This window comes from Genypterus blacodes, unplaced genomic scaffold (genome assembly GCF_046128005.1).
Source record: "Genypterus blacodes isolate CSIRO-AG114 ecotype Tasmania unplaced genomic scaffold, CSIRO-AGI_Gbla_v1 ptg000112l_1, whole genome shotgun sequence".
Taxonomy (NCBI): Eukaryota; Metazoa; Chordata; class Actinopteri; order Ophidiiformes; family Ophidiidae; genus Genypterus; species Genypterus blacodes.
In genome coordinates this window covers 2,004,380-2,067,579 of record NW_027466916.1, presented here as the reverse complement: position 1 = coordinate 2,067,579, position 63,200 = coordinate 2,004,380, and the positions used below count along the sequence as shown (strand labels likewise).

The following is a 63,200-nucleotide window of genomic DNA, read 5'->3' as shown; positions in this document are numbered from 1 at the left end:
CGGCAGACAGAGCGGGGCGAGGAGCCTGTCAGCCCAGCACCTGGGATAGCCGGGGCAGCGTGCTGGGCCGCCGCCGCTGACGGGCCGGGCGGCTGACAGCTCTGTGACAGGTCGGTGTCTGCTGCCGGCGCTCTATCTGCAGCCTCCTCCAGAGGGAGAGGCGGCGAACATGTGTAGCTGTCTCTCCGCCTGTCATTAGGGGCTGCTTAGCCAAAGAGCCCCAGCGCGCCGCTCCGGCTCGCAATTAACTTTGCAGGGCGCCGGGCGTGACAGACAGCGGATAGAGCGGGACGGTGTCGAGGCCAACAGCGAGGACAGGACGGCCGCTGTGCCGTTCCACCCCTCCCTTCCTTCCCCCCCCCCCCCACCCACGTCCGCAACAGATGCCAGTTCAGATGCCAGGGACCTGTGTGTCACTGACCAGTCTCGCTGCCGCCACACGCTCGCAGGCCCGGGACGGCGCTTGGACAAAGCCCAGGAAATTTCCGTGGCAGCGAATGGACGGCACGCGTGTCTCGCTCTGCATAACCTCGGCTTGTAGTGAAATGGATCTCTGACAGGATCTTATATCTACAGTACAGTAGAAGAGGCTACGTGCCACGCCGCAGGTCAGGATGTTCAAGCAAAGCTAAATGTCACACGCTGTTCTCGCGCAACATCTTGTTCCCCCCCGCCTGCCGACACAGCAAATCCTTTTCTGAGCGTCGGACGGACAGAACGGCTTGTCCTGTTCTCAAACGGGGCCTTCGCCATCGTGTCTCAGCACTTTGTTGTGTGTGTGTGTGTGTGTTTGTGCGATTGTCTCAGTGTGTGTGTGTGATGTACTGACAGGCTGCTGAAGTCCGCCAGCCGGGCCACACCGCAGATGGAGGACACCCGCCGCGCTGAAAAGGCCAGAGCCAAACACTTAGGAGTCAATTCACCAGAAAGGAGCCCACAGAGAGAAAGGTCAAGTGGACACATTACTGGAGTCCGACGCTTTATAGGGCGGAAGAAATCAATTCATAAACTCCTAACTGAAGCTTTTTCTGTCTGTGTGTGTGTGTGTGTGTGTGTGTGTGTGTGTGTGTGTGTGCGTCCTGATATCTGCCTCTATATGTCTCTCTTTCTGGATGTATTGAATGACCTATTGTGTGTCTACGCTGTGGCCTTAACGCACACAAACAAGCCGTTTCAGTCACAACATTCACCTTATCCAACTTCTCCGAGCTGCACTGAGAATTTAAATGCGAGCGTCCAGTTGCTTTGATTTACGTAACAGGAGAAAAAAAAGAAACCTCAGAGCCTTTAAAGAACAGAGAGAGATATTTCACACACACTCTCTCTCTCTCACACACACACACACACAAAGAGAGAGTAGAGGGAGAATTTATTATAAAGCAGATTCAGTTGGTTTTTTTCTCTTCCGCTCAGCACCTCAGTATTTCTGCCAAGTGGCCATCTATCATTGATTGGTGGAGCCATTGTGATCAGATATGTGAATGACCTCTCATTAAGTCAAATGCAGCAGATTAATCAGGGCCAATGGGTCCCCGATCAGGAGGAAGAGGGGGAGAGACATAATGACTGGGGTATGAAATGAGATGGAGAGGAGGAGGAGGAGGAGGAGGAGGAGGGAGAGGAGAGGAATGGATGATCCTTCCGAGGTGGAGAGGAAGGTGAACGAGGATGGAACCCAAAGCCGGGAAGCAAAAGTTAAAGAATCGTTCCATTTGCTTGCTCTGTTTAAAGATCAGACACACACACACACACACACACACACACACACACACACACACACACACAGAGAGGCAAAAATGGACGCCAGTAAAACAAAATAATGTGCAAATGCAATTTTCTAGAGTACCAAATATCTGTTTTAGAAATAAAGAAACAGAACTCAAAGTGTGTTTACAAGCTTCTGACCTTCAAATCTGTTATTCAGCGCAGAAATGTCCTTTTATTTCCTCTTCCAAAGGCGACTTCAAGGAGACTTTATAGAACATTTAGCTGATCACGTTACTGCGATGACTTCAGTCTCTTTGCTGCTTCTAACGTCAGCCACAGAAACACAACAACAAAAAACACTCTAACTCCACTGAAGCTTAATGTGACTCATGTGGCTTTATATGATGATTTTATATAAAATACATTTATAACACCTAAACGTCTTGATGTCGGACTTATTTGGCAAGGGTGAAGATCATTTCCGGACATCAGGAGGTAAAAGTAGAGGTTTCAGGCTTTCAGCTGCTTTCAGGCTGAAACATTGAGTGACAACAACAACAATGACATCACTGCAGCCAATAATCTACACTTTATCTGTGTGTGTGAGTGTGTGTGTCCGGTCACCTGAGATGGCCTCACACAGGCTTATGTGGCACGTTGAAGCGCCGACAAGGTCAAGAGCCGGACGCCGCCTCTTTTTCTGCGCGGCAATTAAGCGCTGAAGCAACGGGGGGCGGCGCCTCATTTCACTAGCCGGTCAAGGCGCCAATCAACTCTGATTGGTCTTCCTTCTCCTGGTGCGGGGAGGTGTGTTTGTGTGGGTGTGTGTGGACGTCTGCGGGGGTGGGGTGTGCGTGTGTGTCTGTGTGTGTGTGTGTGTTTACAGCATTAGCACAGCTCCCTTCACTTAGCACTGTTAGCCTCTTTGTGTAGCAAAACGGCATTCCTGATTTAATTAACACTTCAATTAGATGTGATTGCATAAACACTCGGCTAATAACGGCACAAACCCGCATGCAAGCGCCACAACATTTGAAGGAGTTTTTTTTCTCATTATGGCTACGAGAGCAATCTTGTTACACAAATGATAATTAGGCGTCATTAGCAGATACAAACTGGGTTAATTAGGGAGCCGGGGCACAAACACTTGAGATGGACCGATCAAACTTCCCGTCTGACGCGATTAAGAGCGATCCCGGCTAAAGGTGACGCCTCAGAATTAACACCGGTATCGGCCTTGTAGAGCCAAACCAAAAACAAAATATGAATACACACAGAGGGCCATCCATTATGGGATGTATTTTATCGCTCTCAGGCTTCCCCTTATCGTCCCAAGTTTTTTTCTTCCCTCTTTATTCATGGAATATTCCAGCGGTAATCTGTAGCCGCTCGGAGCGTCCCCCAACGGCTGCAGCACCACCGTAGACTCACACCTGAACTTTGATACTCTTTAGAATAATTGCATATCAGCATACAGCATCACCGCCGTGCACACCAAACAAGCTCTTCTGCATGGCAAAAAAGCCCCACTGTTTGCATAAGCCCATTTATTATGAGTGATAGCGCTGCCTTCACTGACATTTCGTAAACTGGAAGCGCCTAATCTTGTTTGGGCTCTGATACTTATTAAAATACCAGAATAGTCAGGCAGACGATGTCCAAGCTGCGCCGGCCGTGTCCTGATAGGCGCTGTGTTTTTGGTCACAAATATAAATACATTTGTCTTGTGGCGGGCTGAGCCGGCCGGCCGGGGCGAGGACGACGTCCGACGTGCTGTCCGAGGAGAGAGGAGCCCGGCGGAGTCACATGATTTATGATCTCAGAGCTGCTCGCAGGAAGACAACATGGCTGAATGTGAAAAGAAGTTCATGGCTGGCCGTAGAGCAGACGTGTCTCTCAACCCCGTAACCTTCAGACGGCAGAGCAGAGCAGAGCGGGACGCCGCCTCTAACACGAGGCGGAAGAAGAAGAAGAAGGCTCGGTGGTGGAAGCTGCTGTAGACAGGTGGTGGTGGTGGTGGTGTGTGTATGTAGGGGGGTGAGGAGGGGAGGGGGGTGATGGTGTTGCCGAAATAATTGAATCCTACAATGGCTGGCAGATATCTGAATGTGACTTTGTACAGCTCCAATCCTTTATCCCTTCCCAGTCCGAGTATTGACAGCTAAAACAACAGCCATTATCTGTTAATTACATTAACATTTTATCAGCGGCGGGTTGCGGGGGTGCATGTCCCGCAGCTGGAAGATAGCTGTCAGTCAGCACACAGGGTGGGGGGGCCGGGCCCTGGAGATGCAGCCCTGCAGGAGCCAGGGCCATCTTCCTGAGCTGCCCTGCTGCCCCACACCCCTGCCCCCTCCAGGCCTAACAGGGAGAGGGGGCTCTAACTCCACCCCCTCAGTCGTCTCGTCCACAGAGGACAGAGCGAGATAACCGCTGACACCTGCCAAGCCGTCCACCCCCAGGGCCCCGAGACCTGCGGAGACTCAAACAAACTAGGACAATTGACGCGCGTGCAGGACATGCGACCGACGCCGCGCTGCAGCTCCCAGAGAGAACCACAGGGGGAGCTGTTGGTGCCTTCTGTTCCAGTTGTAGTTGTATTTGTCCACTTTGAAGCCGTCCATCTGTGTATATCAGCGGACGGCGCTCTCTGGCTCTGTTGGCCCTGCAGCTCTTTTCTCATTACAGCTCTCATATGTTTTATTTATGCTGTCTGTAGAGCGTCCAGCCCTGGCCGGGCCCTGGCATGGCTGCCGGTGCCAAACAGAGGACAATAGAAGCAGGTGCCAGAAAACGCTGCAGGACTTGGCAGTGGACGCCACGCGATAGCCTCGGTCAGGGAGAGGAGAGATGTCCAGGCTCCGCCCCCGGGTCTTCGGGGTGATCTGTAGATCTCAATCGCATTACCCCCCTGGCTAGGTGGCTGGCGGGGCTCCGGCCGTAGGGACCTGGCCCTGCCCCTCCCCGCTCCCGGCTCTGTTTATTGATCGCGAGCAGGCTTATAACTTAATATTTCACCTGCTTATTTCCCCTACTGAGGCTGCTTCCTGTCAGAGGGGCGACGTTAGGATCAATGGGAACCTTGTCTGAGCAGGGGAAGGTCCCGGCAGGGGTCGGCCGCTGATTGACAGGAGCCCCGCGTCCAGCTGGCAGCAGGACAGCTCACGGTCAATGAGAGAAGCTATGTCACTTTGGCCATATTGAGTCTCTCCACAATTAACAACATTACGGCAAACTTACATTGTCAAGCGAACGGGAGGGCGCCGTAGCGTCCGGCCAGGTAAGGGTTAAGTCATGCCGGGCGCCTGGGCTGAATACACAAACACACACTCACACACACACACACAGCCTACACAGGACCGTACACAAAAATGCTAAGAACCACTGCTGACAAAGAGAGAGTAAGAAAGAAAGAGATATCAAGTGTAGTAATCAAAATGAAAAATGGGTCTCCAGCTACTTTAAACAAGAGCTAATTTATCACCAGAAAGTACGGATAAGTAGCCGAGTTGTTGCCGTTCAGTAAGTACCCGTTCTGCACCAAATTATTCCACCCCTGCCTGCGTGCAACCATAAATCATACACTTCCACACATCTTTTCCTATTAGCGGCCGTGCTAGGCATGGGCGCGTACTCAGCTACCAAACATAGACTAATAGGCTACAACTTTTAATTTTAAGAATGCGACTCCCCCCCAACCCCCCAACCCTCCCCCCCTTCCTACAATCCCTCATTTTCCAGTCCCCCCCCCCCTTTCTAAACCCCCCCGCTGCTACTCACAGCAGCACAATATTCACATTATCACATACAGGAGCGTTACACAGTCATGTTTATCACACGGTGGCAGCCACTCAGAGCCTGATTAGAAACGCTGTCCCCCCCCCTCCCCCTCTCCTCCCCCCTCTTGGTTCAGTCCTGTGTCTGCGGTCTGACTGGGGGGCTTCGTGTTACCCGACAGGATCGCAGCCCACATAGAGCCGATGCGGCCGCTCTGGAAGCACCTGCTGGCTCTGGAGCCGCCAGTAAACAAAGTGTTATTTATGTCACACTGTGCCCAGGGTTTAAAAGTTGCAGCTAATTGCTTTATTAATGTTCACTCCAGCTCTGAGAGGCATTAATAGGAGCTGTGTTTGAGGTTGCCAGGTTGTGGAAAACCCCCTTTGGCCTGTGTTTATCTTCCTCCGCTTTATAGTAAATCATTAAATCAGCAGTTATAAATGTTAGTAAGTCATTAAGTTGTGAATTCATTAATTTGATCAGGAGCTTATAGATGATTATAGATCATAAAATATGAAATATAGATGCAACATATATTAATAAATCATGTCTTCCATTAATAAAGGCAGTAGTTGTGTTAAAGGCAAAGACATATATTTATATTAAGTGACTGAGGGAATTTACAGTCGTATTCCCATCATGACCTCTGGAGTTTGGCACCTTTCGACCAATAGGAGATGTGATTCCTATCTGATAACCCTCCCCCCCCCCTCTGTGTAATAACAAACAACATGAACACTGGCCGCAGGAATAAATTCATCAGGCAGACACACGTTAGGGCCGGGAAGTCCCAGGGAAGACAACGGCGTGTGCGAGTCAAGAGGCGCAGCGTAACGTTCCAGGTGATGGATGGAGTCTTTGACTTCCAGTAGAAGTGGCATGATGGCTTGGCATCTCTCTGAAGTGAGCCGCTCGCCATTGTGACCAAATCCTGTTATGTCCCTGTTTCATTGTGGTGACAGCATGAGGAATGCTTGGTTTTGTTCTCCCCACTGTTGTTATCCATCATCTGTGTGGAGGGAGAGGGAGAGGGAGAGGGAGAGAGAGAGAGAGAGGGGGAGAGCAAGAGAGAGGGAAAGAGAGAGAGAGAGGGAGGGAGGGGGAGAGCAAGAGAGAGGGAGAGAGAGAGGAATGTGCTTGGAAAGGTGTGGGGGGGTGGAGGTGAAAAGCAAAGTCTCTCTCTCTCTCTTTCTCTCTCTCTCTCTCTCTCTCTCTCTCTCTCTCCCTCTCTCTCTATCTTCTCTTGCTCCTTGCTCTCCCTCTCTCTCTCTCTGCAGAGACATCCTGTCTTTGCACACGTGTTGTTAAATTATCCCTCCTGTTTTTCACACACACACACAACCACACACACACACACACACACACACACACACACACACACACACTCCTGGGGCTCTGTCCCTCTCTCTCTCTCTTTATGGGCAGAGCAGCAGCAATGCTCTGCAGGTCTATTCAGAAACACTTAGCTCGTAAAAGACGGACCCCCCCCCCTCCCTAATCAATCTGCTACTTAAAGGCGGATGTAATTGGAGCTCGCTCAATGTGCTCGCTGTTGAAAGCATCCTGCCTGGTTTTCCTAACCTGGGAAAAACACACACACACCACACACACCACACACACTAATGTCCAACCATCTCATTAAAGTGCGAGTCTCACTTGATCACATCTGCAGCGGTCAGAGGGAGTGGTGGGGCTGCTGGGGGTGGAACAGTTCAATTATCGCCCCCAACCTGGTTAAAGCTAATATTTAATTAGAAAATAAACAGAAAATGGAGGCCTTAGTATCCAATCATGATCAATGAAGCAGAGTGAGGGTCTGTGCGGTAATAAGGGGGGAAACTCCAGCTTATATGGCCACATAAAAGAATCATAATTAGTCAAACGTAATTAGCAGAACATTCCAGAGTGACGGAGCTGCGGCGTGATGCCTTTCATGCTCGCGTGAGGAAGCAAGGAGACGACTAATGAAGCAGCTTATCTTCACACTGTCGCCGCCTGTTTACACCACCATGTTTTACTGTTCAACACTCATGGATTCATTCATTTTGCTCACCGAACGCTCAGATTTAGTCACACGGTCGCAGCTCCTCATGGTGAGTTTTCTTTATCAAAAAGGATGAAAAATCACAATGTATGAAAGAATCTTGACACGTGTTCTTATTGCTCGTGCCTATTGAGCATCTGTGAGCTCGTGATGTTTGTGTGTGTGTGTGTGTGTGTGTGTGTGTGTGTGTGTGTGTGTGTGACTCAGGCTCAAGTGTTGAGATTTTATCTCATAAAGAGGCTTATAAATGTACAACTATCTCATGTCACATAAAGGAGCTCACTGATTTATTCTTATTGATTAGCTGCCGGGGGGGCCGTCACCGCCACCGCCACTGCCGTCCTGTAACGGGAAATCAACGCTCCCTCACAGCCAAGAGCAAAACCAGGCCGGCCTGGCTCACACAGAGCACACGGCGTCCAAACACAGTTGCACAACACGGACTAAAATGGAAATTATGCCTGATTTCTCATTCTTCACATGAGCAAAACTCCACAAGAAAGAAAGTAAGAGAGAGAGAGAGAGAGAGAGAGAGAGAGAGAGAAGGAGCGAGCGGCGGACAGGTGGACGTACAGGAAGGCATGAATATTGCAACAGGAGCCGCGTGTCTGCACAGGCGCTCCATCCAACAACTTTTGGCGAGCCTTTATAAAAAAACAAACTGACACCCAAGTTTACCAAATGTTTACGTGACATCACAGCTGAGCACCGCCAGACAATGACCCTCAACCTGTCTCAGTATGGTGCCCCGGAGGTGTCATAAGAGCCGGGCGGGGAGCTTTGCCGGGGATGACAGAGTGCCAGGCGCTCTCCCACCAGGACCTCATTTCCCCCCGTGAAAATGGATAGCACGTCCATAGCGTAGCTTAGTTTAAAATGCAAAATGTGGACATTATCTGGCATGGAGATTCAGCTGCATCCATCACGCTATGCTAATGCAGCCCAGTGGTTAAGATATTCTAATGTAAGCCACCCTGGAGATGTAGAGGAATTAACACAAACAGAGCAGGGCGGCGGGAACACAGAGGGGTCAGGAGATAGGACAGAGGGGGAGCTACTCCTGAGACAGCCGCTGCCACACACACAAACACACACACACACACACACACACGCAGAGGCTCAAGTAAATCCAAACACACAAGTGGACATGCAGACGCTCAGCAAACTCTACTGTACTTACACACACACACGCAAGTTTCCTTTTCATACACTTTTCAAACATGGCGGCCAGTTTCACATCAAACTCTCTCATCCTGGCAGCTTCTCCCTCCCGTTTCTCGGCTGGAGGAACGTTTTCCCGTCGTGTATCGTTCAGAGGAGAAGCTCTTTCGGCTCTGAGCGCTCTGTCCCGGCCCGCCTCTGCTCTGCCTGCCAGAGCTGTGCGGCAAGGCATTATTATCATTATATTAATGTGACATTAATTGCTTTTACTTTTTCACTCCATTAAGTGTGCTCTATCTTCTTTGGGAGACCGGCCAGATGGTTTATCGCTTCCCGTGCTGTTGGTAGCGCCATTAATGGGCGAAGACACCGGGCTATAAAATAATTGCGCCGCAGTGTTGGAAATGTTCATCGCGCTAATTGAAAAGTAATTGCGGAGGTATAGTGCAACTGTCACGCCATAAAAGGCCTGTCATGGGAGAGGAGGAGGCCCGGGCGTAAAATAAGCCCATTGTTTGCAGTCACACGGCGGGCAGGCGGAGGAGGAAGGAAGGAAGGTGGACAAGGAGCAGCCGGGGAAACGGCTTTTATGCTAAATGGTAACAGAGGCAACGATCCGGAGGAAACACGACTTTGTCTATCGGCTACAAGCTCACGTATGCAGATAATAAATACATCACAGCGACTCGCTCCTATACTGCAGAGGTAGACCAGGGCTGCTTGTAGAATATGAGCCCAGCAGTCACATTTACCCAGCATGCATCAGGAAAAAGGATCTTTGCAAAACAGTGAAGTTGTATTGTTGGAATCATTAAGAGACTGAGACTGTGTGTGTGTGTGTGTGTGTGTGTGTGTGTGTGTGTGTGTGTGTATCGTGGGGGGTTGGGGGCGAGCCGACAGACACAAAACAAGCAGGAGACTGAATCAATGACTTCGGAGACCAAAACATATTTTCCGACTTTTGTTTGCCTTCTCAAGTGTAATCTAGCATTTCTCTGTCTGTCTGTGTGTGTGTGTGTGTGTGTATGTGCAGTATATCAATAAGCGCGTGGACGTCCCTCTCTCTCTCTCTTTCTCTGTGTGTGTGTGTGTGTGTGTGCTCTTGCTCGTGGACGGTCACCTCTGATAAAAACATTTGGCGCATCCCCCCGGTTCTCCACATATAAATGTGAGTTACAACAATGTTTAATAGTCACGGCTCCATCACATGATTTACTCCTAATGAACTTTGGATGTTATGTTTCAGAACCCAGAGCATTAAATCGTTAAAGTGTTAATGTAACATTATAAAATATCATTAAGCCCACAATTAATCAGGCAGGAAAAATAAAAAGGCAGTATTTTATAGCTGTGTGTATGTATGGATTCTTTAGCGTTGGGATGAATCCCGGCTGATTCCTGACGCTGATGGGAACGCCGCTGTTTGCTGTTTGCCTGCTGTATCGACGGGGACGCTTGTTGTTGGAGGTGACGTTGGTTTTAAGCCGTCATTACTAAAACAAAGCAGCCTCTCGGCGCTTATCAGCCGCTCATCGACTCCCCCTCTCGCCCCTGTCACCCGGCCAATCCGCCGTATCGACACCCATTGACTGGGACTTGAGAGAGAGCAGGATGGTGAACTTGTCTCGCATAGATCAGGGTCAGGGCGAGGGACGGGGACGAGGAGGAGGAGGAGGGGGGACGGGTGTGTTTGTTTGTGTGTGTGTGAGAGAGCCCCCACCCCCATTGGATCCGATAATGCTGCGTGTGCTCCTAATCAATGACGTGGGTCGGAAACGGAGGCCTGGAATGGGGATGATTGATCCCAGCAGTTATGATGCTGCGCCCATTGATGCCTTTTCATTTCGTGCAGCTTTGAAAACCTTCCACACACAAACACACACACACACACACACACACGCACACACACACACACACACGCACACACTTGGCTCACACGCTGTTTGGACAAACCCTCCGCAGGTCGAGCGCTGGCCGACCTGAACCTCCACACCTCCATCTCCCCCTCGCTCTCCTAACCTCTCCAAGGTCAATATCCTCAACAATTAGTGGGAGGAGGAGGAGCAGGAAGTGAAGCATGGTCGCACCCTCTACAAATGCCCCCTCAAGGGCTCCGGGGGGCAGCGACGGCGTGTCAGACTAACGTGAGGAGTGAACCCATTCACTCTTTATGTCTCCATTTGCCTCATTAGGGCCGCTGGCGAGCACTTAGAGGCCCGGCGCACATCCACACATCACCTCGCTCAGGTGTCCTCGCTCCTCCATGCACCTTTCCCAATCAAATATCCATCATTAAAGGGAACGTGTGTGTGTGTGTGTGTCTGTGTGTGTGTGTGTGTGTGTGTGAGGGAGGGAGGGAGGGAGGGAGAGAGACAGAGACAGAGACAGACGCGGTCACCCGGGCTGTTGTAGCCACGTAGCGCCATCATACTAATGTAATATTGATTGGTCCCAGTCACCATGGCACCAGGACAATAGTCCAGTCCTGCTGTCCACTGGTCAGCCTCCTCTGTCTCTCTCTCTCTCTCTCCTCCCCTCCCCTCCCCCCTGGCTCGCTCGCCCAGGCCGGATGATCCATACTGCAGCAGATTAGGACGAGCAGCTCCGTACGTCTTTGCACGTCGGCGGCGGCCAAAGTCAGAGGACAAAATCTAAATGTATTCAAAAACTTCTCAGCCTCGTAAATCTCCGCCCCTCCCCACCGTCCCCTCCTCCCCCGTCCACCCTGTCCCCCCCCACACACGCCTCGTCCCCTCTCACTCTCCACGTTACCCCATCGCTGTCCTCACCGCCGCCGCCGGCCTGTCAAGCCTCAGAGGAAGAGAAAACAAGAGCGGGAGCGGTCGTCAGGGAGGAAGAAGAGTGTGAAAATACAGAGAGGTGAAGCGAGTACAAATGTTGAGCTCAGAGAAACGAGTCCCCCGACGAGTTCATGTGCAGTGCGGCCGAGCCAGACGGACGGAATCATTACATTCAGCTCAGGGTCCTCATGTTTGTTCACGCAACACTTTCTTACAGAAAAACTTCCTCTCCCTCTCTCTCTCTCTGTCTCTCTCTCTCCCTCTCTCTCTTTCTCTCTCTCTCTCTCTCTCTCTCTCTCTCTTTCCTTGTTCCTGATTTTCGAGTATAATGGGCGAGCTGACGTCATTTTTTTTTTAAATTCCCAAACATCCCCGAGGCAGCTGTCCCCCGTCCATCCATCCACCACACACACACACACACACACACACACACACACACACACACACACAGGCTCCGAGGCCGAAGACAAAGCCAAAGGAGAAGACAGGGAGTCTCACTGTCTTTGCTCGGTGTGGCGTTGCTTCTCCACCTCAGCTACCTGGAACCTCAAAGAAGAAGAAGAAGAAAAAGAAGAAGAAGAAGTGAGTGATTTGCATAGAAAAGTTCATAAGCGCGGGACATAAGGATGTGGCTGTAAAAGAGGGAGATAAAAATTTTAACTATGACAGAATATTAAGAGCGGCTGTAAATCCAAGCCGGGGCGGCAGAATGACCCTCGCCCAGCGACTGGTCGGGGTGGGGGGGCTGCCAGAGGGGGGGCCGCACACTGTACACACTGGGTAAAACACCTCACACACACCCCTGATAGATATGCGCTCTCTTTCTACCTCTCCCGCTCTCTCTCCCCCTCTCTCTCTCTCTGCTTGTCCCTCACACTCTCCTCCTCCTGCTGTATAGTTAAGATTTAAGATAATGACACAACGACTTTCACATTGATGCCGACATTGAATCTTCTTAAAGAGTGTGGCCCCCTCCAGCGCAGAGCGCCGGGCGCGGGCCTGTCAGCCCGTGGCAGTGAAAGAGTTGAATGTCTCAGCGAGCGCTCGTTTCCCCGATGTCAGGAAGAAATTGTTCGTAACATCGGCACCCTCACACTTGTCTCAACTCATTTATTTCAGCCAAGGTCTGCGGATATAAATAAAAGGAAATGTTACTGGAGCATTTAAACTGGGCGGCGGCCTTGAGGGCGGTAATGTAACCACATATCATCAAAAGTGCTGAATCTCCCTTTGTCACCACACATGACGTGCAGTTCCTCCCAACATATTCACGTTTGTTGCCATTCATACAAATAAATAATCACACCGAGCCAGGACGGCCGTTAGCGTTGACCTCTGCGCCGCCTCCCGCTGTCCATCACCTTCGTCCCGCCGCTGCCGCCGCCGCTAAAAATAGGCCTCTGAAGTTATTTACCGCCCGCGAGCTGCGTTTGTGTTCAATATGGCTGAGAGCCGTTAAACATTCCTCAGTAAAAATGTTCCTCCCATGCTGGAGGTTTGAAGGGTTTGAGGTTTAAAAGAAGGAGAAGAAGAAGAAGAGGAATGCAGTTCAACAGGTGGTCCATAGATGGAGCTCTTCTCATTAGAATATACAGTAGATTACATGACATTACAGGCTGCCCTGGAGTAACTGCTGCTCTTCATCCCTCTGATCTGGACTCACCTTCACCTCCGCTATGTCAACAATCGCACGCCGCCGCTGCCGTGTGACCCTCCCACCCTGCCGTATCCATGGCGATATTTGGGGTCTAAACAGAGCGTTTTTAAGTGGTTGCGTTCCTCCTCTCTGTCTTACTTAACAGACCGGACCCCCTGTGAGCGAGTGTCAAACCACACACCGCCTCGTCCCCGGAGCAGGATGACTTAATTGAGCTATCCTGGGAAATCTAATTACAATAATGCACAGAGGATTGTGTAATATTCCCTCTGCTTCTGCTCCAACACCTATCCTTCACACACACACACACTGGAGAAGAGAGGGAGGCGAGAGGAGAGGGAAACACACACATACAGACAGACAGACACACACTCACACTCACACTCACGCACAGATGCTGTTGGAAGGTTGTGGATAGACACGAACCGCAACACCCGTAAAGCGTTTGATGGGAGATGTTTTAATCACGATTCATGGGCCAGTAAAGCTGTGAGCAGCGGCCCGTCAGGGGGCCGCTGAGGACAAAACAATGACGGCGTTATACGACCACGCAGCAGAGGCACGCCGGGACACAACGCCTCCAAACGGCCCCTCAAATCATTAGAAACACGTTGGAATTAGCCAGAAGGTCGACGTGCGAGAGGAGGGAGAAGGAGAAGAGGAAGAGGAAGAAGGAGAAGTGCATTAATGAAGTGTAACCACATTTTAATTGACCTGTTCTGATATTGTACATCAGTGTAGAGCAGTTACAGAGCGGATCACAGCCGTGTGTGTGTGTGTGTGCGTGCCTGTGTGTGTGTGTGTGTGTGTGTGCGTATGTGTCGACCTCCAGCATGCTTATTGGGATTTGTGGAAGGATCTATTCAGCGAGCCGCGCTCATTAGCTGAGCCTGACAGCGTTAATTCCGCTGGAAAGTGTCGTAAAATACCTGCCGATATGTGAGCTTTTACTACACAAAGACGCCCCGACGTATCGACACTCGTCAGGCCCATCGACTGGGACAACCTCCCTCTGTGTGTGTGTTTGCGTGTGTGTGTGTTTGTGTGTGTATAGGGGGGATTTGAATTCGGTAATGAATGAATGAATGAAGAGTGAAATAACTGGAAGAAGAAGAAGAAGAAGTTGGAGCCACGTGGTGTAAAAACAAAGCAGTGGTGTTTCTTGTAAAGTGAATATACGCGTGTGTTTGTGTGTGTGTGTGTGTGTGTGTGTGCGTGTGTGTATGTGTATGGTCTGTTTGTGATTGAGAGCAAGGTCAAAGGGACATGGGGGAGACAGGGGAAGCAGTAAACTAAGAGGGGTTTGTGTGAGTGTGTGTGTGTGTGTGTGAGTGTGTGTGTGTGTGTGTGTGTGGGGGGGGGGGTCTATTGTGCCCAAGGCCAGACCCACACAGACGGACACCATATTGAAATGAGCAAATGGACTGCAGAGTGTCGACTTGCTGCCCCATTTGCCGTCCGCTCGTCTCCGGGTGATATACAGACGCTCACGCATGAGGGGACGTCGCTGTTTGGAGGGGAGGAGGACGACGGTGGCAGCAGTGTGAGGACGCAGCTCACCCCTCCTCCTCCTCTCCTTCCTCCTCCTCCTCCTCCCCCTCCTCCTCCCCCACGCTGTCCTAAAACGAAATGGGTCGCCTCTTATTTATTTACAGCATGTTTTGCACTCGTCCCATAACACTGTAAATTACAAGCGTGGTCAAGGCTCCTTTCTCAGGCAAGGAGAGAGGAAGAGGAGGAGGACATAAAACATGTGATCTGCACGATATTTAATTCAGGAATCACATATGATCTGTCAATTTCCATATATCACGCTTTATGAGTCATATTTTAAATACAAAATCAGGTTTATGAATATAAATGTGTGAATTACGAGCGCTCATATGTGTTCTATGATGGACAATATGTCTAAAGGGCCCCAGACTGAGGGTCCTGCCCGTATTTATGGGATTTCTATACATTGTGAGAGGATAAGGAGACGGGTGATTTCCTCTCTGGGGTCTTAGGTGGTTGATCACGGCTCTGTTCCTCACACAGCTCATCAGTTTGAATCCCTTTTTGTCTCGGCCTGTGACGCAGTAAAGGAACCTAAAGTCTTCTTATTGCTTGACACTTGTTTGAACTTAATTATACAGCAAAGCATGCAGCAGTGGAGCGTGTGTGTGTGTATGTAGTGTGTGTGTGTGAGTGTGTGTGTGTGTGTGAGAGGATTCCATAGGAGGGGGGGTCCTCTGGGGACTGGACCCGGTCTCCCCCTGCACGCTGAGCCAGGCAGAGGCCTCCTCCATTATGGCAAACAAGTGCATTTGCTTTAAGGCCAGTGGAGATTTCTAACCTTTGCCTGACAACGGTGGAAAGGTCAGAGCCCATCCGAGTCGTCTCTCCAGAGCCGCCCGACGCCGCCCGCTCGCCTCCTCTCTGCCGCCCTGCCCCCCCCTCACACACACACTGCTCAGGTCCCAGCAGGCTGCAGACACCAGCGACACGCCACCAACATGGACTTCCTGCTTATAAAAACGCAGAAGATTCAATTTTAGACTTAGAATTTGTTGCTTTATGTTCACAGATGAACAGTGTATTTTTCACAATAAAAGCCCTATAATCTTTTCAATTTAAGATCTATAGTGAAGAGTTAAAACTGAAATATGTGTTTTAAAGGATCAAAGTGCAGCCTGACATTGATTTAATGTTTTAATAACTTTACACAATGATTAATTAAAATGTATGTTTTTATTTTCTCAGATTAAGAAAATTAAATGAATGAAATTTAAAGATTTGCAGTTTCCTGCCACAATTCACCTTCAATTCTGCTTCAATTCAACTTTCAATACTGAAACATTTACAAAATCCTAACAGAATATTGAATAAGTTCCATCTTACTTTGCCAGAAAACAGATTTTTACTATAAACTGGATAAATAGAGAGATAATATTTGAATTCTGTCTTAATTAAGAACTTAAGTAAGCCCCTACTCCTTTACCTTTGTCTCTCATTCATAAATGTTTTCTGCTCTTTAGGTGTAAAAAAAATACAAGCATGAATCATACAAGCACAAGCAATCATCCAAAAAGAAGACAGAAATAAAGAATAAATAGAGTCAGAGCAGGAAACCCCACAGTGAAGCGTTCCACCTGCAGCCTCCTCCTGATGTGCTGGAGCCTGCAGGCCTCTGATCCGCAGCAATGAGGCGGTAATTGTGTTAAACGCCTGTGAAGTGAGCGCACGCCGCACTGGCTGGGAGTTTTTCTCCATTTGATGGACGTATCCATGCTTATCAGTGTTCCTTATCTCCCTTCATTATTTCCAAACCACTGGTTAAATTGGAAAAGCCCATAAGAACGTGTGAATACATGGCAGAGGCAATAAAACAGTGGCGGAGGAGCCCCCCCGCGTCCCACAGCAGTGTTTTCCTGGCTGGAAGGAGATACACTCGGCAGATAGTTGGAAATATTTCTGCTCCCACACACAGCTTCATATCAGCCGGCCGCAGATAAAGATACAGTTGGCCAAATAAATCTCAAAGGAAAGCGAACAAAAACAGCTCACGTGCACTTATCTCTGCGTGTGTGTATGTGGATGTGTGTGGGTGTGTGTGTGTACGTACTAGATATAGTTTATTACCCACACACACTCTCTCACACACAGTCCTTGTGTTCCTACAATGTCTCCAAGTGTTCAGGAGTACAAGAGCAGCTGAGAGGAGGAGGATGGAGCGTCTGGGTGGTGCGGTGACGCCCTGACTGACTGAAGCCCCGTGCGGGGGTCCTTTGGGTGCTGACCTGTTCTCTGGGGAGTTTGTGCCTCGCTCCATTTCCACACGGATGATTGAACCCAAAGCTCACATGTCACACAAACATCAAACAGCCTCCATATCCAATTCTCTGCTTGTATCCAATCTGACATCTCCTTATCTGACTGAACTCTTTTATTCATTCTTCCTCACTGATACTCAGCGTTTAAACTGCGCCCGTGGCTTCCTCTGCATATTGCGTAACGCCCGATGAAAGACGTAAGCAGAGTCATTTCACAAACTGGGACAAAGGTCTGCTGACGGCCATTAAGGTTTTTTAGGACAGCAGCTCAGCCGTGCATTAAGCCGGGGCAGTGTAACCTGATAAACCCACTTAAAAACAGCCAAGATAGCCAATGAGGGGGTCGGAAGCTCGGATGACCCGGGGCCTGCGTGCCTGCGAGGCACTTTGACTGCCTATTGATCAGCCAGAGAGGGAGTTCTCAGGCCCGGGTCAGAGGTGTGCGATGTGGGACAGGTACAGGATCGGGGAACACACGTCTGTCCGTCCAAGCGACGCACGACTTCCTCCACACTTCCTGTTGGAACGTGGCGCAAAACTAGACGGATGAATTTGCCTCTCCTATAAACGGCGCCACAACAATGCTGCAATCTTTACCCGCTGGTTGAAATTGATGTGACGTAACATTCCTGTCTGGGGACATTGATAGCCCCACGGTTGTGAAAATGCCCGGCTTCTGTTATTGAATAGTAATAGGCTTGTCGGCCGCTGCCTCCAATTTCACAAATGGAGCAATAAATACACATAACGGAATCAGTGGAACAATAAGAGTGGCCGTAAAAAGAAGGGTTGTGCCTTAAAAAAAAACACAAGGAGGAGACGGAGTGGGGGAGGAGGAGGAGGAGGAGGAGGAGGAGGAGGAGGGGGGGTCAAGGAGGGAGGATTTGACAAAGGAAAAGTGTGTGTGAAAGAGAGAGAGAGAGAGAGAGAGAGAGATGGTGGCCCACTCTTCATTTCTGTGCCACAAGCTCTCCTGGGCATTTGCGTGCTCCGTTTTCAACCTAAGTGTAATTTGAGCTGCGGGTTGATACAAAGTGTATGCAGCAGCTCTGTTCAAACCCAATCACTCACCCTGACGTGTAATCCTTTCCCTTCGCCATCATCAACGCTGCTTTGGGAATAATGAAACACACTTAAGCAATACACAGCAGCAGTCGTACAGCTGCCAGCCAGAGAGAGAGAGAGAGAGAGAGAGAGAGGGGGATGGGTGGTAGGGGTGGGAGAGGGGGAGGAGGGAGGGTTGGTGGTTGCATCTCGATGAAGGTGTTCTGACCTGCCGATGCCCGGTAAATGATTGCCGGCGCTCTACTGTATCTGCCAGAGACGTATTGACGGCGATATCTGCTCCAACCGGGTGATTAGCATGAGGAGTGAGAAGAGAGTTTACTTCAAAATACAGCACCTGGCAACCCGTGCTGCACATGACTATGAGCCCGGAGGAGGAGGACCGGGTCAGACTGAGGCCTCCTCCGGACCCTCTCTCTCTCTCTCTCTCTCTCTCTCTCTCTCTCTCTCTCTCTCTCTCTCTCCCCCCCCCCCTCTCTCTCTCTCTTCCCCTCTCCCTCTCTCTTTGTGCTCCTCTCATCCCTCCACTCGTCCCTGCCTCTTGCTTTGTGATTCCATTGTTTCCACGCAGAGGATTATTACAATTAATTGGTTAGCGAGACATTATTTCAAAAAGGGAAATTGGCTGGTATAATTATAGAGAGAGGGGAATACTTTAAGTCCCTGGAATATCAGCTTCCTGAAATAATGGAGCTGCAGCCCCTCGCTTCCTCTCCTCCTCCTCCTCCTCCTCTCTCCTCTCCCCCGCCTCCATCAGCGCGAGCGTGTCTGTCTGCCTGTTTCCTGTGACGGATCCATTTTCAACAGCTCCTGGGCCTGCAGCGGCTGTGGTTGATGGGTGGGCGGGTGTGTGTGTGTGTGTGTTTATGTGTGTGTGTGTGTGTGTGTGTGTGTGTGTGTGTGTGGATGGTTGGGTGGGCCTGCGTGGATCCTCGCTCACTACGACCCATCTCAGGGTCTGCTGGGAGAACCGGCCTGCTCTTTGTTCCGTGTGTGTGTGTGCGTGTATGTGTGTGTGTGTGTGTGTGTGTGTGTCGGACGCTGCAGGATAGGTAAACACACAGAGGAGAGGGTTTGGGGTTAAAGGTGGAGCTGGGAGAGGAGAGTGAATGCCAAAGCAGACGCAGACATTTCTTTGCTGTTTTTCTAAACTATTGGAATCCAGAGAGCGTTTGCCAAACACAGGCGGATGTTGCGGCCGCTGCTTGATTATTGGTGGAATGATCGGCCTCAGAAGAGCAGGAGTGTATTGATCAGCACGTCACATTTCTGTTCGATCAAGGCAATAACGCACGGCTGGAAGAGCTTCACGCCCCGCCACTGTAAACACGCTCACCAGTGTGTCAGCATGCTGCTTCTGTTCTCACCTGCATCTGCTCGATACACACACCAATATTTAGGCCATATAGAATCAATAGGTGAGAGTCACAGTGTGTGTATCTGTCTGAGCCAAACATGTGCTAGGACAGGAGGAACATCAGAGATGCAGCTGTACAGGAACACACACACACACACACACGCAGATAGAAACACGCCACAGCCATTAAAGTGGAGCTGAGACAGCAGCAGCAGCGTGCGGCGTGCGGTTTTGCCGGATCTTTCCCCGGTTTGACCTCCGCTCTCTTATCTCACAGATGAAATCCTTTGAAATGTGCTTTAGGGGAGACGTTAAGAAACAAACAAAGGGATCACAGAGTTCAGGGAGTATTTAATTCATTGTTCCTTTACCTTTTTGAAAATCAAAACGTAAAAGTTACACAGATATTGGTGATTCAACCATCAGAGATATCAATGTACACCATCGCCAAAAATGATATAAGTCACACCATAAATACTCAGAGCGCAGAAGCAGGAAGTCGCCCGCCTGCTCCCCGTCTGCAATTTATTCATCAAGGGACCAATTCTGACACACTGATGTTCATAAAAACACATACCCGCTTAGAAACCAGAGCAGGGGGGCCGAGGCGCCCGCTGATGGCCAAGTCCTGTGGTCAACATGAAGCATGCTTTACCGTTACAAACAGATCTATGACGGGAAGGGGAAGTACAATTACAAATATCTTGGCAGGAGCACTGAGGGAGGAGGAGGAAGAGGGAGGAGGAAAAGGAAGAGGAGGTGGCGGTGTGATAAAAACATGAGATGGCTCAGGTTTGTTTACAGGTGAGGAGGATGATGAAGAGCAGAACGCCGTTGAATCAGGAGGAACATGGGCGATGATGAGAATGAGGTAGTAGTCAGCAGGGCTACTTTATTTTCAATGGTGTTTTTTTCCGGCAGCCTACTGTGTGGCGGCTGAGACATATGTACACGGTCCAGACGCAGCTCGCCGCGTCACACACACACACACACACACACACGCACGGCGTCTCTCCGCCTCCACGCAGCGACGCAAAGGTCAAAAGCAAAACCAGGCGACCGGCTGATCTCTTTTCTTTTCTTTTTCTTACTTTGCCGCTACAAAAAAAGTTCTAGTTGTAAAGATTTCCTGCAAAATTCATTTAATTTACACTGCAACTTTTTATTGAAACAAACAAAGTCTTCATCTTTTGAGTCAAATCAAATATAGTTCTTCTGATATACAGCATACATGTTCGGGGGTCAGAGGGACTTAGGGTTATGTTACTTAGCAACGTAGGAAGTCTCCCAGCTCTAAGGAGAAGCGATTCTGCCTGGCTCATGGGTTCAGTCAGAATTGGTCCCTGCTGCATTGCACAACAGCAGAACAAGCCAAGTGTTATTGTTCCCCTCTACAGCCCGGCTCGCTACAGGGGGGCAGCGGCTAGTCGGATCTGGGACGGTGAGGTTTCTGGGGCGGGTCTTCCTCCTCCTCCTCCTCCTCCTCTGATCCGTGCAGGCCACTGATACCTCGAGGAGCGTTGGCGGCGCTCTACCCCGCTGCAATGTCAGGGATTCCTTTGATCACAGTATCATATTGTTGTGACAGCACCACAATTTATCACATCACATAAATTCCTTCAGTAGTATAAGCATTCGCCCCGGCCCCCCCGGCCCCCCGCCCTCCCCTCCCTAACACACTCCCCCCTGCAGGAGCGTGTGCAGTATGAATCATATCCAGTGTAAGCGGACATCTAACCAAACAGAGGGAAGGAGCTGGAGATCACACCTTGTCCGACACACTGCTGGCTCTCTGTTGCCCTTTGGAGCACGCTGACACTTTGTTGCTTGCATAGCTATTCAGGCGGAGCGTGCTCAGGGGGGCGGGGCCGGGCTCCCTAGCCGTCCCCGGTCAGCGTGTCACCGGTCGCCGTGTCAACACCAGGTCGGGAGAGAAGAAGCTCCTCCACGTGTGCGCGGCGGCTCCAGGAGGGGGGGAAGGCCGCGGCGCAGACAGCAAACCTCCCTGCTGGCTTCAAAATGAGACCCCAGTGTGAAACGCCGCCCAGCGCCAAACGCCAACGCAGCCCGCTCTGCACCTGCCGCTCACCTCTGTTCGTTTGAAGCTCTATAAACGCAGGCATGGCTATTAAAAGACGGGAGGTGTCTGAAATGGCGAGAGCAGATGCTGGGCACCTTGCTCCCTGTGTGTGGGACGCCGCGGCAACGGGCTTAAAGGAGCCCGAAATAGAGCGCTTGACATATGGGCCTCTGATTGTTTGAACATGGAATTTGCTGGACTTCTGCCACCGCGCATATATCCTTTGATACGGCCACGCTGAACCCACCGATCATCTTTCAACCCGCCTGAATCAGGTCATCTATTTGCATGCCGAGGAGCTTAAAGCGCCGACCAAATTTGGGGTTCGCTGAGTTACACGAACCGACAACAAACAGCTACAGGAGAGAGAGGGGGGGCGTGTGACAGCGGTGCAGTGGTGTGTCCTACAGGCGGGGACTGAGACACACACACTCACACACACACACACACACACACACACACACGTGGGGAGGCATGATCTCCTACTGAAAGCACACGGATGAGAGGAGGTTCCGTCCTTTATTGCTGAGTTACTACAGAATAAGACGACTGAATAGTGAAACCTGCTGTCTATGCTAGTTTGGTTAAACATGGGACCCCCCCTCCCCCGCCCCCACCCCCCCCTGTCCCCGCACAGATCACGCCGCTCGCCGCTCTGGTTGGAGGTATATTCAAAGGACAATTAAACCGAGGAGATTTTCACATTTAGGTAACGTTTTCCTTTTTTTCCTCCCAAAGAAGAAGAAGAAGAAAGAGCGAGAGAAGAAAATGGCCACCGAGTTCACCAGACTTTGAACTGTACACTCAGTCTTCCATGAATAAATATATACACGTGTCCTGGTCGCATCCAGGCAAGAGAAGAAAAAAAAACACAACTGTGAGAGCGTTTATGTTTGTTAACACTTCTGTTTGTCTTCAGAAACAAATTGAAGGAAGAAATCTGAGGAAAACAAACCCGATTTTCTCGTTATGAAGAACTGGCAACTACAGAGAGTGACGCTGCAGCGGGACAGACGCTCTCTCTCATACACAGCATGAGCACTGACAATTAACAAAAAACAAGAGAAATTATTACTGTACATAGTATTTCTTATATATTTTAAATTAATCTGCATCATTTTTATATTTATACTAATTACCAACTTTTGCATTTGTTCATTTTTTTTTTTTTTTTTAGTGTCCCAGGGATCTGAGAGGCGGCGTGAGAGAGGAGAGGTCAGTCTGTCCTGCCGGGCACAGTCAGCATGGGGGGGGGGGGGGGGGGGGTCTCCCTCTCCCGAGCGCCCTCAGCCTCGGTTTCAGTCACGCCAGTTTCACCGATGCGGCCCGTCCGCTGTCGTCGCCGCGGCCGACGGGTCGACGGAGCCGGACCTCGGATCAGACCTTGGCCTCCAGCATCTCCAGGAAGAGTTTGTGCATGGGCACCTTGCCCTGCACCTTGATGCTGTAAAAGTGCTGCACGGCCTTGGTGGCCGTCTGCCTCAGCAGGGGCAGAGTCATGAGCAGCTTGCCCGCCCGCCTCGGGTCCTCCGGGTGCTGGCTGCTCTCGTAGTCCTGCAGGGCCTCGTGGAGAGCGTCCTGAAGCTTCTGCACCGCCTCCATGTCCTCTATGTGCATGGAGTCTGAGGGAAACACACACACACACACATGGACATAAACACACACGTGAAGATTGATGGATTTCTACATTTGGAGAAGGTAAAAAGTAACTTCTCAGCCATGCAGGTTGAAGCTCATAGAACAGGAGGGACGGGGAATGGATTTTCTAAAACTAAATGAAATCTCATGATGAATCTTTACTGCTGTGTCAGTGCAGTCAGCTGGGGAACACATTATCAGCATAACTCACAGCCTGACAAGATAAAGAATAGATCATAAAAGAGAAAGAAAACAGCATCTAATATGTTCTCTCTCTCTGATGGAGCAGCAGGATCTTCATACGGCCTCTGACCGCCGCGACTGGAAATCAATGTGATCCTGTAGCAACACGGCATGAAGAGCAACCAGTCTGTGCCCAATGACAACAAAACAAACACAACAAACACAATAAACACCTCGCCAACCACACCGCAGATTGTTTTCCATTAAGGGGGAAAAGACAACACTTCCTCCTCTCTCATTTCCTACTTCCTCCCTGGCCGGAGCGTCTGAGCGGACCGGCTTCATTTAATGCAACAACAAATGCGAGGAAGACGATGTGAGCGTTGATCATCTTTCAATTCTGGAGCCAATTACACAAACCGAGCCAAATGAAGTCGCTCTGAACTGTTTGTACTGTTTGTCCCCAAAGCTCGCGACATTCTAACGTCAACAACAACAACAACAACAACTGTCAGCGCTTCCTAACCGATCCTAATCTACACGGAAGCCGCAGCGCTCCTCCTCCTCTTCCTCTCCTCCTCTACCTCTCCCGGGGAGTCTGGGGGTCGCGGTTCTCTCACCGGTTAACCGGCGTCTGGCACTCCGGAGGCAGCGTGTCATTGGCTGACTGACTCGTCTCACCTTGGCGCTGAATATTTTACCACACGGGACAATAAAAGGCAAAACAGATTTCAGACTTCGCCCCAAATTCATTGACTGGAACAACTGTATTCCCAAGACCTTGAGACATTTCTCACCCTGACGCTTTTCAAATCCACAGCGGTAAAATGAAGTAGGTCATTTTGTAAAGTGAATGGGGAAGAGAGGGAGGAGGGGGAAGAGGAGGAGGAGGATGGAAGAACAAAAGGCAAAAAAAAAGAATCTCTGATGAGGACGATGGTGTGACATCATTATCTCTACACAGACGAATGCGGATCATGAATTTAATAAACAAACGGGAGGTAAAGAAGTGGAATAGAGAGAGAGAGAGAGAGAGAGAGAGAGAGAGAGAGAGAGATGAAGATATCTCAGCAGATGGACGGGAAAAGGGAGCAGGAGACGGAAAGTGCACAGCTTGGAGGAGGGGCGACTTAAAAAAACAACTTTGAAGAAACAATTTCCTCGCAATCCATCAGTGAGCCCACGTCGATCCGATTGATAAACTGCTAATTACAAAATCAATCGCTATGAATTTTCACAGCTGTCAGACAGAGGGGCTCCCAGGAGAGTGATCTCCCAGAGACCTTGTTCTAACGTTCTGGACACCACCCTCCTCCTCCTCCTCCTCGACCCCCATCTCTCCTCTCTTGCCGCTCACACACACACACACACGCACACACACACCTCCACCCCCCACCTCCTCCACCAAAGCTCTGCCGTCTGAAAGCAAAGCCTCGGCATCAGCATTTTCATTTTTCAGCCCCGGACAAAACAAGGGGGGTTGAGCGGCCCGCTGACCCCGGCCTGCATTGATCAGAGCGGGACAGGTCCTGCCTCCTCAAAAGCAGCCTGTCGATAGCTGCGTGCCGTCTCTGCATTGGAACAAACGAGGCCTATCACTCCCTGATACTCATTCCATTCGACTTAACACATTTTATTGACAGCCCCTGTGCTCCTAATGAAATGCTAAATTTATCTCCCGTGGCTGCTGTGCCCCGCAGCTACTGTTATGGAGATAGAGAGAGAAAGAGGGAGAGAGAGAGAGAGAGAGAGAGAGAGAGGGAGAGAGAGAGAGAGAGAGGGAGAGAGAGAGAAGGAGAGAGAGCCGTGGAGAAATACCACAACATGGAAGGTGTTCAATTAAAGAAGCTCACACACACACACACACACACACACACACACACACACACACACACACACACACACACACACACACATTGCCCTTATCCCCCCTCCATCACACTAAAGGTTACACTGAGAGAAACTCCTGAAAAACGACCAAATGTCATTTGTGAAAGTGTGTTAGACACAGAATACTTTCACTTTACTCTCTAGATCTTATTTGGAGGAAACAAATGTCTCCTGTAGATCACGTAAAAAAAAAGAGAGGAACATCTGTAGTGAATTTGTATTTCTACATGAGGTGATGTCATTGTTTTGGTTGTTTTGTTCATAGTTGGTAAGACACAGATGGTCCGTTATTTATGTGGAGTCAATATTGGAAAACATTTATTTATTTTAAATATGAATCCTTTGTATTAGTATTTATGTGAATGTTTGTTTGTTATTGTGCATTCACATTGTGTTTAAATGCAAAGAAAAAATCTAGGAGTTTGATTGATTTGATCTGGAATGTACAATTAAAATACGACTTTAAAATAGATTACAAATGAAGCTGATGTGTTTTCTCTTCACACACTGTGTTGTGTGTTGAATATAAAATATAATGATCATGTCACAGATAAACAGAGGAAAATAATTCAACGTTTTAATTAAAAAGAACAATAATCAAAGTTTAATTTCTAGACCAAAAGTAGATCAAAAAGTATTTATACTGAGAAAAAAGGATTCTGGTGATGACGGAATCATTTTGTAATTTTGTTATTAAATACTTCCATATTGTTTAAATTAATGAGTAATATTAAACCAATCTTCCTCCTAATGATCGGTTATGAACAGGGGTTTCTGATATTATTATGAAATGCTAAACTGCCTCACACACCTCCCATGTGTGTTAGAATCCAATCACCTAAAATTCATCTCCACTTTTTAATGCTTCATTTAAAACACGCCGCCTAATTAAGATGCACATAAAATTTGCTATAATTAAAAGTGATGACACCTGAATGTCATCGGTGATATGCGAGCGCGTTGCCGCCGCCGCCGACTCACCTGAGTTGGCGAGCGCGATGGCCTTGAGGGTGACAAACTCCTCCTTCTCCACTTTCAGCTTCTTGTACTTGCGGACCAGCTGCAGGATGGAGACGTAGAGGTCCAGCAGGCCCGTCAGCCGCGAGTGCTCCTCGTCCATGATGTAGTCTTCGGCGTACACCAGCTCGTCTTCGTATGGCAGCGAGCGGAACACGATGCTGAGGATGAGGATCTCCATCCAGGCGCTCTGCAGTAGACTCATCTGGTCGCCCAGAGACAAAGTGGAGAAGCCTGCGGGGACGAGAAGACGAGAAGATGAAGCAGAGCCCAGCTTAGTCAGTTCTTATTTACATTTAAATAATACAACAATAAAACACAACTCTCTGAGGTCACCGAGTAAACCAAACTGTCGAGTCTGGCCGTGGTCGCCTAGGCCCGGTGGCCTAGGCCCCACCGCCTGGGCCCGCTTGCCAGGCGTGGATGCCGGAGCACATGTTAACACGGGGAGTTTAATTTTAAATGCACAGCGGTGGTCCTCTTTGAGGCGGCCGCTGTCAGAGCACTTGAGGGGGCTTTAACTGTAAGTGAGGACAGTAAATCGGTGCAAAGGTCTGGGAGACACAAAGCCATGTGGTTACCCCTTGTATCCTGTCACACTGCTATTGGTGTGAGGGGGGATTAGCACCAAGACACATTCTCATTGGAGGGGTTGAGGACATGACACGCACTGTGCTGCCCGGCCGTGTGCGGCGGGCGGGGAGGAGGAGGTGATGAGGGGACGTGAGGGAACAGACATGCAGAAACACACGCTGAGCACATGTTTACACCTATACGCTGGACTCTATACACGTAAACTGAAGACACACACACACGGGAGGACAGGGGGTCGCGTGGTCAAGCCCGGCTTCAGCAGCAGCTGGATGAGCTGAAATTGGCTCGGGCACATTAAACCGCCTCAACACATCTACATGTGCTCAGAATAGAACATTAAATAAAACCACCGCCAAGATCGGTCAAAGATGAGCCGAGAGAGAGAGGGAGAGGGAGAGAGAGAGAGAGAGAGAGAGAGAGGAGTCCACACCAATGAGAGAGGAGGCAGAGCGGGGCAGAGAGACAGATAGCCATCTCATCCCTTTTTCCCTGCGTACTCCCCTTCAGCTGTCAATAAACTGCACACAGCCCCCACTGCCGCCGCCGCTGCCCTCTCTCCCTTCCATCTCCCCTGCCTCCCCTCCCCCGGTGCAGAGTGCCCGCAGGCCGCCCATTCTGACAGCATATTAGGCTCTTCAACTCCGCCCCTGATTAAAATGATTGCTTTTACAAGTTTGCTGTTGCTATCTGTTGCTGCGTGATTAAGCGGCGATAGATTACAGTATTGACCAGGCCGCTCGCCACACCTACGCCACATGCTGCTTTCTCTTAAATAAAAATGATCTCTTTTGGGGGGAGCAGTCGCCAGCCTGATGTTTATCTCCTCCAGCCAGAACCAGCGCCTACACACACACACACGCGCGCGCACACAGGCGCGCGCAGACTGGTTGAGAAGAATGAGAAACATGATGAGGAAGAGTGAGAGAAAGTGAAAAAGAAACGGGACAGAGTGTGAGAGAGGGAGAGAGGGAGAGAGAGAGAGAGAGAGAGAGTGGCAGAGAGAAAAGAGGGGCGAGGGAGAGTTAGTACCTGAGTGTTCAATTTCCCTTATCGTGGTGATGACCACTGGAGGGGAAGAGCTGGAGGATACATTAATTAACAGATTGTGATCAGAATGTGAGGCCTTCACATTTTGAAGGGGAATCAATAGTGAGCAGAATAGAGTGCTCACAGAGAGAGAGAGAGAGAGAGAGAGAGAGAGAGAGAGAGAGAGAGAGAGATGCTGCTGCCTGGCTGGGCCGGGCTGACGAGCCCAAATTAGACCTCACAAAAACAAAAAAAAAGTGCTAAAAGCATGCAAAACATGTTCCTATCATCAGTGGAGGCAATAAGCCATATTGTGTCATTACACACATCTCCAAAACGCATCTTTAAACCCCTTTGTTGTGTTATTTCCTTGTCTGCATACGTGGCCATTAAATTGGACAGAATGCGGACTGGTCAGAGGGAAATTGTCTTGTGAGCGCGAAATGCAGCGCTTGATTGCCGCATCAGGTTGGCATCGCAATCACAGGCGCGGCTTTGTCTAGCCTTTTAATGCCAAGGAGGAGCGAAGCGGAACTAAAGCGCTGCTCCCAATGTGACAGCCCCGTGTGAAGGCCTCGTTCAGGGCTTGTTGGAGAGGCTTTAGAGTCGCTCTGATACGGCAGACACCTCTCAGCCATATGCACACATACAGCCCAGCAGCCTACAATTACCTTTGACGCTAAAAGTCCTTGAATTTAATCCAGTGTTGTGAGATGGAGAGGTGGTGTTTTCCCCCCCCTCCTGCTCCATCCTCCTCTCTCTTCAGGGCCCAAATTATCGCTCCAAATGGGATCTCGTGTCGTTGCCTCGCCTTTTTCCACTCAATTTAATCGAGTAATGAAGTGACTTCCCGACTCCGCAGGTCACACGGCGCTCCGGCCGCCGCACTCTGAAGGTGGCCCGGTTAAGTGCCGTCGGAGTGGGTGATTTCCCCTAATGAAATATCAATATTTACATCTTCATTTCCAGCCCACTGCCTTGGCGGGCTTTGACCAAACATGACACAATATTGACCAAATCAGGGGGGGAGGGGGCGGGGGGCTGTCTAGGCGCTTCAAGGGCTGAGTGCAGCCGCTGATCTCCATCTGAACGTCTTCTTCAGAGAAACACAGAGATAATAACCATGCAGAGTTTGTCTTTGTTGACTGGGAGTTAAGCAGTCTGCTCATGGGGGAATCAGATGTCTGGAAGGCATTTTGGATTTTTTGACATTACAAGAGTTTTTCCTGTCTGAGCAATTTAGACCAATCAAGACAAAAGGGACAAAAACAAACCTGAGTGACAGAGGAGGAAGAGTAAAGCGCAGGACTGACCACTGTGCAAATGCATCAGCGTGCAATAATTCATGGCTTGCGAGCGAAAAACAAGAGCAGTAAAGGCCGGCGAGGGGAAGCCAAAACACACATCCACTCTCCCTTTATCTCCCCGAAAGCCCTTGGCTGTGGGCAGGAGGTGGCAGCCCAAACCCACAGACGGCCGGTTCAAGCCCCTCGTAGAGATTAATCAGAGCGCCGTTTCATCTGCCAGAGCACAGGACGGTCCAAAATGAAATGCTGGAGATTTCTGTTGAGCTGGAGTTCATATTCTATTAATTTATTATTGTTTCCCTCTCCCCGAGGGCCATTAGCGCGGGTAATAAAAAGAGATGTAATTACGAGGCACGGTGGCCCCCTCCAGCTGCAGCCCCCTCGTAACTCACCCTCAATCAGACGACAGAGCAGACGCGGGGAGGGGAGAGAGAGCGCAGAGGGGAGAGAGAGAGAGAGAGGGGGGAAAGGGGAAAAAAATGGCAGGAGCGAGAGAAAGAGAAATGGAGGATAAAAGAGAAGAGGAGATATGGGCCAGAGAGGAGGGAGATAAGGGAGGGAGAATAAGAGCAGCGGGGAGCGAGAGGGGAGAAGGAAGAGGGAGATAGAAAGAGGAAGGAGAGTAATTCTGGCTGGACAGGCGCTGATCTATCATGGCCGGCTATCAGAAGGACAAGCAGGCCCTGAAGACTTCTGCCCAGCGGCAATCTCACCTCAGCCAAGTCAAGTGCTCTCCGGGCTCCAGTTGGAGTAAAACTGCCCCTAACAGGACCCAGGAGGCTCAGCGCCGCCATTTCTTTCCCTTTTTTTCTTTTTCAAACCATCAAACCGAGCTGAATGATCACGCCGGACGCCACGAGCTCATTCTGTATCAAAGCTTTCCCCCGTTTTTCAGATGGCGCCGGTGTAAAAGAGGACAAAGAGCGGGAAAAGGAAATGTATGCACCTGTGATTAGCATAGGCTCCTGTGATCTGACACAGGGGGGCGCTACCTATGGAGAAAGATGTATGAAGGGCGATTTTGATGTATATCTATGGTGTGTGTGCGCTCCCTGTGTGTGTGTGTGTGTGTGTGTGTGTGTGTGTGTGTGTGTGTGTGTGTGTGTGAGGGAGTGTGTGTGTGAGGGAGTGTGGCGCGTGGCAGCCAAATGAATCTACATGACATCGTCAGGAGGACCCAATCAATACTTGCTTGGTAATAAATTGCTGCGCTTGACATAAATAATTTGACCTGCTGTCCGGCCGCACGTGCAAACACACACACACACACACGGCTCAGTCTGTGAGGACACAAAGCCGGCGTTATGTTGGACTAAATCATTTCAACGCAGAGCAAACTGACTCGGTGAAAAAGAGGTTTGATGACTGAAGATTAATCTTTGTTTTTTTCCGCTCTCGCTTTCATGCCGGCTGAGGCCCGACGCGATAACCAGCCCATTATCCCATTGTTAGTCGCAGGAGAATGGGCGATTTGACCAGTAGCCTGTGAACGTTATGAGGTTGTAGAACGTTAAATACAGTAATCCCCTTGTCTTAATCTGCACCCTATGACCTCCTGACCCCGGCCAGGAAGTGTTTAGCCCTCCCCAGGGTCCCACTGCCCACCGTTTGATGTTATATATCTCTGTTTAGCCCTAAAGACCAGGACGAATCAGCCTTTAATCATTGCCATAATTACACATAATTTATCTCCGCTGCCATCCAGTAACATTGTTTAATGAGGGATGGCGCTCTGCTGACGATCACTTAAAGGCACATCAGCATACAAGACTCCTTACAGGGGGGGGAGGGTTTATGCAAATGAGGAGATAAAATACGCAGGCAGAGGCTACAGTTTCCAACACGGGCGTTTAACGCTGGGGCGACGCGGAGGCTACGTGACGCCACACTGACCTGCTCCAGTCACAGCGACTAAACAAAGCCCCCCCCCCCCCCAGATGTCCCTTACCTCGCCCTGCATCCTCCGGACAGCCCATCTGCCCCCCCCCACGCCCAATCCCCCTCTCACCGTCTCAATCTCGCCGTAGCTTTCCCCGCTCTCCTGCCCGGGTTCAAGCCTCAGCATCCACCTGATTGCTCAATCTATCTTTATCTCCCGTGTTGAAGCCTACGTCAGAGGGTAAATTGAATATACTAAGAGCTGTCTGTTGGTGTCTATATTTAATAAAGTGCACTGATGAGGTGCTGATTTATTGCCGGGCAGTATTCACACTCTATTACAAGGAGATTACGCAGCTTGAGTGGGATCAGGCTGGCAACACAGTAAGTAGATTTCGCAATTTAATGGCAAAGAGAAAACAGGAGCCCGGGGGGGGGATGAGGGGGGCTGATGGGTGGGTGGGTGATTGTGGTGGAGGGTTGAGCTGACACAAACACGACAACATACGTGATCTCTTTTGTAACGTCGCCGTCTCTGAGGCGCGCTAACAACTAACACGGCAGCCAGGCACTTGTCTGTCAAACGCGCCGCTGATGAACTGGAATCCAATAAAGCAGAGATGATGAATATTCCCAAAACGCCTGTAATGAATGGAAGAATGCAAACAAGGCCGCTTTATTAGATCCACCCTGTCGGAATCTGAGCACGGGAAAAAAACACGAGAGGATGTCGGAATTGCGTAATAATTGGACATAATATGACGCAAACTTGACAAAAACAGAGAATAAGTAGCAAAAGTATTCAATCGGCAGTCATATTCCCATCTGAAAACATTCCCACCTTCCCACCAAGCCCCTCTAACAACATGCGTGGCAGCTTTTACATATGAACACAGGACATTCCCACAGGGGGAGGGAGGGAGGGAGGGAGGGGACGGGGGTCGGCATGGGGGCTTAAGGGGGTCACACGAGTCTCCCACCGGTGCAGAAGAAGGCACCCATGTCAAGGAGATAAACAAGTCCCAGAGTGCCGAAGCTGTCAGTGCTCTCACTCCCTGCCTAAACCTCTTGGACGGAGTGAAATGTAGCTTTATGGGATGGAAGGGGGCCAGAGGGGCGGACAGTGGACCGCTATGTGTGTCAAAGGTTGTTAGCACCTTAGGAGCAACAAGCCATCTGTCAGCATCCCCCTAACACTGCTCCTAATGACCCTGGCCTCCCTCAGGCAACAGCCGTGTAACACTCTGCTCCACGGTGCTATTTGGAGCGCTGACACTCGCGTCCGAAAAGCTCCACACTGATTATCAATTAATCAAAGGCAGATTCAGGATGAGGGCAGGGCGGCGGCCTGGCAATGACAAACCTGTGAGAGGCTCTGGCTAGTTCACACACACACACACACACACACAAGCCTTTCAACGTCTCCTTCAGTGTACCGAGGTAACAGCACTGCAGCACCTGAGCTCCTGCCTCTGTGTTTATCACTTTATGTTACTCTGCTTACACAAACACACCCAGTAAAGCGTTTACACTCACATATCCTTTCCCCTTCCTCCCTGTATGTAAAGCAGAGCTGAGGTGACAGCGTTAACATTGAACCCTGGAAGGCAAAGATACCATATATGTTAATGATACGGCTTTGATATCCTCCAATCGCCCTCCAATTAAAACTCAATAGGGCCACTCTGCTGCAAATTATGGCACTTTTAAAAAACATTTTCAAATGTTAGCTGAAATAGGGTAAATTAGAAATCAATTGGGAGTGGGTAAGTGCCAATTTTCCTGACATTTAAATTGTTAAATTTGGACTTTGGTTATTGGCCCATCTGTCAATGGCCTGATCAATGTAGTCTACTTCATAATGAACTGTTAATCTTTTTAATTCCATTGCCAAAGGCTGCAAAAATCTATCAGAATGCAATCAGCACTTTTCTCTTCCCCTTTTGTCCTGGAGTGGATGGAGGAGATATATGGTAGAAACTAAGCGTGTTGGCTGCCCTGGGGTACCGTTGGTGCATGGAGTGTTAGTGCATGGAGTCTCACTCAACCAGTGAACCGTCTCTGATCAGGTTCAGCCATGTACAACTCAATTATCCAGCCATTTCATGGCCAGAGGAGAGCCGGTGTCCTAATACAGACACCACCAAAGGGACGCACGCCGACCTGCTCTCGGCTGCGAGCCTTTATTTAGTCAAATTATCTTTTTAATGTAAAACGAATCGGTGTTCTGATTTCAAGATAAAGTCACAGTTTGAAGGTACAATCTGTGATCCAAATAGGAACAAAGGGGGTCGACGCTCCACCACGACAATTTAATACATGGGACGAGAATCTAGCAGCACAAATTGATTGATGGGTTTTTTAATACAAAGGCTTTTTCAGTTATGATCTGTAGTCTACGGCACAAAATGCTAATTATTCAGCATTAAGATAAAGCCTTATTATGTTTACATTTTAAATTGGATTGAGGCTTTGAAAAGGAAACAAACCCAAAACAAAAGTCTGAATGCATGTATATTCATAAGGTAAACCAACTATATATACAATCATCTACTCTGAGTGGATAGTCTCACATTGTTTAACTATGACGTCTATTTATTCCTCAGCACTTAATCACAGAGGGAACAGACACTGCGGCTTACCGACTCAGATTTTGGGTTAAATCATCATTATTGGCATGTTCAGATGGAAAAGCTCTCTGCCACAATCTGTACGGCAAATCGCATTAACATTATGAATCTGCCCACTGCATAATAGGTGTTAGGCTAATCAGATTAGCACAGTTCTAAAACACTATGACACAGACGATCCCACTCACAGCCTACAGGCACTCAAACAATGATGCAATTCATGAAGACAAGTTGGATGGGAAATTGTAAAACACCTACTCTCTGTTCAAGTCTTTATCCAGTCAAATGATCAAATCTATATGGTATAGAGTAAACAGCCCAGTGTGTGTGTGTGTGTGTGAGACTTAGTCAATATACCTGTATAGTATATTTATTTTATGATTAACAATAGAGAAAATTATGACAGAGACCCATTTTACTGCATCTCTGTGTGTGTATGTCTGTGTGTGTGTGTGTGTGTGTGTGTGTGTGTGTGTGTGTGTGTGTGTGTGTGTGTTTCCGTACAGCAGCCGGCAGCAGAAGCATCTTAGTGTGTACGCGTGTGTCTGCAGTTTTGCTGTAATTTTTGGGTCACATCGATAAGTGTGTTATCAGGTCAGTTGTGATCCAGTCCTTTGTAAGCTCCTTGGTTAAACTCTCAGTGTGCTGACCAGGCAGAGCTGCTGTGGGGTGATCCAGGCTGTTTAGATGTGTAAGTGATGCGGGGCCGATGCCAGCGGGTGAGAGCATTTCCATCTCTAATCTCCTTACCATCAGATCTGTACCTGATTAATACGACTCCTTCTGAGAAGGACTCTAATACTGCCTGAGGTCAGCAGCCGCTCACTTTATGGAAAATAAATGTACATTTTAAATCCCTAAATTGGAATTGGAAATTTCCTCTTGACTTCATTTATATGACTCCAAATTCGAGCGGACCCTGGGCCTAAAGCGTGGGCAAAACGTGTGTTTATGCAAGACGGACAGATGGCTGGTGTGTGTGTCAGTAATGTGGTAATGTCACACACTTCCGGCATACTGACAGCTTTGTCCCCGTCGAAGTTATGCTGATGAGAAGATGAGGTTATGGAGGTTGCTGGCGAGGGACACATTCATTTAGTGTTCCCCCCTCCACGCCCACAGCACCGTAATGTTATAGAGTTATAGAGGGGAGGGGAGGGGAGTGGTGGGGGGTCAAGCTCAAGATCAAGGAGAATCTGCCTGGGCTGCAAAAAAAAAAAAGAGCGGCTAAACAATGTGTTCTCTGTCAAAATCAGAGGGAAAACTCTTGAAGGAAGCAAAATCTGTGCTGACGTGAGGAGCTGTATCCTTAATTCAACAGCCTCTCATAACCCAACACCTCGTCTATCAGAATGTCTATGGGGCAAGGAAGAAACATGATTATGCCCATCAATAATTCAATGGGAGTGTGTGTGCGTGTGCATGTGTGCATTTGTGTGTGTGTGTGTCTCTCTCACACACACACACACACACACACACACACACACACATACCACTCTCCCTCCCTGTGTGTGTGTGTGGGTGTGTGTGTGTGTGTGTGTGTGTGTGTGTGTATAAGAGAGAGATATATTTTCCGATTGCTCTAAATCGAAATGGTGATGGCGGTCTGTCTTGAGGGTAAAGTGGGAAAGCTTCACTACAATCACATTACTTTACCCGGTAACACAGGGATGTTTAAGTAGCATTTAATTAGTCTGGTGAAACCTGTGTAACACATATAGATGTACATATAGATGGATAGATGGATGATAATCAGCGCCGCGGCCCCGTAGGCTCCTCCCCATTCTGAGCAGGGATTTTAGATGCACTCTATTGATTTGTTGTTGACAAAGTGTGCCCATTTTGCACCCCGTCCCACACACCCCGAGGCTGTGTGAGCCGCTGACATAAATTATCTGCATTTCCGTGCGAGTGTGTGAGCCTGTGTATGAGTGTGTTTATCCGTGCTGAGTGAGTGTGTGTGTGAGACAGGGAGACAAAGAATCATAAATATGGGAAAATTGAAAAAAAGAAGAAGAGAGAAATAAAGGAAAAGGTAAAAAGGCGTAAAAGGAGTGAGAGGAAGAGAGAGTGAGAGGAAGAGAGAGTGAGAGGCGGTGGTACCTGGGATGTGCTTGGCCCAGCCGATGATCACCACCAGCTCGCGGTCAGCCAGGTCGCACAGCGTGGTCAGAGCCTTGATGTCGCTCTCCGGCATGGTGGGGTCAGGCATGGCATAGATCTTCTCTGGCTCGGCCACCAACAGGTGAGACACGATCTTTGTGACTGAGGATAGAAGAAAGAGGAGGAGGAGGAGGAGGGTGAGTGTCAAAGAAAAGCAGAAGGCAAAGGTCATATCTCTGCAATGATCAGTCATGCGCAAAGATGCACTGGTGCTGAAATACATTGTCCAGCGGTTATACAACGTGTAGGGGTAGTCGCACTTTCGTCACGCAAACCCAAGGATGGAGCTTAAATGTATAGAAGTGAAGGAGGGTGCTGGGAGCATTTATCCTTATGGAATGTGAGGCACAAGTGTCCTCCAGCAAGCAGCCGCTGTTTAATACCGGTCATCTGCTCAGAGACTAACAGGATCATAATTCAGCTCTGACCGGAACAATACCCGGCCTATATTTCTGACCAATGAACTATCAACTGTCCAAATATAGGGGGGGGGGAGAGAAGGGGGGGTGGGGGAAATGAGTCTGGCCTAGAATTTGCCTTAGTTGTACCTGCTGGCTGACAAGGGGCGACGGAGCAGGGACACAATGGGAAAGTGACGGAGCAGTACTCACGAGGCTTTTTGGTGGGAGGGGGGAGCGTCAAGCCCAGGTAGGGGTTGTTTTCCGTGTCCAACCTCCTCTTGTACTTCTGTCTGCCCCCTCGCACGCGGTCCAGGCGCACACCTGGGAGAACAGAGACGGGGAGGGAGGCGGTGAGATGAAAACAGCCTGGATCTTAACGGGGGTGACAGCTCTTACAGGCAAATGAAAATGAGAACCAGGTCGAATCGTTTCCATCATAAAGGGTTGTGCAAAAGGAATCTTCACACATACTTAGAGTGAGAATCAGAGATTACAATCTGTTTCATACTGTTTCTATTTGTACAAAGATAATGAGTTAAACCAGCGTAGGCAAGAGGCAAACGTCAAAATCACCCCTAAATGTTAAATTTCTGTGCATAAAAACTCAAATAAGGGGGCAGAACATGACAAAAATGTAGTTGGATGATTAAAGAGAATAACATCACAATATTTCAGATGTCTTCGGTCCTAAATTTCCATCTGTGAGGGCCAAAGCAATTGATTACTTCCTACCCTGTGTGAAACAAACAGCGCCGCTCTCTAACTATGTATGGAAACAATGCACAAGAACAGAATAGTTGCATAAGTGTGTGTATGTTTGTGTGTGTGTGTTTGGAGTGTGCGGATGTGTCAAGAGGCGCGGCTGCCTTCCCATATGTGGTCCATGCCTGGCTGGTCTACTGTGACACAGCTGAGCCCAGAGCAGGTCTAAACATATGAATATTTAACGCGGGGTCAATGATCTCACAGACTGGGCCTCTAATTATTTAGCTTTTGGGGTGAGGCAGACTGCATACTAATTACCTGCCAGGCTACATGCCTTATTGCTCTTGTGTGTGTATGTGTGTGTGTGTATAAAGCTCAAGTGTGTGCTCCTTCGTCGTGCACAAAAAAAAAACAAGAAACTTAACCGAGCCTACGAGCGCAGACACACACCCTCACACGCTCTCGGTACAAAACATCCGCTGTCACACGGCAGATAGATAAGTGGGTGTAGCTTTCCTATAAAAGCCCCTTATTTCACCCCTCTTTCACCGGAGGAGCACCCGGGCCTTATCACCTCCAGCCACACCTAGGGGGCCAGGTTCCACACTGATACTGTAAATGTCAAGCGCGCCTCATCATAACATAAGTTATTTATTATCTCATTATTTGATAAGAATGTTTGTATTTGGTTGTCTTTTTCTATTCTATTAATTTTCAACACGGTTAAAATATTTCATCTGCACTCTTCTATTTATTTGATACCACCGGGGCAGACATTTGGTTATTTAATGTAATTGTATGCAAACGTTTACATCCCCGTAGCTGGGTGTTTGGAGCCGGCGTGTCTCCGCTGCCACGCTGCTTAAATAACCCTGATATCTTAATCCTGTCGACAGGGACAATCCATTCAATTTACCTTCTATGCATAATGTAACCTCCATGAATTTATACTAAAGGGTGGCTGAGGAAAGGCTCAATGAAAAGGCTGGGGCTGTTGGGGGGGAGGAGTTAATTTGTCAGCCTGCCCGTGTCCTCTGAGGGAACGACACCTGCAGCCAGAGCACTTCCTTGATGATTTCATCACTTTATAACAGGGAGGACGGTGTCAAACCCGGGCATTGTGCGGCCACTGCAAATGAGCCTAATACAATTTAGCCATCAGCGAGTGCTCTTTGAGAGGATGAGTTTGGATGTGTCCCATGCGCGGCGGATTGGAGGTCGGCTGGATGAGCGGACGCGGAGGAAAGGGAAATCAGATGGCGCGGCGCAGAACATTCATTTGGCAAAAGAGAAATTCAACAGCGGCGTTCTTCTTGATTTTCCTTTCTCACAGGGCCGTAGCCACCTCTCTCCTGCTGGGTGCTGTAAACTGTATCATAACGTGACTGAAGAATAAAGAGATTTCTTCTACTTATATAAATTATTTGATTCCCTGGAAACACATATCTGATTAGGATTGTCTTTCAATTTCCTGACACTGACAACCCACTAACCTAATTACCCCCAACTCCCAACAGAGGCTCATCCTTCCCACCAAGCACAGGGGAATCATCTGATGGCAACTACCTGTACTTTACACACACACACACACACACGATCATTATATTTATCACATTCAGACTTAGATGAGAAGGTTTGTAGTTTTGGAGCTGGAATCTTGTCTGGGAATGTTCAGATTCAGCTCAGACGGCGCTGTTACAACCCGTCAGCACGGAAAACTCCTCTCATGCTAAAATGTGATGTCACCACTTTCTACGGTTTCATCCGGCCGTCCCTGCAGGCCTGCTTGGTCACCGGACGGATGCGTTTCTCTCTGATCCTCACTGCCGCTTGAATCGTGCGTCCGTCAGCCGGCGAAAAGCCAGCGTGGCGATTCCAAGGTAGATGGGTGCCTCTTTTAATTAGAGCAGTCCCGGCCATAATTAACAGATGCTGACAGGAATTAAAACTTGGCAACTTAACCTGCCTCGTTTTACTGTCCAACAGGGCCAGACACAGAGGCAAAGAGGAGAGGAGAGAGTGATGAAGAGCAGAAAAGCAGATTCACTCACTCCTGCCTGTTTAGTGGCCTTTTGTGAGGTTTCAAACGTCCCTTTGGTGGCCCTCAAACCTTCCTCCCTCCAGTGTAAACAGTAGTTGTGTTATAAGTGTGCACAGCGAGCCGGGTAGCACCTCATCCAAAGTCATCTCACTGTTTTACGGCCCAACTACAAAGTGCAGCGAGGGTAGCAGCGGGTGAGCTCGGGTATCATCTCTTCAAAGCAGCGAGCAGGGGGAGAGGGCTTTTGGCCAAGGCGGCTGGCATTTGTGCACGGATTAACGCAGGCCTCGGGGTGGGGGCCAGGGCCAGCTGACCTAGGGCTCTTCTTTCTCTCCAAAAACAATAATAATCCCCTTCCAAGCACACTCCTACAAAAGGGCCTGTCTTCACTCACTTTGTGTGGCTGACCATGGCAGGGGTCCTTATTTTGAGTCTCTCACCTGTTCTGGGTGTCTCTCCCTGGGGAAAGTGTCAGGATGTCTGGGATGGTTGGCAATGCCAAGGGGGGCTTAGGCAGACCCTATTTTAGCTGGGAAAATCAGAAGGCCACATGGCAAGGCATGGTGAACCTTGCCTTTCAAGGAGGCCGCCCCACTAAACTGCCGTCAGCACTATTTCAAAGGGCCCCTGCTGCCAGCTTTGCATGCTTGTAAGTGTGTTGCAGCATTTTTAATCATGAGCGGTGATGAGCAAGGGGAGCGGAAAAATTGCCGCGTGTTGCCCCCCCCCCACCTTCCGTCTCCTGATCCAAAGAGCGCAACCACGCTGACACCTGCCTGATATACTGCTTTCACAGGTTAGCTACAGGATCCCTGCTCAGCTGACGTCCATTCACATACCGCTGATTTAAAAGCGTACGACCTAAGATGCTCCAAACATCGATTCTACCATTGTAAAAAAATATATGAGTTTGTTTAGCCGAGCAAAATCCTGTCTGCTGTTTTGTTGGACGATCTCCTGAAACCTCACATCTCTGGTCTGCATCTATGCGTCCTTATTGAAGTTGTTAAATAGCTCAACCTTCTCCTGCTTCCCTCTATAGTTGGGTGCGGCTGTTTTTCTCATGCCAGTCTGCATCTGAGAGGTGCACTTCACACTAAATCATCCCCGACACACTCTGCTCCTTTTGTTCATAACTGCCACAATCCTTTGTTACAAACAGACAGGCTATTCTCAGCGCCTTCACACACTGAGAGGACAATAGAACAAAGAGCTATTATCCTCGGCCAATATATATAAAATTAATACCTTATCCTTCACACAAACCAGTTGTGTGCTTCTATGTGCGAGTGTGCGCATCAATGTATGTGTAATCATCCCTGTGAGTGTGTGTGTGTGTGTGTGTGTGTGTGTGTGTGTGTGTGTGTGTGTGTGTAACTGTTTGTGGATGCGGTTTGAGCGATGGAGAAAGGAAATCGGGGCAGGGAGCAAGTGCCACTGAATGATGTCAATGTAATCTCTCAATAGTATCTTGTCTTCTCTCTCCGGCTCTAAGCTCTGATCCGTTTCCATTGATCAGAGGAAAAACCTGTTGCCCCTGACATTTGATTCTTCTATTGATCACTTCCTCCTTGATACAGTGGAGGGAAAGTACAGCGGCTCAACACAGGGTTCAGCCACAGCTCATGTCATCGGACTTCTGCTCTCTGAAGCCCATTTTCCTTACACTCCTTATCTTTCCTTAAACAAACGGTGTTTCTATGAACATTTTCAACTATTTACTGAAATCCAAGATAAACAACAAACCCTAATTTCCTCCAAATCTTCCAAATATTGCGATTCCTCTGACAGTGACAGATTGAAACGTCTCTTTCATGCAGAGATGGTCGGGGGGGCAGCACTGCACCTTGTTGAAGCAGTAAAGTTATAATTAGGAGATTTTCCATTGAGACACAATGTGACCTTTCTGCAGTAATGAAAGTAAGTGGCAACCTCGGTCACATGAGCAGTAGCCATCTACACACTCCGGGCCCGAGCATGGCGTTGAGCCGATGGCTTCGCTGAGCTTACAGCGGACGCGGACCATGTGTCTCTCTTTCCATTTTGTCTTGATGATACTTTAAAGTTCCAGGTCTCTAAGTAAAGCGTAAATAAAAGGAACACACTTTGTATTTCTGCGTATTTAAATGAAACTCTGTTATTTCAGGTGGAACGGTGACAACATGACTTCAATTAGTGTGTAACAGTGTCTTGAGCGTGGTGATGACAGCCAGGGTCACTCTTATTCTGGGAATGTGCTGAATACACAGAAGTCTGCATTAGAACTCTGGGCTTAGCCTAAGTCTGCATATTTGAATTTGACATTCTTCTTACTCCGGCGTGACACTGGTCATTCATTTATAGCCATGACTACATATTTTGGTAGTCTCTTATTCTCCAAGATGATATATTGGCATAAATTTTTCATCAGATAGTAATGCGATTACTCTGTCTTTCTGGCACTGAGGCTTTATCTGGCTGCTGGCAGTCCGGGGGATTCTGTTACTGTGTGGAGATCCATATGGGCTGTGACTTTGGGTTCAGGTGGTGACTAGATATATACGCTACATCTATAAATCCCACTCTCCAATGAATAACGGGAGCAACAACGGTGAGAATCGCATATATATATAAATATATATACTGCACAGGAGTTTGAGAGAGAAAATGGAGGTTTTTACATTATTATGTTTATTAGATTTCCTCCCTTGGCCTCTGTAAGCATTTCCTCACTGATCCCCGTTAGGATTTAAACTACTGTATGTCTTAGTGAACCATGAGGGACAATCATGCTTTGTAAAACATAAGTGGTGCTTGACAGACGCTCACCGGCACTTGAGTAAAAGCTAAAGAAAAAAAGAAAAGAAAAAGAAAACAATAATACGTTTCCTTACAGAGTCCCTCGGCTGCTCCCAGAGGAGGCCGGAATAAATATAACACTGCCACTTTACCCCCGAGCCACAGATCTTTCATTATTCATTTGTCTGGCCTTTTTGGAGTGAGACAACAAGTGACTGAGACAGAGAGAGAGAGAGAGAGAGGGAGAGAGAGAGAGAGAAGCAGGCGCATCCACCCCTCTAATGCAGTAGGGGTAAGGGAGAGTGGATAGGTGCACCCCCCTTCCCCCGCCTCCCCCGGAAGAATGGCCAAGCTCGGGGGTCTCAGGAGGTTCGCTGGTGATAGGGAGTGGGGGTGGAGGGGCGGGGGGAGAAACTCAGCCAGACAAATCCATCGGAAGCATGTTTAATTGTCACTGAATTCCCTGCTGGCGTGACTTTAAAAAACCATCCACAGGAAGAGAGCTGAGATGTTCGGAAAACATTTAGTGGATCAATATGCCGGGGAGAGCTGAGACTGTGCCGAGTGTGTGCTCAGGGACCCGGCCTGAGCCTTCCCAGTCGGAATACTGTTACATTTCTATTACTCAGACGGCGGGATCAACCTATTCAGCATATTTCTGTCCCCGGCTCAACTGCACATTATTTACTGCTGTGTTGGTTAGGGGGAGGACAGGGGGGCTGGGAAGCGTTGTCGAGGCCAACCAGCTGTATGCATCCCTCAGTCGGGAGCAGCGTGGGACTTGACAAAATCGCTATTGTGAGAGTGTGTGTGTGTGATGTATTCTGTGGAATATTCCCTTAAACATACACATGTGTACATCCGTATGAATACATGAGGTTCTTCTTCATCTTCTTACCTCTGTTCTTCTTACCTTCTTTGAGCATCCCCACTTTGAGGCATTTCATGAAGCGACACGCTTGACATGACTTGCGTCTCCGTTTTGTGATCTCACACTCGTTTGTGGCAGGACAGCTGTATTCTATGTTACCTGAGGAGACAAAATGAGGGGAAACAGCTTGAGTCCAAAATAACTGAACAAGACCCACAAAGCTCAACAAAGTCAAACGACACGTTAGTTAGTTCACACAGGTAGAAAATAATAGACTTGGCACTTTATGAAGTGGAAGCATTTCACCAGGCGCTAAAAATGACCTAATGTTAAATTTGGGCGCTGCTGTTGATGTAATAAACACCAGTGTGTACTCTCTGCAGTATCAGATTGTGTGTAATAAATCATTTCTGCCGACCAGGCATGGGCACTTGTTAATCACATCCTATGGACTCTATTTCAGTAGTGTGCAGGCGGCAGCGGTGTCCTCCAGCGACAAGGTAACTTCCAGCACTGTGGACCACGGCGGGAGTGGTGGGGATAAGTGGTAGGGGGCTGAGGGTGGAGGTAAGGCTACGGCGCTCCTTCAGGACCCATCAGTAGACGCCACCCTGGTCCCACAATAAATTGGCCTCATTAATTCTGTGCGTGTCCCCTCCGGGCCCCCGGGCTCAGGCCTGGTCCCCCCTGTGCTCAGAGGGGTCTGCTCAATAGCAGGCTGGAGAGGCAGACATGCTGCCCGTGGCCACTTTACATAATACTCCAGAAGACCCAAACCTGTTGTTACCACTGTTGCCATTGTTGACTATTTACATAGTGTACAGGCAAGAGGCCTTATGCATTATTCAACCACGGCGTCTGATTCCAGGATGGTGCAATGAAAAAAGAGTTTCATTGCTACACAATAAAGGAGCCAGGTTGTGCTCCACTCTAGCATTAGCAGAGGAAAGGACAGCAGGACGGGGGGACAGGATATCTGAGGCCGCTCCTCCGCTCAGGGCCAATTCCATACATTTGACTCCATTCAATGAAGGGTTTCAATATAATGGCTGCTTCCACCTCACAATCTGAATCATGCCCATTTTAAAAAGGCTTAGAGTGTTTCAGCATTTGACATTGGTGTAATGTCAACCATATCACAACTACACCCTCACACAATCCATTCAACATGCAGCATACATTTTCCACCGAGTGTGTTAGCTGCCAAACAAACATCCACACTGGGATCGTGTTCCGGCGTTCCCATTCTTCCCGGTTCTGACCCTCTTTCCGTGTTCCCGCACAGCCAAACAGAAAGCTGCCTAATATTCCTGCAGCATTCCACCGTTGGCCCTTCAACACCCTCTGACAACTTATGCAATTATGTTAACATTATTGGACAGATCAAGTGGAGGGTCCCAAGACGTAATAAATAATTAGACATTCCTCCTTATATCTGGGAGAGAAATCATTATGCTAATTCCCTTCATCTCTCTGGGATTGGGGTAAATAAAGGTGTGAGGGAAGCGGCTGATGAGCTCTGATTGTCTTTCCTCTGCCCTGTTTTCTCTGTTGTCATAGCAGAGGCAGACCATAATAATCCTATCCATTTCCCATATGCTGGGAGGAAGTAATCAGTGCCATCCTACACTGGAATCAATTTTTCTTCTGCCCGTCTGGTCTTTTTGGTTTGCTTTCACATTATACACCAGCCATTCCTCATTCTGTTGTGTGTTAAGTGCTGTACGGCATAGAAATGTACATTTTGATAGCTATTGTTGCTATTTTTGTAACTGCGGCTCTTGATAGCATTCAGGCTATGTTGCTGGATTATACGCACACGCGCGCGTGCACACACACACACACACACACACACACACACACACACACACACACACACACACACACACACACACACACACACACACACACACACACACACACACACACACACACACACACACACACACACACACACACACACACACACACGCGCGCGGTTGACCCTGTGTGTCCCAGAGGACGCTTTGTTTACGGAGCTCGCCCCCCTCTCTTCCTGGAGGACACGTGCCCTCGGTACACCTGGTGGCTAACTAAGAGAGTTGGCCCTTTGATAACACACACTCCAGAAAGAAAAACACACACAAGCGCTCACACACTGCGGTGCTACTATGTCCACCTGCCCTGTGGAGCAGCCAGTGTGTCTGATGTTCTGTCAAAGGGGGCTTCTGATAGCTCAAAGCAGCCAGAGCGAAAGGATTAACACAGTTTTCATCTCTAAGTTGGGTTTATATTTATCGGGATCAGGATATTAAAATGTAGCCTCTCTATAATACTGTAGTGACAAACGCCAAGAAATTTTAACAATGACATATGATATCATTAGAGTGATTTAGCTCTACTTTGTGAGTGTTTAACATTAAGGCCTGTTTACCTTTTAAATCTATTCCTCTTCCCTATGAGTGACTTTATGAGGGCTCGCCTGCATTCAATAATCATTTCAAGGAAGGAATTTAATACTATTTCTAACTGAAATGTACTAAATTAAAGTGAAACATTAGACTGAAATACATGTGCAACGTTCAGGGCTGAAATCTTAAATTGATATTAAACTTATCTGTGACTTTCTCTTTAAGAAATGAAGCATAAGCTCTCAAAACGCTTACAGAGGAATGAGGTCCGTGGTACTATTTATGACGGTTCATCAATCCAAACATGCGGCGCCTGAGTCGCCCCTGAACCCGCGGGCCACGCTCGGGTTTACCCGTCTGAGCGGAAGGTTATGGTATGGTTACCAATAACATTACAGAGTGAAGGGAGAAGACAGATTTCTCCCCTTCTTCTCTTGATAAGTATCTGTCTCAATCTATTTTATGGCTTTTCAGGACTCATGCCAGGGTACAGAGGGGGAAAGTCAGGTCTTGTAAGTAAATTACAGTAAAATGGCAGGTATTTCTCATCAAAATCCAAACTGACTTTTACAGGCTTACTGTCAAGGTCTATTACTTCGTATGAAAGAGGGCCAGCGGGTTCAGGCGGGATTCGGGCCATTTTACACTTGGGTTCAAAATGGGAAGAAAACATGCTTCAATAAGAGATTTGTGTTTTTGATTGGTGGGGTGGAGGGGTGATCAGGGAGCAATGAGAGCGGGGGGGGGGCTCTGCGATGGATGGAGATCCAGGTTGACATTAATTTGGGCCCGGCCTTGACTAATGTAACTATCTCCACCTCGGGAGTTCAAGGGGCTTCTCAGTGGATGAATAGGCGACAGGAGATGGATTTCCACCCTTCCCCTCTCGTCGAAAATGTTTCGGCTGAGGAAGAGGATGAGCCGTGAGAGCGGAAAGTGAAACGATGCAAAGGCAAACAGCGGTGGAGGGTTACGCGGAGGAGGAGGAGTTATTTTCCTGTGGTATCAAAGGAATAGGCGGCGCACAATGCCAGACAAGGTGAAGGCAAGGTGATAAAAGAACTGTCATGTACATAGTTAACATTAACTTAGCGGGCTGTTTGCCCTGAGTGCTATAGAACAATGTGATAAAGGGCTGCAAAAGACAGCTCCTTTGTTTTCTTCTCATTAGAGAGGGCCGTCTCACACTCCACCCTTGACTGCCTCGTTATTCCTTTAATTAATCAGTTCTCATCAACAGCGCCCTCTCCTTCTTTCAAGGGCTCTACATGCTGCTATTTACTGCCTCCATCTTCCTCCAGCCACGCTGCGTGTGTTTCCTTTATCATTTCGGGAGGTGAAATGCACCTCCCCCAAAAAACTCCATGCATCCTGCCGCCGTCTCTGCCCGGGACCCCTGTCTGATTATTATGCCATTAAGCCTCTCCTCCTCTCCTCTGAAAGAGCAGCAGGGTCCCTCTCCAATCTAAAGAAGTCCTGGGTTTTTTTCCCCTCCTTTCCCTGAAATTACCCGGCGACGCGTGCCTGAGTTTCTAATTGGCATGCCCGTCCCTGGAGACGGCCCCCTCCCTTCTTCCTAATGAAAAGCCTCGGCCTTAATTACACTTTCCAAACGCTGATTGTTATTGACAAAACTCCTGTGGCTCGGACAAACGACGGCAGATTAGCTCCATTACAGGCAGCCCTCCAAGAAGAGAAAGAGAGGGATTCCAAATCGACAATGCAAAGTGAGCGGAGAGGAAAAAAAGACAGAGCTTTTCCCTTTCTCCCCCCCCCCCCCATGTTCCTCCCTCTTAATTGTTTGGGCCATTGCTCTACTTAAGACGTTGCTTTCTCTCCCATCGCCTGGTTTTCTGTTCCATTGTGTCGTCGTCAGTGTTTCTCTCTGTGACGGGACAATAGCACAGTTATGTTACTTGAGAGAAAATGTTGCATCTTTTGTCAACAGACAGGACGGCTGATGGTAACACGGGTAAACAGCAGGATTTGGCTTTTGTTTGCCCGCAAAAGGTACATAGACTGTCTAAGGCTGATAGGGCTGCAGGCTCCAAAAGCAACATCTAACATTAAGAGTGCCTGGTTTCATATAACGCCACAATCATTCGATTATGGAGACTTGGATTTGTCATAAGATGGTTACTCGTTTGTATTTCTTCCCCTCCTAATCAGCTCATTTCACCACATCTCTACCCTTTGGCTCATCTTATCTATTTCCCACTGCTTGTCTTTCCCTCCTGAGCCAACAGGGTTTAGACTTGGACAGCTGTGCCTGTTGTGCACTGGGGTGTTTTTCAGGCTCGACAATATCCCCCACTTCCTGATTAATCTGGAACAGAGCGCACAGTGGCACAGTGGGGGGCCTTTTATTGCCTCTCTAATGGGGAGCTGGGATACATCATGCCATGCAGATAGCCGTTCGCACCCTTGTCCCCTGGCACTCTCGCACACACACACAGATACACACACAGACACAAGCAAGCACACAAGACAAGAATAATAAAGCGTGTTCTCTAAGCCCCGACAGGCATCTGTGCAAACAGCCCTGACACTCTACAGTACCAAAGCTGACCTCTGAGTGATGATGTCACATCCACCGCCTGCCCTGACAGATGATGTCACCATGCTCCCACTAGTGGTGTGCCAAAATGTTCTTCATTTTTAGCACAGTATCTGTTGCCACATTTCTTTCATATACTTGGAATTTCTATTAAAAGCTTTTGAGTAAATTCAGTGTATATGTCCTTAATGTCCTTCAAACATCAGTGAGGTGTTGTTGCCGTGTTGTCAGTTCCCTAAAACCCAGAACGGGGACTTAAGCTGGGGCTCCTGGTCTCAGAAGGTGCAGACAATCTTTGCACTCAAGTGATTCTTTTACCACGAATTGCCTGAAATAAGTGTGTGTTAGTGGTGTCGTGAGGCCAGAGGTCCCTTGTATGAAGAGCGTTTCTGTGTCTGGTGATGTAGCGACAGAGGAGGAAATAACTTGTATTGAGTGTGTTCAAGTGTTTGTAAGGGGGGGAGAGAGAAGAAAAATACCTTGTATTGTCCTTTTAAAAAAGGCTTTGCAGGCCTCACAAGAGGCCACGCCATAGTGATACCCCGAGGCTATATCTCCACAGACCAGGCACAGCCTCTTGGGGAGGGAGTTCAACATGTATTCGCACTTTATGGACGAGTCCTCCATGATGGTGCTGGAGCAGTCGTCGTAGCGCTTGCGGCAGGCGACGGCCCCGAGCCCACCGGGGGTGAACATAGGTGGAGAGTCCAGGCCGTTGGAGTGGCTATTCATAGCGCTGACATAGCCGCCGCTGGCGTCCGAGTTGCCACTGGGGCTGTGGTGGCTGACCGTGTCGATCACCGAGGAGGGGCTGGACGGCTCTGTCTTGATATAGGACCCGCAGCTGGAGGGTAGGTGCCGGTCATCAGCGGCCATTCTATTCAGCAGCCTGCAGGAGGAATGGTGCACAAGACAGGGGAGGGAGGGCGGAGGGGGTGAGGAAGGGAGGAGGAGAGGAAGAGCATGATGATTAGTAAAGGTCTTCAGAGGGGAGAAAAAGAATCTCATCACAAGGCTGAGGAAGAACAGAGAAAATGCCGACACAGCAAAATACTTTAACATCAAGCTCACAAATATATGGCAAATTAAATAAACTATTTTCATTCAACTTTGTATCATTTTGAGTGAAACAAAGAGACCACGGCTGAAACACAAAGCTTAACACACCACCTATGTTCACACACACACAGTTAAGCAATGACTGCTTTGATGCCTGAACCTTTCGCTCACACTTTACAGTGGAGAGTAACAACAGACAACATGTCGAGCTTATCTCCCCAAACTGACTTCTTCCTCTTTACAGATATGTAAAATAATTTTTCCTTCATTTCTCCTGAGCTTCCCTCCTCACCACTGAAGCTTGTGTAAGGAGCCCGAGTGCCTCTTTGGCCAAACACCACCAGTGCAGCTGCAAGAGGACTTCACTGTCTGTGTAACCACCACACACATGCTGTGTGCTCACACAAGACAAACACACACACACACACACACAGAGGGAGGGAGAGCACCAGCACATCAAGCCAGGGACACCTCTGTAGTTTGGAGAGCAGAGTGGACCTTGGCTTGTCTCTTTGAGTCAGCAGTCAGGCAAAAGAAAACATGATGGCAAGATATTGACTTTTTCACTGTCTGCCTAATAACTGTGTTTTGGAGTTACATGGAATCTGATGCTGTAACGTGTGCAGACTAAAGTGCAGCCTTTTGGCTGTGGTCACAAAATGCACTCTGAAGCGATCCTTTCTCATCTAAATCCATTTCACTCCATAACCTTTAACTTTGAATGGCAGGCGGACAAACTTGGGCTTGGACATGTTGGGCTCATTTAGTCGTCAGCCGGTTGAGGCGGTGGAGGAGACGGATAACTCAGCGTATTGAGGAGGCTGTGTAGACACGGTGACCTCTCGGGGTCAAGGCAAGGTCACACGTATATACACACACACCCCTTTCTGCATTAGGTACCACTGAAGGGGTGAAAGGTCGCCTGCACTTGCCTGCATTAACAAAATTGAGCCCTGCATGGCTTATGCAAATTCAGACACAGGGGCTCCCAGTGAGTGGCAGCTACACAAGCACAACTTTTGCCTTAGCACATTAGATCCATTAGCATATTGCCAACTAATGGTAATGTTTACATACTTGACATGTGAGTTTACCATGAGCACTGGGAGAGGGGGGGACGTTACACACCCAGCTCTATCTGCCTGATTGGGGAGGGGGGGCTGGGGGGTTCGCCGTCTTTCTGCCAGTGCTTTAACTGAAACAGGAAACCGGAGGCCTCTGCCGTGTCCCCGACCGGTGGGCCGGACCGGCTCCTGCTCTCTGAGGCTGATTTAATTGTGAGGGTGGGTAACGGAGGGGTTCAGGCCCAGGGGTCAGTGGGTCAACCTTATTTTCTCACCCTGGCTTCCTGGGCCCGCTGAGATAGGGGTCAGCGTGTCAAATTAAATCTCATTCCCGGGTTTCCCTCCCCGCTGTCATGTATATTCATCGGAGCTCCAGGTGCCGACCACTTCTGGAAATTCACAAAAAGGTTAACTGCTAAAATAAATAATAAAAAATGCCCCCTGTTAAAACCGTTGACCTTGTGGAATAAGCCCTTTGCCTGAGCACTTCTGGAATTCTTTGTGCGCTATAAAGCCCACACTATATAAAACCAATACACAACCACCATCCTGCTGGATTACATTACACACACACACACACACACACTCCAATGTCTCACTCCCTAACTCTTAATACAATTAAACAATGCAGAAATCTTCAATATTAGCGATGTCACTGGAGGTTATTTAGTATTAAAAACTCTCCACTTACACTCTTCAACGTCCTTGCAGTGAGAAATTGAAACAGAGAATCCATTTCATGCCTTTCTGAAATAGAACTTGCCGCCCGGTGATAATGAATGCAGATTGCATCCCCGTAAATTAATGCACGGCCCTGCGTTCATCTGCTTTATGTTCTCTGTTTCAGATGGATATGTGCACCTGTACCATAGGGCACCTGCACTTGGATTATTAAAGGCTATATATTAAAAAGGCAGGAGCACAAGATGGCTCCATTTAGCTTTTATTTCACAAATTCAGAGCAAGCTTAACCCCGGTTCAAAGGCCATCTTCAGGGTGACACTTAGCATAATTGCATAAGTGTCTTAACTGTTTCTCCTCCAGCTGAATGTGGTCATTTATAATACATGTGCGGGCCAGAATCCCCTTAACTCATCCTGCTATGACACATTATACCACTGCTATGCTTATGTTTTTAACAAGCTTGCATATATTGATTAATGATACTGAGGGAATACTAACCGCTTGAACCTGGAGTATTAATCAAATAGTCTCAAATATTTCTATAAATATTTGCATGCTCTAATGGGACGGGTCCAATTTAAATCTATAAATACAATTTTGCGGGAAAAATGAATTATGAACATTAAATAGTTTGACAGCAGAAATAGTACTGATAAATAATTCACCATGTGGGCCAGGTGCTAATTAGCTTGAGCGCTACACGGACAGAACAGACAGGAAAAGGTCTGCTGAACTAACAGAGACTTGATGCTGTAAAATCTATAGTTCTGTCTTGCTTCCTTCCTCAAGGTAAGAGCATTTCAAATTCTGCAGCCTGGCTGCCCAAAGGATCTGTGCTCGTCAAAGACACAGTATCTCTCTCTCCCTCTCCTTTTCTCTCTCTCTGTTCCTCCTCCTTTTGTTCCCTTTGTACCGATCAAAATTCATGCTGAGTGGTGGGTTATGGGCCCACAAAAGCAAACTGCGCAGTTTGGTTTTAATCTGATTCCGCCCGGCCTTCCTAACAGCATTTCAGATCCCTAATATCGTTCCTCTGCTGCCGGCGTGCCCGGGATTAGCCGGCCTAATGATCTGGCAGCTCGTCTCACACCTAACGCTCCTCCGCGTCCCAGAGAACTGAGGAGCGCTCATTCCCCCACATCCCAACGCTTCCCTCGCCTGCGAGCCAAACCGGGAACACGAGATGACACTGTGGTAAGAACGCAGACACGTCAGGATCTAATGGAGCCAATTTGTAGGCATTCCTGCTGAGAGCCTCCTGCTCACTTCAGGAGGATACTGACATTCTCCACTGTTCTTCTAAAGGACTACAGCACCCTGTTACATGTATAAATCACACACACACACACACACATACAGGAACCCTGTGCTGCAAGCTCAGTAAAACAGTGAGTAAATTCTTGATGTCCTTGTCACTTTCAAGGCCACCAGTTGCCAAAAACATGGTTTTATAACATTTGCTAACCTCATCGCACAGTGTCAGATCCCTGCTACCTGATCAGACTGGGTAAGGGGAGGGGAGGGCTGGGTGTAGTGGGGGAGGTGGTTGACATCTGCAAGCGGGGTGGGATGGTGATATCAGATGCCCCGGTATGGGGCAGATCTGTCTGCAGGGCCTCGGGCGATGTGGCCTGATAAGCCAGTGGCCCCAGAGTCCGCACGGGTAGGACGAACTCAATTAGCTCCTGACAGACCCTCTCTCAGCCCGGCTCAGCCTCCCCGCCAGAGCCAGAGCCCACTGGCAGCTGCCACGCTGACCTCTCCTCCAGGGGCCACTGCCACCTCTTACCGCCCCGACACAGAGCCAGGGACTCATTTGAGGAGAGCAGCGACCGTGCTGGAGTCACGGAAATACATACAGCAGCCTATATGCCACCAAGTGTGTGTGAGGTGTGTGTTCTCACTGGGGAGCATGTAAATGAAAAAGGACTGGGGGTAGGGATGGCTCCTGGGAGAGAGGGAGGGAATGGGGACTCCAAAACACACTTAGCTGAAATATGGAGGACGCTTCCTGGTCTAACTGGCTCCAGGTTAATGACCATCAGGGGAGTGAGGGGCCAATAGACCCTGGGGGCAAATGTGTGTGTGTGTCTATACCAATATAAGAGCATGAATGGGTCTATGAGCTCATGGGTGCGAGTGTGTGTGTTTGTGCTACAGAATATGAAAGGTGGAGTCATGATGGGGAGGGGGGCCGGTGGCTGTGGTTTGGTTGGAGGCTAGCCCGATGCTCCATGGGGACCCATTCTAATCTACCAGGGAGAGGCCCCTAATTTTGGAGTTTCTCATTCATTAGTCCTGCTCTGGCAGAGAGTGGAGGGTGCGGGGGGCGGGGGGGGGGACCTGAGGGAAGGGGAGGGGCCTCTTTATTAACAGATATGCCAGACACTCAGGAGAAGCTGACAGAGATTTATGATGTGCAGAACTGTGGAGGCAAACAAAAGGGAAGGAAGAGAGGAGACGGAGAAACACATAGGAGAGGATAAGAGCGAGGAAGTGGAGGAGAGGTGTGGGCAGCAACGAAAGGAAGGAAGGAAGGAAGGAAGGAAGGAAGGAAGGAAGAGAGCGAGCTGTTTATTGTAGCCCTGGAGAGCGAGGGCCCCAGATCAATAGCCCGTAGGCTGGGGGGCTCGTGCTGGGTTACCGCTGGGACCACCGCGCTGCTCTGTGGCCCCGGCAATTAAGTTTTTCAGTCTGCAGCAGAGGATTATATTTAGCTGCTCCACAGCGATGTCACTGTAGTCTTTATAAAGCCATGAGCTCACTCCACTACGACAACATGAGCCCCGCGCTCCGCCGGCACCACAAGATAGCGCCGGCCAAAAAAGCAGATCACATCTATTGATTCCCCGCCCCTCCCCTCCCCTTCCTGCTCCTTCCTGTTCCAGAGATGCTGCTGGCAGGAAAAGAGAAGGCCTCTCGTGACACAGGCGCTGCCGTTTGTCTGACGTAAACTGTCTGGGCCGCACTGGGCAGATCTAATTCTTACAAGGGGCTGAGTTCAGGATCCTGAGAGGAGCGGTGGCTAATGATAGAATGATCGTCAGCGGGGGAATGGCAGAGAATCGTCTGTCTAAACTCTGAGCTGCGGCCGGCAAAGAGTTAACAGATTTCGCCGTGCGGACCCAACGGGGACGCTCCCAGCAGAATTGAGACAACTCATCATGAAGTGTGTGTGTGTGTGTGTGTGTGTGTGTGTGTGTGTGTGTGTGTGTGTGTGTGTGTGTGTGTGTGTGTGTGTGTGTGTGTGTGTGTGTGTGTGTGTGTGTGTGCGCGTGTGTGTGTGTGTGTGTGCGCGCGTAAGAAAGAAGTTCAGTGATAAGTCAAGTCTGGCGCTCGGCACATTTGGGATCAAATTTCTAATGCTGGCTTTTCATCAGGAAAAATGAGTTTCCATTCCCTCCATTCTGTGGCGTGGTCACGCTTTAATTTAACAACATGGATTCACAATGGCTCATGATAAGTAGAGAAAAGTAATTAACGTAAAGTGCTGGTAAAAATGAGCCCTATAAATAGTTTGCATGTTAGCCTCCTGTGTAGTTCAGTAACTATAGAGATATTTGAATATTAAATGTCTCCCAATACGCTGAAGTTAGTTATAATGCAGACTGAGTGTGTGTAAAATATCAAAAATAAATAATACATTCATAAATAAAGACGGTGTGTTATTGATACTTTAACAGAAGCTTCCTCTCCTCTCCTGTGTGAGATTTAACTCTCTGGTTTCACTCCAGCCTTTTATCCTTGCATGGCTGTTTATGGTGTGTGTGTGTGTGTGTGTGTGTGTGTGTGGGACGGCCACTGAGCATGTTGTCACACACTGCTGCGTCGCCGCCCTCTGCGAAAAAGCAAAGTGCTTTAGTTTCACAGAATCCAATGTCACTCTGAATAAATGCCATACGGGATCGTCGGCTGCTTTCTGAGGAGCGGAGGCGTTTCTCTCCATGGTTACAGATATGATGGGATGTATAATAGATGAGCGTCTTGCACGATATTGCATATCACAGAATGGCCTGAACTGTGATACCATTGTTGTCATTGGCAACATATCATGACAGTATCATATCATGAAATACGCCGTGATTCCCCGCTCTTACCATCAATAATAAATAAGAGAATTAATTAATTAATAAAGCATATGTATGTAAACGCTTCAGACGCACGCCGTTTGGATTGAAACACAGAACCTGCAGCTCGGTCAGCTTTACACCCAAAGAAAAAGGCCAAGAAAAATAAGGAAAATCAGCTGTTATTAATAATAAAATGGAAATATAATTCAAAAACAAGAGCAGAACACCGGGGCGAGTTGTGCGTTGTGTGTTCACATCTACAGACCTGAACGTCTGCAGTCAAACCTTCAAAGGGGGGGAGATCCAAGAAATGTAGCTGAGGCTGACTGTGTTGCATGAACTCAGCAGTGTGCGTGTGTGCGTGTGTGCGTGTGTGTGTGTGTTGGGTTACAAACAGGAAGACATATTATTATAAAGGGTTAAGCCTATTTAACACAGTCCAGTGTAAATCACAGGTTTAGACACAGTGACTGTGCGTACAGGGGGACGGAGGCATAAAGCCATGCATGAAATTACTTCATTAATCTTCTTCTGATAGGCCGTCGTTGTTTGGGGGGGGGGGGGGGCTGGGCAGTTGGCGGGGGGCTGGACTCTACCTGCTTAAAACAAAGAACCCATCCTGCCTCACACATGAATTATCTTCTTCATCAGAAGAAGAGACGAAACACAAATAGACAAACACACATGCGCGCAAACATACAAGGCGGAATTAAGCGGGCAAGAATGAGCGGCGGGTTGATCGGGGGGGTCCGGGATCATTTAGACGCCATTGAGTGTGTCAATATTTGTGAAGGCTCACAGACGGAGCGCTGATGTGAGATAAGGAGGAGATGAATATTACAGAAACACCATTTTAACTTGATTTCTGGTGTTTGTAATGCTTGAAACAGCAAACAATTCAAAGAGCTGGAAACTGAATTGATGTGGCTCAGACCTGTCACCCCAGCTGAAGCAGAAACAGTCAAAGCAATGGCCTCTAGCTTTTTACAGGCTCATCTCTACCAGCTGCCACACTTTGCCCATAAATAGTGCTGATAATAAAAAGGCGGGAGGGCCTAACTGATTTATACGCTAACATCCACCACCAGACCATTCAGGAATAATTAAACTTGGGGAATAATCCCTCAATGAACGCGTGTCCTTCTGGGTGTGTGTGTGTGTGTGTGTGTGTGTGTGTCTAAACATACATGTCAGCGCGCGGTGTCGTCTGGTGGCGGCAGACGCGCTCGGGAGGGTCTGTGCGAGTGGCAGGTTCAACAACCAGCCACTCCACCGAGCCAATCGCAATACACTTAGCGCTGCGAGGGGGCCGTCTCATCACACTGAGTTTTATGCGAACACGGTTTGTTACCAGCGGGCAAGCACACACTCTAATAACATGGAGGCAACAAGCAGGAACACACTCTATGAAGCACACACACACACACGCGCGCGCCGTAAACAGAACTGCCTCCAATCAGATGAAATGACTGCATCACTACTAAGACAGTTATATTATAAAGCACAACTTTAAACAAATAAATATAAACGACTAAATTAACTTTCATGAAAGGAAAAAAAATAACTGTAGGAGTGGTGTTAAAGCTGCTCTAGTGGCTCTGCTCTGCTTTGCCGGGCAGAGCATTTTCTGCTCTCTGTGCAGAGGAATTCCAATGTGTGTGCAAAATTGATTGAATACATTTTCACACTGCCAAACATTTGTTAATTACGTCAAGTCGAGCCGAGAGCCAGATCTGATGTCCGATACTCAAACTGCCACCCTGATGTTTTATATCATTTGTAATTAGGTCATTTGAAACTTCACTAGAGTATATTTTCTATTTTGAGTGGGTCAAGACTAAAACACATGAATAGAGCTTCCTCCTCTTCATCAGCACAGAGACACAGGCCTGCACACTGGCCGGCAGTTCAGCCCCTCCATGTTAACGACCGGTTATTGGTTCCATCTAGTTCCCTCTAACAGTGCTCCTCTCTCCGGAAGACACACACTCATCACTGCAGCAGGCCTCATTTGCTGTTTCCCACATTTACCGAGGTCACAACCCAAGACTTTCCCCTCAAAGTGCACATTGTCCATTTTAACATATCAGCCTTAAACAGCTGATTACAGCTCGAGCAGCTCTTCATCTAAACTCTGTAACGAGTGAAACCCTGGTGCGGGCCGAGCAGAGACGACTTGGTGAGGCTGTCAGAGGGGATCAGAGATGCTGCTTGGACGGACGTTTTCAATATTGATTTCATAAATAAACAAAGCTAACCATCGATCCTAATGTTATTTTGCATTTCAATTACTGCTGTGAAACATAACCTTCAAACAACGGGCTGCTCAATACCAATGCTGCTCTCTGATAAACACCCATACACTTACACACCTCACATCTCATTTCCCTACCAAGTGGGAATTAGCGGGCCGTTACAATGAGGACAGAGCGGATCGAAGAGCAACACAACCGGTATGAGCCTAGATACACACACACATACAAACACACACACAACAGATACACAAATTCATAGATTAGAGTTTTAACGAACTCATATCACGACTACACTTCACTGTTTTATCAAGCCTGCTGCCAAGTTATCAAATGATTTCCCACCTCCTTTTTCTCTGAACTTACTCAGAAGTGTGTGTGTGTGTATATGTGCATGCGTGAGTAAATGAAGAGGGGCCCTTCAGTGTTGGAGCAACAGGAAGAAGTGCTGACGCACTGTGTCAGTGATAGCACTCTGCTGCCACAAGGGCATGAGAGCCCACGCAGGCTAGCATTATCCTTCTAGACTAATGGACCTGGTTATTTTTAAACAGATTCTCACACTGCGGTGCAGGTGTCCAAGGTTACCATGGATGAGAAATCAGGGGGGACGCGTGCAGTGACGGCTGGCGGTTTCTGTGAGGGCGGATGTTGTGAAATTGCCAAAGAGGCACAGTAACTAATTAGTGAGGAGCGGAGAGGCCAGAGACTCGGGTCTGACCGAGAGTCACCGAGTTAAAATAACAGCAAACACTAGCAAGTCATATTACACACCGGAGAACAAGGTTGTATGCTACAGGAGTTAAAAAAAGAAATTGTACACATGTAATATAACATAATCTGACATATCTTATTATGTACAAGAATAAATGCCCTTATATAAAAAATACAAAGGGCCGGCTGCTCCTAAAAAGAGAAGTACAGAGCAAAGCACGTCAAGAGAATAGTGAGCATGCAGTGTCAATATACTCTGCTTCCCTATTTGCCCTGGAGAGGCACAACATGCTTTCCCCCCCCTCCCCCCCGCTCAGCCCCAGCTGAGTGACATATTTACAGTCAAAGAAATGATACTAGATACCAGAAATGAGAAGGCTCCGGTCTGGCCGGTGGCCTCAGTAATCACTCAAATGAATTGGACAATGAAGCCCTGGCGGCTCAAGGAGACGTATTTAGAACTGTGTGACAAATTGAACTGAAAAACATTTACGTGTGAGGCGCATATCCTGACATCTCCTAAATGCCACGGAGGAAGAGGAGGGCGGGAGAGGGACAGGTGGGTTGTGCCGGTCAGCTGGACAGGACCGGGCAGCCACAGAGGCCACCGGCTCCTGGCTCGCAGCGGAGTGACCGTTCTCGGCCAGGAGCCTCTTCTGGTAATGTATTCTGAAACCAAATTACCGTAAGCTGATCCCATCTGGATAGTGTCTGTGCTGGGCTGCTTTGGTTACCCACCACTGCCTCTAGCCTGCGATAGCATCTCCATGAAGACAGCAAAAATCTGATTAACCCAATAACAATGAAACACTTGGTCAAAGAGCAAAGAGCTTTTAACTTAAGATACACTAATGCAATTCCCTCGCCTTGTTTTCTGAAACCTAATAAGAACCAAGAGAAAAGGACGGGACGGACTGCTAGAGACGGGAGTTTGCAGACTCTAATGCAGCACGCTGGGAATGAAGTCAAACAAATTGAAATCTAATTCATCATTGTGTGCTAACTTCTGCTTCTCTAAAAAATACATTAAAAAGCTTTTGTTCCATGAAGGGAAATTGGATATCCAAGTGAGTTCATGGCAGCCGGTGCAGCCGGGACCGAGGAAAGCAAAGGGTGTTGATGGAACATTTAGAACCAGAGAGAAGTCACATCTCAGCTCACTGCCGCTCGGGCTGTTTGTGCTCTCTAGCACAGAGGAACTCAAACTGACAACCCTCAGCACCGGCTGACGTCTGAGAGGCGCCAACAGACTCATAAATGAGCCGTCTCACTGTAGCAGCCAGGACAGATTTAAACTCAAACAAATCAAGCTACAGCAAATAACAGATCCCGTTAAAGGCAACACACTAACGGACATAATTTGAAGCAAATGCACACAAAACAATGTAATCATGGCTAAAGAACACCCGAGGCGCTGGAACACTTCTACAGGAATACTACCTGGTAGAAACTTCCATGCAGACACATTTGTACGTGGCTCTATTCTGGAGGCAAAACTGTAATTCCCGGACAGTGGCAGTGCCCCGAGGTCAGTCTATAGAGTGTGTACTACAGTGGCTCCACAACAGTGCTGTGCTAATTACATGAAGCACACACACATCCCATTAATCCTCTCAAGCAGGCAGCACAGCCACATCCAGCCCACAGTGAGGGGCTGCAGATACGGCAGAGCCACTGTGGAGCCAAACTCAACATCTTACTCAGACTAATAAGCTGCTCTGTGGAGCTACACCTCTTATTAGGACGACAGGGATTTGGGATTTACACACATTTTATTGTTGTAGATTTTTGAGGAGTGTAAAAAAAAAAACAAGACATCCATAATATTTTAAGTTTCTTCTGATCCATGATTTTAAATAAGTGAAGAAGCCAAACAGCTGATTACAGACGAGCTGTAGCAGTAAATGATCTATTAAAGAGATCATTTAAAAATGAATATGAATATAAATACAGGAGTAAAGAAAATCTTATCTCTAATATCTTGTATAAGAAATAATATCCTTGTAATGTAGAAATGGCAAATAATGCACAGCATCAATATCAGACTGTGAGACTGCTTAGTTTAACAAAATAAAATAAAATAAACATTTACATAATAGAAATTTGTCTGCTCCATTTGACGACAGTGAGACACCATTAAGACAAATTTCAGGATGGAAATATATTAAAAATACATAGGTGGAAAACATTTAAATTAAAATCAAGTGTGTTTATGTTCTGATCCTTTTTTCCTGGCTGCACTAAATATGATGCAGTGCTGATTGGACAAGAGGAGGATTTCAACAAGAAAAAGATTAACCTCTCAGAGAAATGTATGGAATATGTAAGGAAATAATAAAATATAAATATAAATGATACAGTAAATATTGAAAATGTAGCATCAACCTGTAAACTCATAGACAAACTAATTCCTGCAGTTTTGCCTTTCCTGTTAGGTTGAGTTTGATTGAAGCTCAGCTGAACATTGAGCAGACTTGGATGGATTCAGTCCTGCTGTGTTTAATCGCTTGTTATTGCTGGATGCCTGCTGTTTGTAGATTTTCGCATTATGGTGTATGTGAGACAGTCGTAAAGAAAAACTAGGATTATTGCACACAGGTGTAAATATAATTATGCTGACTTACTGCTTTGTCTTTATGAATTTGCAGCGGTTAAAGCCCAGAGTTATGGGACAGAATCAGAAGAACCAACAACATTCTGCTCTGTAACTTGGAAATACATTTTCTGTTTTGCACTTCTAAAAATATGCAACTAAAAAAAAAATGTATAAACCCGTAGCTCCGGTACACAAACACCAAAATTTGTCGGCTGATACAAATGCAAACTTTGAAATGATTTTAGAATACACACTTTTCAAAACACACTCCTTCTCTAGCAGTAAAAAACATCAAGCAGCTGTCATGACTGAGCTTCTACCAATCATATATTAACTACTTACTACTTACTTAAACAATATTATCCTTTTAAAACATTAATATCTAGACATGTATCTCTATATCGCAGCAAGTTTAAAGAATCTGAATATTTCTTCTTGCTTTGTTTGGACTGAATTAATAGAGATGTCCTGAAGTCAACACTATCATTGTGATAAAACAAAATAAAGCTAAAATACATTTTTCCACACAGCTCACTGTAGTATAACTGTATAAAATAAGGGTTTTGTAGCTGACCAGAGTGAGGTTAAGCTCACACCCGTCCAGAGGGTGACAGCAGCTTCGCCTGGCGTGCGGCTGCCTGGGACAGCACCGGCCAGCTCACTGAGGTTACAGGGTCATATCCTCCGTCTCTGGCTGGGCACTAATACCAGTGTGTGTAATTCATCCTCTCCCATTCCGTGTATTTACGTTAATCTCATCCCCTTAAAATATGATTGTGATTCTTCCAGGGGAGGCCTGAGCCGGGAGAGAAAGCCATCAGCACACAACCTCCTAACCCGACAGGACAGGTACCTCCTATTCTTTTGGAAATAATGCGCACTTTGCAGCGAGGCGAGCTAAATCAATCCGCCACGCTCTGAATGAATTTGTAAGAAAAACTGCCATACAAACAATCTACACACACACGCACGCACACACATGCAGCTGCACCTGCCCTGTTGCTCTGTTCTGTCATGATAAAAGTCCTGCGTGATTTAAAAGCCCTATAAAACAATGAAGGAGAGAAAGTGCGTGCGTGAGAGCGTGAGTGGGCGAGCGAAAATGACGAGAGAAGTCAGCGACGGTAAAAGAAATTTAAAAAAAAGTTGAACAGCAGATTAACATTCACAGTGAAAGGAAGCAAAACACGGGGAGTGAATGTTAAAGAAGAGTCACAGAGAAAACAGAGTTAAAAGCAAACTGCAGACAGGTTAAAAGGAAAGAAGTGACAGAGAGAGAAACAAGGTGCACCTACTGGTTATGATAGCTGAGAGGGTCTGGAAGACAAAGTTCTGAAATGTCCATCAGTCCAGTTTTAGCATTCCAGGAATAAGAGGAAGAGGAAAGAGAAATCAATTGAGACCCGCTTCTTCCCCAAATGATAGCAGAGCACCCTCAGAGAGCAACGCTGCCCAGAACCCCTTCCAGCACCGCTCCCCCCAGCCTGCACAGGTATGCTGGACTCTGATGGATCGAGTGGGCGCGTGTGTGCATGAGCATGTGTGTGCCTGTGCCTGTGTATGTGTGTGTGTGTGTGTGTGTGTGAGTGAGAGTGTGTTTATCTATGTATGTGAGGGAGAGAGCGAGAGAGACAGAATGAGTGTCTGAGTATGTAAGTGAATGTGTGTGTATGAGAGAGAAAGAGAGAGTGTGAGAGGGAAAGAGAGAGAGAGAGAGAGAGAGAGAGAGAGAGAGAGAGAGAGAGAGAGAGTGGGGGGAGAGGGAGGGGGAGGGACAGAGAGATGGAGAGGTAAAGGGGGGTGTGAGAGAGAGTGAGAGAGAGAGAGGAGCGCAGGCAGCGGCGGATGAGCGCTAAGATGGAGAGAGCATGAGCGAGCGGGCGAGAGGAATGACTCTTTCCATGGTCAGGATAGGGCTCTTTAAGACTCAAGGGCTTGATGAATATGGAACAGCTGCTGTTGGCTGGCTCCGAGGGGCAGGACTTAAAGCGACAGAGGGGCCGGCAGAGCACAGGGGAGGAGGGATCCAAACACTCGCCCTCGCCCGCTCACTCTCTCACACAAACACACACACACACACACACACACACACACAAGCTCCGGCATGCACAGATACACATGCTCTCACACACACGCAGACAAAACAACTAACGCATGAACAACAGAGGCAGAGGTTCTTTCTTAATAAGGGGGGTGGAATTCTGAATGGCAAAAACTCAGATTTAAGCAGAAATGAAGATAAAATGAAGAAAGGAAAGAAGAACAATCAGTGCTTAACTCCTATAGAACAGTTCAGATTAGCCTGACTGATCTCCATGTCCTTTAGGCGCTGCAACATTCATTGTCTGCAGCAATTAACCCAATTTACTTTCATGTTTTAGATGAATTTTCACACATACAGTCCATTCTATACATTTGGAAAGAAGAGCATTTTCTCTGCGTTGACCTTGTTTGCACGTATATTTGCATTGCTGATATCAAACAAAGCCACAACACAAGCACAGCAATATTCATTTACACAACAACACCGACCACTGCCAAGAAAAAGTTTGACCATTCAGTCTAAGATGAAAAACACAACAGTCACAGTTAACAACAATGTTCTATAACACGAATAAAACCAAAGCTCACATCAGCACCAGCCACACTATGGAACCTGCTGCCAACACTGGAGCACACTACAGTCTATAGCACTTCATTTTCAAAAAGCAATAGCTTTCAAGCCACTGAGGACAGTAAATGTATTTATTGAGCTGTGTCGCTGGCTCCATTTGCGGGTGTTACATGTGAGAGACCACTGCAAACCTTTCACCACCTGTGAGAGATGATCTCAAGCCCATAACTCATATTCTGGAAGCCCATCAGCTTCTAAAGCAGCGGAAAATCCAGCTCTGTCTTCTCTAACCCCAGCTTTAAAACCGCCTGTGTTTCACTGTTGATCAAGCCCAGGAAGAATGCAGAGAATGCAGATAGCATTTCACAGTCAGTGAGGGTCTCCATGTTACTGTATCCCCACATTATATGAACAGAGCTTACCATGGCATCTTATTGGAGAAATGAGCGATACCACAATGGCTGACACATGCTTGAATCAAGCTGGAGGACAGAGCAGCTTGCCCGTTTCTACAAAACACTGTTTGTGCAGAGCTAATTCACTGGACAAGAGGACTGTCAATGGTGAGGGAAAAAAAGGAAAATCAGTGAGGAGGAGTTAACATCTAGCAGCAGATT

General features: G+C 48.1%; 1 protein-coding gene across 2 annotated transcripts; it reads right to left on the bottom strand.

The window, feature by feature from the left end:
- Positions 1–22,838: 22,838 nt before the first annotated feature.
- esrrb (estrogen-related receptor beta) lies at positions 22,839–48,419 on the bottom strand. Of its 2 annotated transcripts, none has more exons than XM_076161678.1 (6): positions 48,010–48,419; positions 42,626–42,742; positions 36,336–36,509; positions 35,728–35,889; positions 26,154–26,423; positions 22,839–23,083 (listed from the first exon to the last, which is right to left on the bottom strand). In XM_076161678.1, the coding sequence occupies exons 1-6, from the start codon at positions 48,404–48,406 to the stop codon at positions 22,839–22,841; spliced, it is 1,365 nt and encodes a 454-aa protein (XP_076017793.1). In that variant the 5' UTR covers positions 48,407–48,419. The 2 variants fall into 2 exon arrangements, with proteins under 2 accessions (XP_076017793.1, XP_076017795.1); XM_076161680.1 differs by having other exon boundaries at positions 36,399–36,509.
- Between the last annotated feature and the right edge of the window lie 14,781 nt (positions 48,420–63,200).

Bases quoted from the DNA above. Each gene is read 5' to 3' on its own strand.
- esrrb (XM_076161678.1), bottom strand. From the start codon at position 48,406: ATGGCCGCTGATGACCGGCACCTACCCTCCAGCTGCGGGTCCTATATC. The intron at 36,510-42,625 runs GTAAGAAGAACA...CTGTTCTCCCAG, and splicing joins AGTGGGGATGCTCAAAGAAG to GTGTGCGCCTGGACCGCGTG. The intron at 23,084-26,153 runs GTGAGTCGGCGG...TGTTTCCCTCAG, and splicing joins CATCGCGCTCGCCAACTCAG to ACTCCATGCACATAGAGGAC.